General features: G+C 40.6%; 1 long non-coding RNA gene across 1 annotated transcript; it reads right to left on the minus strand.

Moving 5' to 3' along the window:
• Positions 1 to 36,704: 36,704 nt before the first annotated feature.
• Positions 36,705 to 39,932, minus strand: LOC137092279 (uncharacterized). Its single transcript, XR_010908204.1, has 5 exons — positions 39,861 to 39,932; positions 39,694 to 39,747; positions 39,314 to 39,420; positions 37,357 to 37,427; positions 36,705 to 37,279 (listed from the first exon to the last, which is right to left on the minus strand). It is a non-coding gene; the product is annotated as an uncharacterized lncRNA (long non-coding RNA).
• Positions 39,933 to 72,089: the final 32,157 nt, after the last annotated feature.

Raw genomic sequence — 72,089 nt, forward strand, 5'->3', positions numbered from 1 at the left:
AGCCCGTGCAACCCAGAATCAGCCCACTTCCCGGAAACAACCAGCTCCTGCAAAATACCAAAAAAAGAGAACTCACATTAGAAAAACAAACATTTAAATAAAGCAAAAAAAAAGAGAAATGAAATCAAAAAGTCAAGGTACTAGATGAAACAAGGATAATCAATTCTACAAACAAATATACATTAAAAATAAAACAAAATAACAAAACATATACTGTCACAGAAAGATGGCATAAACTCAGTACTGATCAAGGCTCAAGGTTTCAAATGACCGAGATCACAAATACCGCATATAGCGGTAATTAACACTTATAACGAGCGACTGTTATTCAACAGTCAGATAACAAAACTGAGGGTTCGTGACAGCAATAACAAATCAATGAACAAAACAAAAAGAGCATACAATCCAAACGAAAACTACTCAACAGAAATGAAACAAATCAAAACAATACAAACATCAAGCCCATTTGACCAGTGGACCAGAAGAATGACGCCCAAAGCAGCAGCGCGGCCCAGAGCGAGGGTTGGAGAGCGAGAGAGAGAGAGCTGCACAGTGAACAATAAACCCTTATGATTAGACTAAGTGACACTCGCGCGCACACACACGGATGCGTCAAACAGTCATATAGTAGCTCCTTTAAACTGTTGATTAACAGCTGATGTTCTGACCTGGCTATTGTGCTGCCATGACGCACGAGTGGGCACTGTAAACACCGCACTGGGGGTAAGCAGAACACCACACACACACAGCCTTAACGGAGCGACGTCACACTCCAAAAATCCAACACAGTGAGAGAAAAGGGGCGGGCTTTCAACCAAGACGCATTCCAGGGTCTATATCTAGCATTACGTCTGGGCTGTTTAGACCATGGGACTAAGACCAGGGGTTTGTATAGTTTATCGTCGGGGCGACGACGCAAAAATGGGGGGTAAAATGTAGTGATGTGGGTCACGTGTTTTGAAACGTCACCTTATTAAATGCGTGTCCAATAAGGTACCGCCTCGTTTTTGTATATAAACCTGTTGTTTATGCCCCCTGGAATGCGTCTTGGTTGAAAGCCCGCCCCTTTTCTCTCACTGTGTTGGATTTTTGGAGGTACGTGTTTTTAGCTATGTAGCTCTGTTATTGTTTCGTATTCTGCAGTGACTGCATGCGTTCCTTATTTTAGTGTGACGTCGCTCCGTTAAGGCTGTGTGTGTGTGGTGTTCTGCTTACCCCCAGGTAAGTTTTAATGCCTTGTTGCGGTTTTGTATAAAGCATAGTTTGAATTGACTAAAGCTATGCATTTTAGTGCGGTGTTTACAGTGCCCACTCGTGCGTCATGGCAGCACAATAGCCAGGTCAGAACATCAGCTGTTAATCAACAGTTTAAAGGAGCTACTATATGACTGTTTGACGCATCCGTGTGTGTGCGCGCGAGTGTCACTTAGTCTAATCATAAGGTGAGTGACTTTTTGTTTTCGTAAATCAACGCATGTCCTAAATCGCAATAATAAATAAATGTATCTGTTTAGGGTTTATTGTTCACTGTGCAGCTCTCTCTCTCTCGCTCTCCAACCCTCGCTCTGGGCCGCGCTGCTGCTTTGGGCGTCATTCTTCTGGTCCACTGGTCAAATGGGCTTGATGTTTGTATTGTTTTGATTTGTTTCATTTCTGTTGAGTAGTTTTCGTTTGGATTGTATGCTCTTTTTGTTTTGTTAATTGATTTGTTATTGCTGTCACGAACCCTCAGTTTTGTTATCTGACTGTTGAATAACAGTCGCTCGTTATAAGTGTTAATTACCGCTATATGCGGTATTTGTGATCTCGGTCATTTGAAACCTTGAGCCTTGATCAGTACTGAGTTTATGCCATCTTTCTGTGACAGTATATGTTTTGTTATTTTGTTTTATTTTTAATGTATATTTGTTTGTAGAATTGATTATCCTTGTTTCATCTAGTACCTTGACTTTTTGATTTCATTTCTCTTTTTTTTTGCTTTATTTAAATGTTTGTTTTTCTAATGTGAGTTCTCTTTTTTGGTATTTTGCAGGAGCTGGTTGTTTCCGGGAAGTGGGCTGATTCTGGGTTGCACGGGCTTCACTTAGATATGGATTGTCATTATTGCGGTGTCACTATATTTGGTCATTATTTGCAGTGATCTTTTTGTGGATGTGATTCTGATTGGAGGGATTTTCTTCTTTTGTGCACTGTATGCACCATATCAGCCTGCTTCTCATTAAGGAAACCTCAGCCCCCTACATTTATTTAATTTCCTCTTTTGATTTGACCAAGACCATTTAATATTGATGTTTCATATCAATTTTAAATTTTGTATTTCAATTTTAACCCTAATAAAATAATTGTTTATACGGAAACTCTCGCCTACAGCCTATTTTTGGTGGAACGTATTTGCGTGTTCTGTGTTTTTGGTTATTTCCCCGTTGTTCCGGGGTGGCGTAGTCGCTACAAATCAGCCACTTGCTACATGTGGCGCAGTCGGCAGGGTCCACAAAATATCTGGCAGAGGCGAGAGACCGTATATATATATATATATATTTTGTTTTTGTGTAAGTTGCGGTTTTTAAGTGTTTGTTGTTGTTTGTCTTTTTCTTTTTGTGTTTGTTTGTTTGTAGGAACAAAGCAGCAGCGTGTGCCCAGGAGATTGCAGTTTCTGATTCAACTATTGGGTGCTGTTTATTGTTGGTGTGAGTACTGCAAAATTTAGGTACGTGGTCTAATAATGGAAGGAGAATTACAAGAACTTAAGGAGCTTGTGGCTCAACTTAGAGCTGACAACGAGAGATTGCGTCAGGAAAGGGCGTCTGAATCCCCAGGGGTTAGTGTCGCAGGACCAAGTACTTCTGTCCCAGCCCCCATACTTCCATCACTGACTGGTACTAATACTCCAGTAACTGACAGGTATGTGTTTGTACCTAGAGATAGGAGGTGCCCAAAATTTAGTGGGAAGTCTGGGGTGGATATTAATGAATGGGTTGAAGAAGCTATGGCATGTATGAGAACCCGTTATTTGTCCCCTGCAGACCAGGCCTTCTTCCTTTTTGATCACTTAGAGGGGGAGGCGCGAGAAGAGATACGTTATCGTTCAGAGGAGGAGCGTGGGGATCCCGCTAAAGTTATCAGCGCGCTGCGTGAGTTGTATGGATGTTCACTGTCATATGTAGCTCTACAGGAAGCTTTCTTCTCCCGGAGACAGCAAGAGGGGGAAACACTCTTGGAGTTTTCCCTTGCCTTGATGAGTCTCTTGGAGAAGGTTAAGCAACAGTCTCCGAATGCTATGTTAAACACTGAAATCGTGTTACGTGATCAATTTGTTGAATATGTTAATAATAGCACTTTGAGACGGGAGCTTAAGCAGCTGGTGCGCCAACAGCCAAATTCCACTTTGTTAGACGTGCGGAGCGAAGCTCTTCGATGGGAGCAAGAAGGGATGCCCGGGGGTGCGAGGTCCCGAAGTTTATCTGTCCCATTGGCACACGGAATTCAGTATGGCGTTCATGGAAATGCGGGGGCTCGTAGTTCACCTCAAACATCTGAATTAGGGGAGTTAAGGGAAATGTTAAAAGTACAGCAAGAACAGTTAAATCGGCTTGCGCAAAATTTTGCCCGATGGCAAGGTTCAGAAATGCGTAACCGAGTCCCTCGTAATGGGCCCATAATTTGTAGGCGGTGCCAAAGGCCAGGCCACTTTGCTCGAGAGTGCGATGGGGAGCGGGTACCTCAGCGCACTTCACATTCCGGTGAACCTTTCACTGGGGGTAAGCAGCCTTCTCATGCGCATTCGGAAAACTAATGCCCACCGGGCTGCAGAGCCACAGCTCGGTTGGGGATTATATCGGTTCTGGTTTGTCGAAAGGTCATAGTTCAACGTCTCGTTTAATGTCGTCTTGTCCCCATCTTGTTGCTTCTGTAGGTGGAGTGCCAGTGCCCTGTTTGATTGACACAGGTTCTATGGTCTCCACTATTACAGAAAGCTGTTTTCTGCAACATTTTGAACCTTGGGGTCAGGAGCGACTCAGGTCCTGTCAATGGTTACAGCTCCGTGCCGCCAACGGTCTTTCCATTCCTTATCTTGGTTATATGGAATTGGATATTTCGCTCTGTGGCCAAATGATTTCAAATTGTGGGGTGCTTGTTGTCAAAGATCCTCCTGGTGGCTTGTGTGATAAGGTTCCGGGAGTTCTCGGAATGAATGTTCTTAAACGATGTTACCAGGAGCTCTTTGGACAGCATGGCCCTGCCCTTTTCAATTTACCGGATGTGTCAAAAGCACCGCACTTCGTATCTCAGGCATTACAACATTGCTCAGACGTTAACACTATGACTAGTATAAGTCGCATTGGTAAGGTTAGAGTTCGGGGCCGTAGACCCTGTCGCATTCCAGGGGGCATGCTCAAGTTTGTCCCTGCAACGTGCTCCTCCGAATATTCCAGTGGTGTGGTACTTTTTGAGCCTCCTGAGTTTGGTTTGCCTGTTGGATTGTTGTCTTCACCGGCAGTAGTTCAGGTTAGCCAAGGAACAGCTTATATCCCAGTGGTTAATGTTGGTGTGACTGATGTCATGCTTTATCCTCGTTCTCTGCTTGGCACTTTGAGTAGTGTTTATGTGGTGAGTTTGCCCACAGGTGTGACCGAGGTTCAGCCAGTCATAGCTGTTGTTGGTTCTCAGGATGCAGAAGTGGGACTTATTGTACAGGAGCAGGTCGAAGCAGTTGACTTGTCAAGTTTTTCTGAGGTAGAGCAGAAGCAGGTAAGGGCTTTGCTCTATAAGTTTCAGTCAGTGTTTTCTGCCCAGGAGGGAGACTTGGGTTGTACCAATTTAATTTCTCATGATATCCCTTTGGTAGATGAGACTCCCATACGACAGCGGTTTAGGCGGATACCCCCGTCCGAGTATGAGGTTGTAAAGTCTCACATAAATCAGTTACTTGAGGCAAAGATCATCCGGGAAAGCTGTAGTCCGTATGCCTCTCCCATTGTGCTGGTTAAAAAGAAAGATGGTAGTCTACGCATGTGCGTTGATTACCGTCAACTTAATGCCAGAACTAGGAAAGATGCGTTCCCTCTGCCTCGAATTGATGAGTCCCTGGATTCCCTGAGTGGTGCCTGTTGGTTTTCAACACTTGATCTAGCCAGTGGGTATAATCAGGTTCCAGTCACTGAGAAAGATCGGTTTAAGACTGCTTTCTGTACACCTTTCGGACTCTTTGAGTGGAACCGTATGCCCTTTGGCCTATGCAATGCCCCAGGCACCTTTCAGAGGTTAATGGAGCGGCTGTTTGGGGATCAACAGTGCTAATCCTTGCTTTTATACCTGGATGATGTGATAGTATATTCTGCCTCTGTAGGTCAACATTTGGAGCGCTTGGAAGTGGTCCTGAGCCGGTTAGAACAGGAAGGACTTAAAGTAAAGTTAAGCAAGTGTGCATTTTTCCAAAGAGAGGTAAAGTATTTGGGTCATGTCATATCAGCTCAGGGGGTATCGACTGACCCTGCAAAGATTGAAGCGGTGGCTAATTGGCGGCGTCCATCTAATGTGGCTGAGTTGCGTTCATTTCTGGGTTTCGCCAGTTATTATCGCCGCTTTGTGGAGGGGTTTGCCAAGTTGGCGGCACCCCTACATAAGCTGGTTGCAGTGTGTGCTGGTTCGGGACCCAGAAAACGAGCAGATGAGGTATTTTTGGATGCTTGGACAGAGCAGTGTCAGGTGAGCTTTGAGGGATTGAAGAATAGGCTCTCTTCCACCCCAGTGTTGGCATATGCAGACTTCTCCCGGCCCTTTATATTAGAGGTGGACGCTAGCCATAGTGGGTTGGGCGCAGTACTCTCGCAGGACCAGGGAAATAAGGTGCATCCTATTGCTTATGCTAGTCGTGGTCTTAGGCCCACTGAGCGCAACATGACCAACTATAGTTCCATGAAGTTGGAATTTGTTGCGCTCAAGTGGGCCATGACCGAGAAATTTAGAGAATACCTTTTGGGTCAGAAGTGCATTGTTTATACTGATAACAACCCCCTTAGCCACCTGACATCGGCTAAATTAGGAGCTACTGAACAACGCTGGGCAGCCCAATTGGCCTCCTTCGACTTTGAGGTTCGTTATCGCTCTGGGAGATGCAACCGGAACGCTGATGCCCTTTCTAGACAGAATCAGTTTTGTCAGGAAGTACGGGAGAGTTTCTTACCAGGTACTATCATTCCAGCAGTAGTAAGACAGGCAGTAGAGGTAGAACCAGCAGTACAAGTAAGCCAAGCAGTTGTCACCGCATTCCCCAGTTTCTCCTTGGAGGATTTGAGTTCTCTACAGGAGGCAGATCCTGATATTGGGAGGGTTTTGGCCTTTTGGGAGCAGGGGATATTTCCCAGTTTTGTGGAGCGGCAGCAGCTTCCCAAGCCTGTTCTCACATTGCTTCGGCAATGGGACCGTCTGTTGAAAAAGGATGGTGTCCTTTATCGCCGCGTGTCACGCTCTGATGGAGGTGAGGAAGTGTTACAGTTGATTTTGCCCGTGTCTTTAAAGCATGACGTGGTGACTCAGCTGCACCAACACCATGGACACCAGGGTGTTGAGCGCACTACTGAATTGATACGTCAGCGTTGTTATTGGCCAGGGATGTCCGCAGAGGTGGCACCATGGGTTAGGGAATGTGAGAGATGTCAACTGGCTAAAGACACCCAACCGTTGGCCCGGGGCTTTATGGGTCATGTCCTGGCTTCCAAACCAAATGAGATACTAGCTGTTGATTTTACGATGCTTGAGCCGTCTAGTTCTGGACATGAGACTGTTTTAGTTTTGACAGATGTGTTCACTAAATATACTCTAGCTGTTCCAACTCGAGACCAGCGGGCTGAGACAGTAGTACAGGTCTTGGTTACGGAGTGGTTCTTTAGGTTTGGGGTCCCAGGTCGTATCCACTCTGACCAGGGTCGGAATTTCGAGTCAGCCCTTATGAAGCAACTCTGTAGATTTTATGGGATTGAAAAATCTCGTACAACACCTTATCACCCAGCTGGCAACGGCCAGTGCGAGCGGTTTAATCGAACCCTTCATAACCTTCTGCGCACATTGCCAGTTTCCAGAAAAAGGGATTGGGCCACTTGCCTTCCACAGATCTTGTTCTGTTATAACACCACTCCTCACCAGGCAACAGGTGAGTCCCCGTATTTCCTGATGTTTGGCCAGGAACCCAGACTTCCTGTTGATTTCTTGTTAGGTAGGGTCCAGGAACCTGGTGAGGGTGGGGTTCATGAGTGGATTGCAGAGCATCAAGCTAGGATGCACGTTGCCTTTGAGGGGGCACGGGAACGTTTGAAGGCAGCTGCGGAACGCCGTAAGAAACAGCATGATCAGCAGGTCCGTGATCCACCACTGAGGGAGGGTCAGCTGGTTTATCTCCGGGATCATAGCGTGAGAGGCCGTCATAAAATCCAGGACCTGTGGAGCTCGGTGGTGTTTCAGGTTATGCGTGCACCAAAAGATGGCGGTTCGGTGTACGCTGTTGCACCTGTGGATGATTTGGGTAAGATTCGGCATGTACACCGCTCTCTGATGAAGACCCGAATACAACAAGTCTCATCAAGTGTTGTTTATCCTGAGAGCCCCCTAGCTAGATCGCCATCTTCCCCAGGAGATCAAGAAGAGCTAGATCTTTGGGTTGCCATCCCAGATAGTTCTCAGCTCAGGTTAGGTCAAACTAGGGCATTACAGCCTGCGGTTTCAGCTGAGTATCGGTCACCAGAGTCTTTTGTGATGCGCGAAGAATCGATCCCTCCTTTGGAGGTGGCAGGACCTTCTTCTGTGGTACCCATGCCTTCTGTAAATGGCGAGTTGGTGTGTGATGTTGACCAGGGCCTTATGGGTGAGTCTGTTTTTCTTCCCCCTGCTCAGCAGAGGGATGATGTGGGTGTTGTGCGACGAACGAGGCGAGCCACAGCAGGGCAACATTCTAATGTCCACCATCTTCCACGAGCAGTGGACAATGTAAGGGATGTTGTATGCGTTCCAGGGTCTATATCTAGCATTACGTCTGGGCTATTTAGACCATGGGACTAAGACCAGGGGTTTGTATAGTTTATCGTCGGGGCGACGACGCAAAAATGGGGGGTAAAATGTAGTGATGTGGGTCACGTGTTTTGAAACGTCACCTTATTAAATGCGTGTCCAATAAGGTACCGCCTCGTTTTTGTATATAAACCTGTTGTTTATGCCCCCTGGAATGCGTCTTGGTTGAAAGCCCGCCCCTTTTCTCTCACTGTGTTGGATTTTTGGAGGTACGTGTTTTTAGCTATGTAGCTCTGTTATTGTTTCGTATTCTGCAGTGACTGCATGCGTTCCTTATTTTAGTGTGACGTCGCTCCGTTAAGGCTGTGTGTGTGTGGTGTTCTGCTTACCCCCAGGTAAGTTTTAATGCCTTGTTGCGGTTTTGTATAAAGCATAGTTTGAATTGACTAAAGCTATGCATTTTAGTGCGGTGTTTACAGTGCCCACTCGTGCGTCATGGCAGCACAATAGCCAGGTCAGAACATCAGCTGTTAATCAACAGTTTAAAGGAGCTACTATATGACTGTTTGACGCATCCGTGTGTGTGCGCGCGAGTGTCACTTAGTCTAATCATAAGGTGAGTGACTTTTTGTTTTCGTAAATCAACGCATGTCCTAAATCGCAATAATAAATAAATGTATCTGTTTAGGGTTTATTGTTCACTGTGCAGCTCTCTCTCTCTCGCTCTCCAACCCTCGCTCTGGGCCGCGCTGCTGCTTTGGGCGTCATTCTTCTGGTCCACTGGTCAAATGGGCTTGATGTTTGTATTGTTTTGATTTGTTTCATTTCTGTTGAGTAGTTTTCGTTTGGATTGTATGCTCTTTTTGTTTTGTTCATTGATTTGTTATTGCTGTCACGAACCCTCAGTTTTGTTATCTGACTGTTGAATAACAGTCGCTCGTTATAAGTGTTAATTACCGCTATATGCGGTATTTGTGATCTCGGTCATTTGAAACCTTGAGCCTTGATCAGTACTGAGTTTATGCCATCTTTCTGTGACAGTATATGTTTTGTTATTTTGTTTTATTTTTAATGTATATTTGTTTGTAGAATTGATTATCCTTGTTTCATCTAGTACCTTGACTTTTTGATTTCATTTCTCTTTTTTTTTGCTTTATTTAAATGTTTGTTTTTCTAATGTGAGTTCTCTTTTTTTGGTATTTTGCAGGAGCTGGTTGTTTCCGGGAAGTGGGCTGATTCTGGGTTGCACGGGCTTCACTTAGATATGGATTGTCATTATTGCGGTCTCACTATATTTGGTCATTATTTGCAGTGATCTTTTTGTGGATGTGATTCTGATTGGAGGGATTTTCTTCTTTTGTGCACTGTATGCACCATATCAGCCTGCTTCTCATTAAGGAAACCTCAGCCCCCTACATTTATTTAATTTCCTCTTTTGATTTGACCAAGACCATTTAATATTGATGTTTCATATCAATTTTAAATTTTGTATTTCAATTTTAACCCTAATAAAATAATTGTTTATACGGAAACTCTCGCCTACAGCCTATTTTTGGTGGAACGTATTTGCGTGTTCTGTGTTTTTGGTTATTTCCCCGTTGTTCCGGGGTGGCGTAGTCGCTACAAATCAGCCACTTGCTACAAGAACATGGATGATGGAAGTACACTTTGGTGTGAGGAAAACAAATCTAGTTTACCATACTTATCAATTTATATATAAGAAGAGTTCAGATGCAAAAGCCTCTAAAAGCCGATTCGGTCAAAAATCAGATATACATACTGAGTGAATGCTATCCGCATATAGTATAGTTTCAGTTTAAACCCACCAAATCCCAGCCTCACCCCATTCAGAAGTACCAGTACAGTAGAAATCTATACGAAGCCTGACAAAAAAAAAAGAAAAAAAAAAAAGCTTATTTTGAAGAAAAAAGTCTGACGAACTTAGATGTTTCGTCTAAGTCTTTGTATATACTATTCATAAACTGGAGAGCACATCCTGATTCTGCCGAGTTAGATGAGTTCCTGGGACAACAAGGGAGGTGCTTAAGGTAAAATGGATCAACCAATCAGATTACTCTTGTGACGTCACATCATCTGCCAGCTTGCGCGCCATTTTTTGAATTTATCCCTTTGACATCGCCTTCATTGAGGTAAGAGCATTTTATTTACTCTGTATATGTATTATTAATTTCAATTTCATGATGGATTAATTTGCAACGTGAACATTTGCTAAACTGCTCAAATAAGGTGCAAATCACGGAACCCCTCTCCCATCGGTCAGGCGCTCGGATCCGGTCAGAGTTTACTCGTCACATGAGTAATCTGATTGGTTGATCCATTTTACCTTAAGCACCTCCCTTGTTGTCCCAGGAACTCGTCTAACTCGGCAGAATCAGGATGTGCAAACTGGAGACATGTAGATTTAAGCTTTTTTTATAGAAAGACAGAGGTTTCTTGCAAATCAAATTAAGAAATAATAATTGTAAATATAGCTGCTTGACTTTAAAGCAGCACTTGGCAACTTTGGCTCTCGGGGTCCCCCTACAGTTGGGAAAAAATAATGTCCTCAACTACTGTCGTAAGCTCTGTCATCCTACAACAGGGGATGCCATCGCGTTAACTATTGATGCGCGGGTCGTCTCATAACCCGCGGACCCCGTATGTCTATTTAATGGTGCAGGGCGGGTTGTAAAAATATATACAGTGGTGCGGGGCGGGCCAAATAACTTCATAAAAGCGGCCCGCGGGTTGGTGCAGCACTAACAGTTACCCTGAACACTGCAAGAGGAGTTCACGTGCAGGTATGCTTCTGGTGTCGCATGTGAAATGTCTTCATTCCAGGTACAGTCAGTGTATTATATTTCAGCATGTCATATGAATATAATTTCATGGGTTTAATTTTTTTCAAACGCCAAATAATCACGATGCTCACGTTTACAAGCCAGCGTCATTATAGTAGTCTATTGGTTACCGTTTTACAGAATCTATATGATACTTCAATTCAATGTTTGAGTGGTAGGTAATCACCATAACAAGCAGGACAGCATCGGTCGGGCACCCCTCCTCCTCCTTCAGCTCACGCCAACAAGCAAACGCTGGTCCAATGTTGATCCTCGTCCTGCCTTTAATCCCATCACTTTTTCGTTTCCTCTTATTGCTTTTCTCCAACAAAACCTTTTCTTTCTTATTTGTCTGTGCTGCTTCAGACATGACTATATTACCCAACGAACAAAGTTGGGCACGTCCGAATTTAAGGAAGTGTGGATGTTGGATAAAGTGACGTATATGCCGTACAGCAGTCAAATTTTGTAGTTATTTTTGTTCTCGGGTTACTACTCGAAACCCGAAGTTTAAAAGTACGATTAAAAACGATACAGACCCCGTCAAGCTATGGCAGACATGTCATTCAACCTATTGTAAGTCGATGTATCATCACAAGAGTCTTGAAAATACATTATGAAGGTTGAAAAGTTACCCAGTGCTGCTTTAACTGGATTAAAGTGCTTTAAGGACTTGTGTAAAAATATATGATTTTTTTTTAGCAAGCATGTAACCATCATAGATGGAAAAAGACAATGCAGGCAATTTACCATATATTTTATCAAGCCTGCAACACATACATCAGAGAGGACAGAGACCGCTTTTTGCACTTCCAGGCCATTTATCACTGAAATTCTGTGGATTTTTATTGTTGCTTTTTTAGCATTTAAAGTGTAACTCTACTTATGGCCTTAGTTTCCATGCTTCTTTAAAATAATGTGACACATGTGCACACAATTTCATGAAGTCTTAAGCAGGAAGAGAGCCATTGTCAGCCATTTCATGGAATTTGCCATACTGTAGAAATACAGCATTTGTAGACCTTTCTAACAGGTAAACACCCACCTATGGGCAAATGCCCATGTTTCTAGAATGTGCTCACCTAATGATGCAGAGTGCAGAGTTTTCGTTTAGGAATGATATGGCTTTTTTGTTGGACATTATATCGATGTAACTCTCAGCTACTCGTATGCATGGAGCTAATATCAAGACTGTAAATGTATGGTATGCTGCTTTCGATACTGTGTCAACCTTTTTAACATCTCTGTAAAATAATTATTTTTATTAAATTATTATTGTTTTTATTATTTATTAATATTTTTACTTTTTCTTCTCTTCCTACATTCTATGTCTGTATTTAATTTTGATTATTGAAGTCTACCAGGGGTGGGACGGGGTGGGTTGGGTTCAAGATTTGTATGGTTGCTTTTTGCTTTGTTTTTCTTGGCAAAAAAGAAAAGAAAAATAACTCAATAAACAGTTGTTAAAAAAAGGAATCTTATGGCTTTTTAATATATATATATATATATATATTATATATATATATATATATATATATATATATATATATATATATATATATATATATATATATATATATATATATATATATTCAGTATTTCTCACTGTCTGTGGTAAATAAGAACAAATTACATAAGGTTGTGCATATGGCTAGCAAGATTGCAGGTAAACAACATGGTATGTCAATGTTATGTGAATCTCGAGTTGTGAGAAAAATATTCAAAAATATCCAGGTAATTCTTCGAGATGAGTCACACCCTCTGTATATTGAATATGTGCTGTTAGTTACCATCTGGACGAAAGTATAGGGTGTCGTTATGTTGAACTGCCTGTGCACAAAGATGTTGAGCAAAAAACCTAGGCCTAGTTTGCAAAAATAGTTTAAAAAAAAATAATCTTCTATTTTCTCCAATAATTAACAAACAATAGCCTGACGTGGTCATACTCAATTCTAGTCAGAATATGAGTCTGAAACTTCTCCATTGGGCTGTGATTATGGGGCGAGTTTCAACCGAACCAGGAAAGACATCAATTGGACAGACCTACAACCAATCAGAGCAACGAAGCGACGTCAACAGAGCTCAACTGCACTGCAACCTTGCCAAAATAACACACATTTTACCCTCCAAACACCATTTTTTTCCTGAAGAACCCCCCGAGAAGCTATTGTTTAGGGCTAGTAGTTGGCAGGTTTTGTTGTAAAAACTTGGCAACCCTCTCTGCACGCGATGAAATACATGATCTTTGCCGGTTTTGTAAAAAAATAAAAGAACTGAATGATACACAGAGTACTTACCCAACATGATCATCATTTCTGAGAGAAATTGTGAAGGTGAATGCATACAAACAATCTCTCCGTTTAGGATTTGAACAAATATAATCCAAGGCCCTTTGATGACATGCATGATTACGTTACTGTTGGGTACCACCCCAGTGACAGAGCTGTACCTGTTTTTCTGAGAGTGAAGCACCCTATAAGGCAGCTCGGGTCTAGCCTTGGAGGTGTTGTAGATGGTGTGAGTACTACCAGTCTACAACTTACCATTTTTTTCTGCCCAATCACTTTTAGGGGAGAATGTTGATCCTCGGAAATTTTAACAATTACAATAGAGTTTCAATGCTACGTTCTTAAACCCCTACTAAACTGCTTTTCACATGCCAATGCCAAAAAAAAAAAAAAAAAAGAGTCATATACAAAGACTTTACTGTGATGTCATATCAAGTATGAACAATAATTATTTACAGTGTAAAAACACTTTTTAAACTTTACATGGTGTACATAAAAAAGAAACAAGGTTCCCATATTTAATCTATACATTTAGGAAATGTATTGCCTGACAAAATATAAATAGTGCTTCAGCAATGAAAATTCTGGCTGCCAAGAACATTCTGAAAGCTGACAAAGAATATGAATTTAGGCAGCACTGTGAAATACTGAAACACACTTGCTAACAAAGAATATACAGAGAAATCAGCTTTTTTTCTTGAAATACAATTCTGCTTTTTAAGATGTTCTATTTCTTTATTCAGGTCCAATCTGCTGTCAAAAGAGTGAATGACACAGCAGGAAATATGATGGAAAGAGTTTGTAAGCTTGATTGTAAGCTCCCTTCTTCAGATTTTTGCCAAAATCAGATGAGAATGTTGGCAGGGGTTCTGCACCTAAACAGATTCGAAAGGAAGGAGTGTAATTAAAGGTGGGAGACCATCACTTTAAACTACTCTTAAAATGGAGATGAAACAAACATCTCCTACAGGGGATACCTTAAGGTATAGAGAGCAAAAAAAGAGAAGGAGAATATTTCCTGTTTAGGCATTTAGTCTTTTTTTTCACCGAACACAGACCTTTAGTCCTTTAAAACAGACAGCCTACTGTATTAAGACATATATACAGCATGGATCTAAAATAGTGAAATACATCAGATGTTTTAAACAGTTAACCAAAGGTTCACATAAGACATAACACATAATGATTGGGTGGATACTCGCCAAGAAAGAGATTTTGAAGTACTATAATTCTGTATATCGGGATCCAGCACTCTCTGAGGTGTCTTTGGCCCCACTTACGCTGCATGGTTCATGTGACCCAATTCTGATAGTTCCTTCTCATGTGGCACAGATCGGATATGATATATTAATGTGTAAGCAGGAGAAAAAAATAAATAAATAAATAAATTCCAATATCCTCAGATCAGATTCAGACCTTATTCTTATGTGGTAATAAATCCGTATATGATATGGAGACGTACTGCATTTGTATCATGTAAGCTGTTAAAAGTTGTAAAAGTAAATCAGACGTCATTGAAAAAGGGACGAGGCACATGACAAACTGCGATCACATGACACGAAGGGCTCTTTTTTTCTTCTTCTTTTTTTTTACGAGAGCAATGTTTTGCTGACCTTTAAAGAAAGCAAAAAGTGATAACAATATTAATTTCCTCTGCATCCACTGCATATTACACAGTGTTTTGTCCTTTTCTGGGTTAGAACATACAATATGTATGTGTTTGTATATATATATATATATATATATATATGTATATATATATATATATATATATATATATATATATATGTATATATATATATATATATATATATATATATATATATATATATATATATATATATATATATATATATATATATATATATATATAAAGTTTAAATATAATGTCTCCAATTTAAAACAATTTAAAATTTTCTAGTGACTGATCACATCTAAATTTTTCATTTGGCCAAATTAAATTTATGTGAATTTATGCAATTTAATTCACAAAAATTAAATTTGGCCAACTGAAAATTTTGCATGTGATCAGTCACTAGAAAATGCTCAATTGAAGACCTGAATTTATAGTGTAAATGCAAATATCCCATACAGGACGCTTTTAAAAGAGAATGCAAGCGAGTCGTCAAAAAAAAATAAAAATAAATCTGAGATCACCGAATCGGAATTGTGCATGAAAACCTGCAGTGAAAATGCGACCTTTGTGCACACACTTCGAGCTGTCAGTTAGCACGAAGGAGACCATTTTCACGGAGAAAGGAAACGTAGGCCTACTCCTCTCTGAAAATGCACAAATAAATATACATTTAGATGTTTAATTGGTATTTGGAACATTGGGATTGCTAGACAAGGGCTTAATGAACATATTTTTGTGAAAACCTCAAAATCGACCAAAACTCTGGTCTCTTTCCTGCACACCAGAGTTAGCTTTAGCTGTTACGCTTTCTTGTCATCTAATGTTGCAGCCTTGGCTTCCAGTAGGTTAGGATTTTATTTAAAACATTTAAAAAGTCCAGTAAAAAAAAAGAGAGAGAAAAAACACCTACGAAACCATCCTGTGTTAGTGATAGTGTTTTAGATAACTTTCATTCTTCATTATAGCTGAGCTTCGTTACTAAGTAATGCAGCAGAAACACAGTCAAGTATGCATTTGTAGCTATAAGGATAATCTTATGGATAAACCACTCTTCCACTCATTCACTCATTGTGCCCAACCATGACCTCTGCCATTCATGTAAGACATGTCATCCTTTCAATTTTCACATTTCATTACATTTCAAAATCTGTTTGTATCATAAATCTGTTGTAAAGTAATAAAATATGTTGATTATATCACTTCTTAACGCCACAGTCTTCTTGCTTAACCCTCTTGGCTGCGCACTGAATAGAGACTAAGCCCGTGTTGTAAAGGGTTATACCAGACATGCGGATCCAGATGCTGAAAATTAGAAAACAGATTGCTTTTCTGGGAGACATAAAGAAGAGTGGGGGCTGGGACGTGTCTAACAGCTCTAAACGTCTAAAGACCCCCCTCCTTTCCCTCTGTTCAATACGGATTTCATATACAGCAGATGTATAACTTTATAAACAATATCTAAAACCTTTTCATTGGATTACATCAATCACTGAGGCAATTGCTGAATGAACATGGTGAGGAAAACAAAACATTGGCGTTCCCTAATCCAACTACATTGATTTGTTGGACAGCTGCTACATAACAGCATTTTTTATTCCCTTATTGAATCTGCCGATCTCAACAGTGACATATAACAAACTACTCTAGCAAAATGTTTGTGTGCTACTTGGAAACCAATGGAAAAGTACTGCACTTAATGTTGGATGTAATTGCAAAGAATAACAAATAGTCATCAGCTACCATAAGATGTAAGGCATATAGGATTATCTTTATGTTTGGCCTACACTGTAAAAAATAAAATTTAGAAAAAAGTTACCTGGTTTGAGTTCATTGAAATTAAAGTTTTGAGTTAATACAATGAAATTTTTTTGAGAGTCAGCAACCTTTATTAAAATATTATTAAAATATTTTGTAAGCATATTGGGTATTTGTGTGTGTTTTATTTCTGATGACGCAGTGAAATATGCCAAATAGTGCTATTTTCATGATTTATCAAATTTTTTATGTGGTTCAGATTCAATAATATTTTGAGTTTCTATTTATTAAATAAATTTCCTTCATTGTATCAACTCAAATTTTTAATTTCAAAAAACTCAAAATTTTAAGGCAACCAGGTTACTCACTTTTTTAAGTTAAAACAACAAAAAACAACATTTTTTTTTTTTTTTTTTTTACAGTGTATATATAAAGGAATTTTTACATTTGTATTTAGTTACAGCTTTACAGGGGCGCAGGAGACATTTTCAAAGTGGGAGGACTGATAAGCAAAAGCCCAGTAAAAGTGGATTTCCAGATATCTGACCACCACTTCAGGCTCACTGTAGGAACACCATCATGTTAAACTCATCTGATCATTAATATAATTACACTGATTAGTATTACAATACAAAGTAAGCAAAATAAAGAAGCCAAACTTAGGGATGAGCAAAATGCCTGCAGAATGCCAGATCTGTCCCTTGTAGACCAGCATTTTACGTGGGATGCAAGGATGTAGAACACAATATCCTGGGCCCCCTGAGGGGCACCCATGTTCCTCAAACCAATATATTCCAGACTTGTCAAGGGCCCTCTCTCCACTCTCAATGTTTTTTTTTAGGATTTTGTTAATTTTACTCAATATTTACTCAAAATACACTATAATATTTTACTGGGTGCATTATTGTGTGGAGAGATGACTCTTAAAGTTTATGATATGTTTCATATTCTGTGTGGTGGTCAGGTCAAAGTAGTGACAGAACTTATTTTTTTCCCAATTTGTTTCAATTGATAGTTTTTTAATCTTATTTTTTGGACATTTTAACTTCTACAATCTACAACTACAATCAAATTAAACAAATATCAATAAAATTAATCTTTGCAATGGAGAGGAAACACAGAAGCTGCAACAAAAGTGGCATTTAGATGCATTTATTATGCAATTTTTAATGCACCTAATATGTGACAAATGAATAGCAAACCTGCTGTTACAAATGCAGATATAATGTTTTAATGTTTAAACCTATATTGATATCTGGAATGATTTAAAACATGACAATATACTTTAAACCTTAAATGAATGACGTTTCGCTAAACATTCTTACATATCCGGGTCTTTAGTGACCCAAAACTATATCTAACACAGATGGATCTCTCTACCTGTATATATTATACCTACATAATATATAAAACTCCTATATATTATGTGATGTTATAGTAGCAACTATAGAATATTAAAATAAAGTTTGAGCAGATTGAAGCTCCAGAATAGTTTAATACCATCATCATATGCCCTCGTAAGAGCTCAATTCCCTATACATTCTAGCCTGACAAGCCAGACCCACATCAACGATGTTTGGTCTGGCAACATGACATCATGATTTTGCGTAAACATACACGGCACTTTGTGTAAACATACAAAGCCAAGTGGCGTTAGCTGTTTGCATTTTGAGCTATCCGCATGTATGTCTACACCGTGTAATTCCGCGTTTATGTCTACGCCCAAACGAACCATCATCTCCGCATGTATGTCTACGCCATGTGATTCTGCCAATCTGATCGCACAGAATTAATATTTATAGCCTAATTTTATATTTTGGAGCAAATAACTCCACTCCTACCCTAAACCTACCCACTCTCAACAATATAAAACATGTAACAGGCAAATAATCCCTTTGTGAACAGAGCACATGCACTCGTTAATATTTCTCATTCAAATGATACACACGACAAGTTTAGAATGACGTGATCGGTCACAAGACACATGAGAGCCAATTGCATTTTACAATCAAAGCTGATTGTTACGTGCATGGAATATGGCTGTTTCTTTCCCCTTTCACTTTCTCCGCTATCACCTCTTCGGGCGATATTATTGGCCGGTGTGCTTGTCATTCATCATTACGACGTTGCATCAGAATAGGCGTCGTGGCGATAAAAGGGCAGACGCAAACAGGAAACGACGGGAGGAGGAGGGAGCGGGATTGATTGTTTGTTTGTTTGTCGGCCACGCTTTGTTTCTTTGCGTGTTTTGGTTTTCGTTCTTACTTATCGTTTGGTTATTTCTTGAATACTAAGATTCTGTTTATGAGTTAATCCGTTCTTTTTGTGGTTTGTTTCTAAGTTAATCTGATAGGCGATTTTAAGCCTTTATTATTGTTTTCTTTCTCTTCTAATATTTTATCCCAACCAGGGAGTAGGGAAAGCATGTCACGTGACCTCCATTGCAACACCTAGGGAGGCGTGGTGTTAGTACACTAGGTAAGAAACGGGTGCCACTACTGTATGTTTTGAGTTTGTTAGTTAGTGTAGTTTATGTAGGGCGTCTGAAACGCTGAAGATGTTTATTTCCTTTGTCTTTTCATTGTGTTAAGTAGGTTATTTGGGAATGGGTTAGGAGCTGAGTTTTTGTTTTTGTTACTTTCTTTGATTTAGCCCCGTTTAAGTTCCTACTCACTGGTATCGGTTTTTGTTTTGTTTTCTCCCTCCTATGTTGAGTTTTCCTCCCCAAATGTTATTGTGAATAAATCTTTCTGCTTCATGTAAAACTCCATTTTTTTGCTCTTGTTCGTTCTTTTTTTTTTGCCCCCGCACCTCTGAACGTCTTCCAGAGTTGAAATCCGAGAAAATTCTTATTAATTTTATGTTGTGTCCCTCATGCCCTTATAGCCACCTTTGGGACGTAACACTGATGTAATGACTCAATTGGTCACGAGACACACAACAGCCAATGCTGTCAAAGCTGACGTGATGTTTCTTCCGGCAGTAATACTTGAAATGTATTATAAATCTTTGGTGGATGAAAAAAAAAAAAAAAACACCAGTGAAAAAACAGGCATTCAATTATATATTTGTTTTCTTGTTATATTGTTTATAATGGATTGATTAAGGAATACTAAGAAGTATATATATTTAAATTTAAAAAAATGAATGAGGAGGAGGGTAGTGAATTACGTCCCGTTTCGCTAAAGACCTACGGTATGCATTAACTGTGAAATTAAATGCATTAACAGGTTAACTGTGAAATTAATTCACGGTTTAGAGTGAGTCATTTAGAGTCAACCGATTCATTCAGAAGGAGGATTCATTAAGGAATGAGTCATTTGACTACCTTAATCTTGTAGTCATCAAATTATTGACTCAATTGACTTGACTGATTCATTCAGTCACGACGCCCCTGTCCCCGTGTCAACGCCATGCCTGCAGCTTTACAAAAACAGTGTGGAAAATAGGATGTATGTGAGATGTTGCACAATTTATTTGAAATGTCTGGTTGATATATTTAAAAGCATTTTCCAAGGACATAGTCATAAACATAAATCTGAAATAAACAACACATCTCCACTACCGGTTTCTTCATTTTCACCTCTCCCAAGGTGAAAAGCTATATTTCTATTTATTTTGAGGAGAAAACCTGGGAGAAAAGGGGCTCGAAATAAAAGTTAGTAAAAGTACAGTTTGTGAGTAAACACTAATTTACGGCACTTTCTGTTGGTTTAATCATGTGAGCCCCCCTCTGTGTTCCCGTGTTCTTCCCCATTTACCCAGACCAACATTGATTTGCTGTTTCTTACAGAGCCAGGAGCTCATCAATGCCACACCCCCAAGAGAGAGTCTAACTTCTGACTGCAAAACTCTTTTCTTCTCACAATTAAAAGACTGGTTGTGTAACCTTTAGGGAAGAGAGGGAGCATTGATCATTGAGGACACATGGGGAGCAGTGGTGTGAAAAAGCTTTGATGTAAAGAAAATGCCAGTCTTGCTAGTACTGATGATGCACCTCTAAAACAATTAAACAATATCAAACGAGCAAGCGTGAGACAAGGCTGTAAATCAGCTGCAGGTTAAATGCAAGTTTAGCAGGGGTGCAACTCTGGCCTGCCCTGGTAAGTCAGAGGACCAAATCCTAGTGTTAGGTGATGGATGGTTATTTTAGAAAACACAATTTGATGCAAAAGAAGCATTCCAAATGTTATACATTTTATTTCCATTACACCACATTGCCATAATTTGTCATGAGTTGGGATGTGACTGTGAGGAGATTTTCCCACCGGTTAATCAGGGACTTATTCTAAACCGAAAGTATGATGTGCACGGCTGCTCTGGCATTCATAAAGATGCAGAGCACCGCAAGTTTTCAATTAATTCCTATGAGAGTTAAGCTTATATAGGCATGAACTGAATACTCTCACTCTCATCTGTTGTTTTATGTGCGGCTGTGCACATTTTACTTTTGGTTTAGAATTGGCGCCAAGTAGGGGGAATTAAATGTGTCCCTTGCTGCTGATCTATGCTTCAGCTCATGCTGCGTTAAGAAGACATTACATTTTTATTTGCAGAGCCGGCACTAGCCATTTGGGTGCCCTAAGCACAAATGCTTGGTGGGGCACCCCACCCCCACCCCCACCCCCCATGTCTGAGGTCGGCGTCTGCCAAATTTGACATTGATGAGGCATAATCGAACAGACCACCAGAGGGAGACTGGCACAGAGTCATTATTTTTGTATTGCTTTTGTATATTAACATGCTTTTAGAAATATGTTATTTGTTATTTACACTAGTAGCCTATTGTGATGTTTTTTTCACGACCCAGATTTCTTGGTGCCCCCCCCCCAAGCACTTGGTGCCCTACGCGCAGTGCGTGATGTGCGTGTGCGGAGCGTCGGCCCTGTTTATTTGTAGTGTCTGTTCTCTAAATGAACTAAATTATTTTAAAAACATCAAAATGACGGTGTCACGGTCGGCAAGTGATTAAACCTGTGTTGTGCCTTAACACCGATAAATCGCAGCAATGAGTTGTACAAATATGGAAGAAAAGGTAAGGAACTATAAACGTTAAGATCACCATGAAATCAAAGTGGATATTTTTTATTTGTAATGGAATATTACTGCATTTATCATGATTAATCCATGCACTGCTTGCCATTTTAAAATGCATGTGCCCTCATAATAATCAAAATAACTTCACATCCTTCTTGCAATGACATCTCAGCTCAGTGCAAAGGTGGGACAATCTGTACCTTATGCGAGTTCAGCCCAACCATCAATGATCCAATTCCTGATAAACAAAAACATGTTTCTTGTTTGAGAAGCTGTTACACTCAAATATGTCACATTAGAAAACTAAACTGTTTCTGTTTGAGAAAAATATCAAATTCTGTTGCATGCTGACATTGAAAGATAAGTCTATGTGTTTTGCAATGGGGCCTTGAGGAAAATTATATTAAATGGAATTGAGCAGAAACACAGCCTAAAGGTTGTGCAATTTTACCTGAGAAATAATGTGGCTAGTCTTGCAAAAAAGCTCTAGTTTTGGCAAGTTGCTAAAATTATATTTATATACAATAAAATGGTATACTAGAATAAATGAGCATCATAAAATAAAATCAAAACATCTCTAAATTTGAAACTGGGGGGGGGGGGGGGGTCCGATTTCTTCAAGGGTAGCAAAAGCTGACAAAAATCAATAAAAACTGTTGAGTATAATGAACAAAGTAAGCGTTTAAACCAAAAATAAGAGTAAACAATACATACTGTCAAGTTAAACCATCTGGGGGAAAAAGTGGCTTAATTTATTTGAAAGAATACAATCATAGAACCTAGTCTAAATGTAAAAGATATGGTACTGATTTTGATGCATTTACACTGTGGTACTGTAAAAGAATCCACTGAGAGGCGAGATTGAGAACCCAAGTACAGTTTCTTTATTCATTTAACTCAAAACCCATAACATTAAACCAAGACTTTACTTGAACAAACTTGCCATAAACAGACTCACCAACTGAGGGTACAACTTCATCAATAACAGACAAAGACTATGGCAAACATGAGGGCTTAAATACACAGACTAATGACTGGACAAGGGACACTTGTGAACCATGATCAAACAATGAACCAAACAAACAATGAACTAATGACATGACAGAACACAAGATAAGGGAACACATGACAGGATCAAATGACAAACCAGGAAGTGCATGACAGAATATAGGCTTGTTCGACTTCACCCAGTGATGCGCAGACTGATCGGTGGCAGACTTGAAGCACTGTATGCCGGTTAGAAATTTTGTCCGACTTGAGGCAGCGCCGACAGCACTTGACTGTGACGTATGTCAACAAAGTACCGCGAGAGAGATTCGAGACAAGCCGGCTGATGCAGCTGGTGCAGATTCTCAAGGGGGACTGCAGGAGGCTGCTCGAGCTCTGATGACGACACAGCTGATCCACGATTGGCCGGATTCACCGCATGACAGCGATTAAGCGTCCCTGCGGGAGGTAGAAAGTGTCCGACTTCACGTCTCCGTTTGCAGCTCCTCCCCGCCTGCACTCGGATACTCTCGCCGATCGCATGTATCCAGCCGCAGCCGATGTCGAACACACCTTATGACAGTGAACATGATACACTTAAAAAAAACATGAAACACAACCCAAACACCATAGGCCTGGGGCCTGTACCATTAAGCTGGTTAAGCTGGCTAGCCAGATTTGTTTAAGCTTAGTTTGTGCCAATCCTGGGATTTAGGTACCATTAAAGTGGTTTGGCTTTTAGCTGTGTTCATCGCCATAGTAACTTACGCTCCACGGCTAACCTGCTCTAGGGCAGGTTATGTTCTGGATAAGAGATCTCAAACTGAAATTGGACCAGCTATTGGACCAGCTAGAAATTGAATAAAGTGACACACCTCTGATGCAATAAAGTCACTCCCCCTGTTTATTTCCAAATTAAAGGTCACTACATAGCAAATGGTTTTAAAGAGTAAAGTTTCTGGCTTTTAACAATGCTTATTTATAAAAACATTTTTTTTTTTTTTTATGATTTAAATATAATTAATGATTATTATACCGTTAAACAATTACATATTTATAATTTTAGTTAATCAATCATTAATAGTTAAACTCATTAATAGCAAAATAGTAAAGTCATATAAATAAGCTTTAAAATCAATAAATAAAACTATTTTATAAAAGAAGCTTACTGAGCTTAAATGTTTAATTTGCTCTATATCAACGAAACTAACTTCATAACTTTTACTTGCATTGATGTATACTATTTTTTTCCTCTTTCATATTCAGCTTTTCTTCTTGCTGTTTTTTTTTTATTCTTAATATTTTTCAATCATGTAATACTCTGCAGAAGAGATAAATTAATCTCACTGCTTCTCTCGCGAGAAATGAATCTCAGTTCCACAGCGTGTGATTGGCTGTTCACTACTGATGTCACAGCTAAACTCCTGAACTCAGGATCAAAGCCTGAGTTGACAGAGAAAGCTGATGATCAGCATCATGGGACCAACAAAACCTTACAATGGTTTGGTTTTGTCAACTCAAAACTAATCCTGTAACCCTGAGTTTGTTAAACTACCATCATGGTACAGGCCCCTGTTGCATGAAGCTAGCTGAACAAACTGTGAGTTTCAGAGTGGGTTCAGAGTTGACAAATCCAGTGGCATATGTTACACAAAGCTGGTTTCAGTTGTTACCCAGGTAGGTTCGAAATTACTTTGAGGAAACTCTGGTTTTTCGGGCTCAAGAAGGTGGATTGTTTTTTATCTGTGTTCATCACCATGCTAACTGACTAACTACACAGCTAACCTGCTCTGGAGCAGGTTTTATTCTGGGTTAGAGGTTGCAAACCCAAACTGGACCAATCAGCTGCAAGTAACGATGCAATAAAGCCACACCCCCTTTATGTCTCGTTCCAAATTAAAGCAGTTTATAATGAGAACTTTAGAAATAAAATTGTGCATATTTTGGTGCTAATTATTATTCATATTTATATTATATGAATTATAATAATTTTGAATTCATATAATATGTTCATATAAATATTATTTTAATTGACAAGTAGCCAAATAGTAATATAAATATAATACATGCATTCAAAGCATCCTATGGAGTATCTGCAGCGGCGTGGGGGAGAAGACGCTGACATTGTCTGTTCGCCACTTCTCCACCCACAAATCATGTTAACTGTACTGTTAGATTAAGATTTTTTTTTCTCTACTGGTTTTGTTTGAATTGTTGAAGATGCTTCTGCTTTGAAGGACATTTGATGTTACTCGCTGCAGCTGCTCTCTCTTCTGCATGTCAGCTGCCCACTGGTGGTCTCCCTCGGGCTTGAACAGCATGGTGGCTGAGTTTGCACTGCATTTGCACTGGGCTAGCGTAATCAGTGTCCGGCATGTTGTTGAGATGTTCCGCTTCTCGGCTGCTGAGTCTCGGCTGCTGAGTCTCGGCTGCTGAGTCTCGGCTGCGTCGCTGTTCCGTCTAGCATTACAGAAGGCGGACTCAATTTGAAAGATCCTTGGAAGGCAGTTTTTGTTTTATTCCTTCATTCAGCTCATTTTGAAGGATGCATCAAGAGTATCCTTCAATCACCCACAGTCTTCTGCATGCATTCCAATTCACAAAAAAGAACTGACATAAAATTAGTCGGGACTGAGCTCATTATGAAATTTAAGACAAAAATTATGTTTTTGGAGATAAAGGCATAATGTTAACCTGTGTTTTGTTGTAAATTAATCTCTTCACACAAAACTGCAAATAATAAGCTAATGGGAGATAAATGGTAAATGGACTGCATTTATATAGCGCTTTTATCCAAAGCGCTTTACATTTTTGCCTCACATTCACCCATTCATACACCGATGGCGATGTCAGCCATATAAGGCGCCATCCAGCTCGTCGGAAGCAGCTGGGGTTAGGTGTCTTGCTCATGGACACCTCGACACTTGGTCAGGTGGAACCGGGGATTGAACCACCAACCTTCTGGTTTGTAGACAACCTACATGAACCACTGAGCCACTGCCGCTGCCGAGATCACAGGCAGTTGTGATTTACTGCATTATAATAATAAAAAGCCAGTAAATACAAATAGTTTTAATACAAAGCATTCTTTTTTTTATATAGTATTTTCGTACAAAGAGCTTTTGGGCGGGAACATGTGATGTATCAATGTGCACTCATTCTAGCATTTAATGCTGAGAAAAGACTCTAGCCTACAAGCCTGCAAAGATCTGGACTAGGAAAGACACAGCCTCACTAGGATGCACCCGTAAACATTGGTTAAACATATGGGGTGTTCATCAAGTCAGTGACTCTGACACTGCAAGTATACAAATAAGGACGGTATCCCAGGGTTTAGGAAGATACAGTGTGTAAAGGCAGTTTATAATTGCTAACCACAGTTAAATTATGAGTATTGAGCAGTGTGAGTTAAGAATGCCGTAGGGTTAATTCAATTTACTTTTATTTCAGGATATTCTCACAAAAATGCGTATAAATAGTACGAGTGTGCAATGTCGTGGAATGTATACGGCAAAACTCATTTTGGCGTGTCTATGGCACGCTGTTTTTCGCGTGCATATGACACGCATCATTTCAAAAATCCATACTAGTCTACTTAATAATTTAGAGTAATAATTTGTTATCAGAGGTGCATGTGTCTTCATATGTAAGAAACCCTTCTAAGATAATACAAATCATCCAGTTAGCAAACATCATGAAAATATTCAGAACTTTAGTGTTCATTAAAGAAATTATTTCAAGTTGTGATCATAATGATTACAATAATTATTTTTAATTTCTAGGATGAAAAGACCCAGTCTTTGTTACTAAACAAATCTGTTTTTGAATTAATCTATTAAATTATTGTTCATAAAAAAATGTCCTAATGAATGATCCCAAATAAATCCAGTTCACTGTGGTCTATGGTTAAAAATCCTAAATAAATAAATAATAACAAACAACAACAACAACAACAACAAAAAACATATATTGCTATTCTCCCCATCAGCTCTGTAAGTTTTATAATCTGATATAAGACACTTATCCACACTTGTCCTCATAATCTGATAGCTGTGACCTGCTCCCCACACAAACACAACTGTGCCGTAAATCCACAATGAAAGGCCTTCACAATTGGTGTGAGTAGATCTCTTGCTGTGGCTGGGTTGATAGGATAGCGTAAACCACCTTGTCACCAACTGTGAGGTCGATGGAATTAACCTCACAAGGCATCAACAAGCCAGTCTTCTTCCCATTATTGACGTCTGTATTTGGAAAGGCAGTACTTATTGAAAAAGGGAGAAGACTGAACATGAATATCGATTGTTGGGGAAAGTGGAACCGAGGATGCGTTAAAAAGCTTCCTGCGGAGAAGAGATTGGGCTGAATTTTTGTTCAGCCATTTTAAGATAGTCCAAGCATCACGGAGTAAAGATCCACTTTTGGATGTAGTTTCCTGCCCAAAGGGACACTAGCATGGATAAGAGCAGGGAGAGCATTGATAAACCTCCAAAACAAAACCATATGCTAATACCCCAAACACAAACTGGCAGTGAAAATCGGAATGCCTTTTTTACAGCATGTTGCTGTAGGTAAATTCAATTGCATGGGATCTAGTGGGGGAAGCTTACAACCCTAGCACCACCACAATCTGAAACAACAATGAAAACACCCTACTGGCCTCACTAAATAAGCTTCCAAAAACAATCAAGTTTTTTTTCCAAAAATATCATGTATCATGTATTTCATGTATCTGCAATAAAGGCCTGTGAGTAAACAACTAAGCCTGGCCTACCTAAAGCATCCTCTAATAGAAATCGAGTGTTTCAAAAAACAGTCTCCAATTCACGTCACATCCTTGTCACGATTCTCTGAAAGAGGACTCAAATGCAGGAATGAGTGATCAGGGGTTTATTGACATAACAGATGATGAAGAGAGGGAATGGTGAGGAGGAGCACACAGTCCAAACAGTGGCAGATAAGGAACACAATACCAGGCAGAAAGAGCAACCACTATAACCAGCTCCAGTAGATTGTAGACTGGAGAGCAGAACTGTCAGAGCACAGCAAGACCAGAGGAAACCAGCGATGGCTAGGCAGGAATCCTAGGGCAATGCAATCAGGTATCTCAGGAAACACACCAAACTGCTGCTAGACCAATAGAACAGGCTGCCAGGGAGGCTCTGCTTGCAGGACAGAAATTAGAGACACAGGAAACAAGGCAGGACCAAACAGCAGTACTCACATATAGCCTAACAGCACACGTAGGCACAACAAATAACGAACCAGCAACACATGAGGGAAAAAGCACACATTATAAAGGGAGCAGAGGACATGAGGAACAGGTGAACACACTCAGACAACCAAGGAGCAGGGAAGGGTGAGCACACTCCGATAAGGAACAGGTGAGCACACAATTAGTGAAACAAGGACTAAACAAGGGGGTGTGGTAACAGGAAACAAGGAGGTGGGACACAAGGAGCACAGGGCAAACACAAACTAAGACAGAGACATGTGTTCAAGCACAACACAAACAAAGACACACTAAACAGAGACAAAATAGACAGAGCTGTCAGAGGAGAACCCTGACAGTACCCCCCATCCAATGGACGCCTCCAGGCGTCCAAACCAGGCATCGAAATCCCCGATGACACCAACTGGGGGGGCAGGTGGGGCATAAACATTGAAGTCCCAAACTGGCCAGGGAACACAGAAGGAAAGGAGGGGCGGGTGGGAATAGAACCGGGCAAAATATTACTGGCTGTATTGGGAGGTGCTGGCTTAGGGAAACCATAACCAGAAAACACAGAGGGTGGGAAGGGAGGGGTGGGAACCTGACTGGGGAGACCCTTCGATACAGGGAATGGCCTAACGGGTCTGGGTTTCCAACTGGGCTTGGTAGATTCAGGGGAAATGACAGAATATGTAAAGGCTCCTGAAACAGACTCTAGGACTTCAGGGACCGACACAGTCTTAGGGATTAAACCTTGATTGGGGAAGGACTTGGGAGTGAACTCAGGGGCCATGGCCAGACTGGCAGGAAGGGTGTGTGTCAGGGGAATGAGTTCAGGAGAGACATAGACGGCCTCAGGCACTGACACAGAACCGTGCCCTGTGGCTGCAGGGATAGCTACTGGACTTAACTCTGGGGTGCCCTTGGGGACTGCAGAGATGCCCTCAATGGCCTCAGGAACAGATCTTGGGCTTGACTCGGAAAGGTCAGTCTGGGCTGCACTGGCGTTCTCTGGGACAGACTTGGGAGCGCCCTCCTGGGCCGCACTGGCCGGCTCGGGGACTGACTCTGTAGCGGTCTCCTGGGCTTGACTGGCAGGCACTGGGGCGGCCTCCTCTGACGCGGGCTCTAGAAGGCCTCCTCTGAAGCGGGCTTTGGGACGGCCACCTCTGAAGCGGGCTCTGGGACGGCCACCTCTGAAGCGGGCTCTGGCACAGAAGGCGAAGCCCTCACTGGATTTGGAACAGGAGATGGAGCCGACACTGGACTACGCTTAGGGGCTGGAGCCTCTTGATTCAGGCCCTCCTGGAAAAATGGGCTAGGGACCCCTAGAAGGGCATCTGACCTGCCAATATAGGCCCTCCTCTTCCTCCACCTGCGAGGGCATGACAATTTGTACTCGACGTCGCTCTCGGCAGCGGGCTCGGGGACTGCGCTCTCGGCAGCGGGCTCGGGGACTGCGCTCTCGGCAGCGGGCTCGGGGACTGCGCTCTCGGCAGCGGGCTCGGGGACTGCGCTCTCGGCAGCGGGCTCGGGGACTGCGCTCTCGGCAGCGGGCTCGGGGACTGCGCTCTCGGCAGCGGGCTCGGGGACTGCGCTCTCGGCAGCGGGCTCGGGGACTGCGCTCTCGGCAGCGGGCTCGGGGACTGCGCTCTCGGCAGCGGGCTCGGGGACTGCGCTCTCTGGAAAATTTAACTCTGTAGCCAGGACAGGCTTGACCAAAACTTGTGTGGCCTTGATAAGACCTGCAAGACATTTAGAGAAAGCCTCAGCAGCACTGTCAATGGGCAGCTTGGGGACGGCCTCTGTGAATATTACAGGAATGGCAGAAATGGTCTCTGAGGGCAAGACCTGACTGGTAACTGGCTCAAAAGCTTTCACAGGACTTGATACCGCTGGAGCTAGAGAATGGAGAATAGTAGGCTGCTTTGCACAGGCCTTTTTCTTCTTACGCTTTCGTCGGGTTGACCCTGTGTGCTTGACTGCCTCTGTAGTATCTGCAGCCAACTCAGCCAACCCAGGCAGGATAGCGGCGACCTTCATCGACTCAGTAACTGAAACAGGCCTGGCAGACTCTGAAGTAAAAGGAACAGATCTAATTGACTCAGGGACAACACTTGACTTGCCTGACTCAGGAATAATCTTGGCAGACACCGGAAAACCAGAGGTTGATTTGGAAGACTCTGAAGTGGCTGGAACGGCCATAATTGTCTGAGGCGCAAGTGCGGTTGACTTGATTGGTTCTTGAATAACAGAGGTAGACAGGTCTGGTTCAAGAATGGCAGAACGTGACTTGGACTTAGTGACTGCAACTAACCTGGTTGCCTGGGAGAAGATAGCAGTTGGCTTGACTGGCTCTGGGGTAGCCAGAGCAGTCTCAGATGATTCCGTGGTAGGGGTGATGGACTGGACCACCTTTCTCTCTCTGGACCTTAGTCTCTTGGTAGAGGCCAGGAGAGGATCATGAACATGACGTGACAGCCGGGGAAGAGTGGAGAGTTTCCTGCAAGTAGATTCAGATGGAATTGGCATACCTCCATGACAGCGAAGACAAAGGTAACGGGAAAAACCCCAGAAATCTAGAATCCTGAGAGAATCCATCTCCCATGCAGGCAGGGGGTCATCTAAGCAGGTGTTAAATATGTCCTTGAGCGCAGCATCATTATAATCTAGCCCCACAGCCATGGTCCAGAAAAACTGGGCAAAACCCCCTACACCCAAGCCCTCCTGGCGAAGAGCAGACAGGCATCAATGGCGGCCACTCTCTCCCGGAGGTTAGCAGGTGGCAGGATTCTGATACTCATTCTGCTGAGTCCAATGCTGGCTGGTTCGTTCTGTCACGATTCTCTGAAAGAGGACTCAAATGCAGGAATGAGTGATCAGGGGTTTATTGACATAACAGATGATGAAGACAGGGAATGGTGAGGAGGAGCACACAGTCCAAACAGTGGCAGATAAGGAACACAATAGCAGGCAGAAAGAGCAACCACTATAACCAGCTCCAGTAGATTGTAGACTGGAGAGCAGAACTGTCAGAGCACAGCAAGACCAGAGGAAACCAGCGATGGCTAGGCAGGAATCCTAGGGCAATGCAATCTAGAACCTGCTTAGTTTCAGTGAGGAGCCAGACTTTGCGCATGGGACGTCACAGTAGAACAGATGTGCTCTGGCTTGATAAAACGGTCCATATGGAAAGGCAGCACATTCTGAGGAGCTCAAAATGCCGCTCAGAATGAGCTACCACCTGTATTGCATTACAGTGTACTCAAACTATAGCAACTCTCTCCCACATATTCTGGTAGTGTGAAAACAACCTACTGGTCTTACTAAATTATCTTCCAATAACAATCAAGTTTTTTTTATTATTATTTTGTGTGTTTTTTTCAAAAAGGTCTCACCTTTATGTAACTGCAATAAAGGCCTGTGAGTAAACCACTAAGACTGGCCACCTAAAGCATCCTCTAATAGCAATCGCATGTGTTTTTAAAAATAAAAGGTCTCCAAAACCTGCTTAGTTTGGGTGGGGAGCCAGGCTTTGGCCATGGGACGCTACAGTAGAACAGATGTGCTCTGGCTTGATAAATCCAGGAGAATACAGGGCTGTCTGTAAGCTAATGGCTTGACATTATTTGTCTGGGACAAATAAAATATTAAAATAACTAGAAACGCAAAAAATGATTCAGATTTTTGTTTTTTTGTTATTATTATATTCAATGTAAACAGCGATTGATAATGGAGTGTATCTCTGCCTCTGGTAACAAAGTCGCGTTGAGGCTCGCGCTGCCTGTCTCTTTGTGAGAGACATTTGTGGATCAATCAAAACAAGTGAGCAGCAATATAAACTCACAGAAGAAACATACTGGGGTAAAACTGAGTGTTTTTGTAGTTGTTGATATTTATAATTTATGATATATAACTTATAAAAATAATATAGTTTTAATAACACAAGTCGACTTTGCAATCGTGAATTGTGTAGCATGAATGGTGTAGCCTAGTTCAATAAACAAGTAGCCTAATAAATATGAAGTTACTTACACTTTAGATCCAAATAACCTTTTTTGTTCTATTTCACCCATGATTTCACAGACAAAAATAGTTCCAAAAGAAAGCAGCACTCAGCGCTGTGTTTTGTTACTGAATGATTCAGCGTTTTTAATGAATCATTTAAATGAACAACTCAATGACTCACTTATGAAGACGATCACTTGCTGCCCCCTATTGGCAGTTATGTTTAAAAGTATGATTGTATGTTTTTATTTAGAAAATCAATCTTATAAATTTAAGATTGAGTTGTATTTTTTTGCAGTTTAAATAATTTAATTTGATTGGTAACAGCCTATAGTGTCTTTACTATTATAACTGAATTTATTAATCAAATGTAAGAAGTTAACATGAAAGATGATGCATATATTTAATAAGATTTTTTTTTTTTTTTTTTTTTTTAAATGGCTTTTATAAAATTAAATAACGCCATGGAGTGAATATCACAAATAGACCTACTTAAATCTGCATATGTAAAAGCTGACAGAACACTGATGAGAATATTACTACAGAATGAGTATACCACTAATTTAATTTAATTTGATAAAATTAATGTTTTAAGTTGATATTTACAAGAAATATTGTATCTGTTACTAACTTTTAACTGCTGTAAAAAGCACCTTATTTGTTTAAAGTGTTTGCAAACCATATGTTATTGCCCTTTTGTTCCAGTGTTGGGAGTAACACATTACAAAAGTAATACATTACAGTAAGTTATTACTTTTTGATGTAACGCAGAAGTGTAAGGCATTACTACTGAATTTTCAGTAATATTTTACTCGGTACATTTTCAGTAACGCTTTCAGCCTCTGTGCTCGCGCTGGCCAGTGGAAAAGTGGCTAAACAAGGTTTAAAGAACGGACGATAGACTATCGCGCGCGGTCTCGGGGCGCACGCTGCTGAGCCAACTTAAACACTTGGGTGAAGATGACAGAAAAAGACTACTGCACACCGTGGTTTTGATTTTTTATAGTAATAAAGTAATTTAGTCCAGTTAGAGAACAGGCCGTTCAAATAAAAACGTCTCGGTTACGTATGTAACCCTCGTTCCCCGAAGGAGGGAACGGAGACGCCACGTCGGAGTACGTCTCGGTTACGTATGTAACCCTCGTTCCCTGAAGGAGGGAACGGAGACGCCACGTCGGAGTACCGACGAATAGGAATCCTATTCGTCGGTACTCCGACGTGGCGTCGAGAGTGACCGACTGAATGGGAACTGAAGTTGTCTGATATATGAGCCGAACGAGGGTCGCAGCAGGAGTCAGTTCTTGAGCTGACAGATGATCGCGGAAGATTTGGTTTCAAAGTGAAATGTAAAAGCGCCTAATAAAGGGAGTTTGTCATTGTGTTATGTTTTTCATTAAGAATAATAGGCTAATTTTAAACCGAAACTAAAATCTGCTTGGCCGCACAGAGGGCGCATTTACTGACGAGCTGTCATTCACGGTGTGCGCGCACTGGCGCGTTTTCAGTTCATATAGAAGCATAACTTTCATAGGAATTCATTTAAAGCACTCACTTTGCATCCGCTTCCATTATTAATGCCTGAGCGGTGGTGCCCATGTTCCTTTCGGTTAGATATAATTGTGATTTAAAAACCACCGTTATTACCGATGTGGTCACATCACACAGATTAACCGGTGGGAAAATGTGCACACCGTCACATCCCTACTGTACAGTCGCGAGATGGATGCCGTTATGTCACAGACAATTGTAGAAGGGGCGAGGACTAGTGATGGGACATCTGAAGCGAGGCTCCGGAGCTTGTGTCGAGCAAAAAGGGGCGTTCCAGATGAAGCCCCGATTCGAGGCTTGTATCGTTTCCGTGAAAATCACGTGACGATGACAAACGAGGCCTCGTTTTCTTTTGAATACGTCATTGCTTCATTCGGAGTATCGCTTTCGGATAAAAGTGGTTCGAAACCTCGCGCCTCTTGTGGGGTTTGCAGTAGGCATTTGCATTGGTGTTGAGGTGTTGGTTGTATGTAGTAGCGATATCATTATATATCATAGCTTGTATTATATATTATATTACAACTTAGTTTAGTAGATTATTAGAGTAAATTATAAATAGTTCAGTAGATTAATAGAGTAAATTAGCCTATATCTAGGTGTAATACCTATACTACGTAATTATATATATATATATATATATATATATATATATATATATATATATATATATATATATATATATATATATATATATATATATATATAGCCTATATTAGTAGTAGTGTTATTATTATATATATTATTGCTATTATTATTAATAATAATATTAATATAAGACTAGACTGTATTAGGGAACTGTATTAGGGAAAGCTTTTCCCATTTGCTGTTCCAGAATTCCAGTCCCATAAGCTTTGCACTATTGCACTCCCAATCAGCGCAACACTCACAATAATTTATTTACAATCATTCTGGGCATTCACTATCATCACTAGCCTAAAGATCTACTGAATAGTTGAACACAAAGTTGTGTGTTTGTGTGAGTTGTGTGTACATAGGTTAATACAAGCAGAGTAAAATACTTTATTAATACACAGGCAATAGAAAAAGGGTGTGCCCACACTATGACAGTTTGGTTGTTCAGGATGAATAGATTTGTGTGCGATGCATTGCTTTGGACAGCAGGTGTCACTAGGGAGCACACTGTTTCATGAGGCTTCAGGTAAATGAACCTTTTGGTGAACCAATGGGCTGGAAAGCCTCAGTGGTTCAGGAAGCCTCATTTGGCCATCACTAGCGAGGACTCGAGTGCAGGAAAAACTAAAATTTATTGACAAAAATAAAACAAATACAAAACAAACACCCACGAGGGGGCTAAAACACATATTAGAATATAACACAAAAACTCAAAACATAGCAAAACAGAATCACGGGGAGGATGGGAGACGCAGACCTGAAACAAGGATCCAACACAGACAGACAAACACAAGGAGCTTATAAAGGGAAGAAATCAAGAGGGAACAGGTGGGAGAAATCAACACTAATCAGATAACAAGGGGGGGGGGGTCTAAAAATGACAGGAGCACATGCTAGACATCACAAAACCCACATGTGCATACAAGACAGGACAGGCACGTGACAGATGCGCATTGCTTAGAGTTTATCACAGATAAGGAAAAGAACGTAGGCTAATAGTCAAATGTAAATGCAGTCAAATGCAACCTATGAAATGCAATTCTATCAATGTCGCAACAATAAGAAAAGAACAAATGCGCATATTGTCATAACTTAGAGTTTACACACAGTTCTGTTGTGTCTATGAACAGAAGCTATTCCCAGATATTGCCAGATAATCACTTTACCTCTACAATACTTATAACAGAATTGAATTGTTTGTGATTCTGTCTGTCATGGTTTCTTGCATTGTCTTGAGACAATTCTCTATTGTTAGCCTAGCCCAGAGTCATTATGGTTCATCATTTCGCCTAGCCTGACAAGCCAGACCCACATCAAGATGTTTGGTCTGGAAACTCACCATAGACAGGGCTCAATCTGAGGGGCGGGATAAACGGTTGTCTTTCAAACTCCCTCTGCATGCGATAGGATAGCGCTACAACCAACCAGAGCAACGAAGGTGAAGCAGAGCTTGTTGATAGATTAAACATTCGCCGTATCCGGTCGGCTAAACTCCGAACACATCTTCCCTTTGACTTCAGTGCCGTTCTTTGTTCTTTTCTCAGAGAAAAGCTTAACTCCAAGTCTTCCAGAATCGCGGTCAAAGCTGATTCGAAAGACCGCCGTTCGCCAGTTTCTGTGTTTACTAGAAGCACGCAAACGCAACTCGGCCGTCGTCATTATGGCCCCGCCCACTGACTCTATACACTATGTGATTGGTCCGGCAAGAGTTAGGGGAATACAGCTCAGAAGGGTATTGAGAGTTACTAGACGACACTTGCGGGCAGATTAAATTTGCTGCCGCTAGGGTGCGTCTAGATTTCTAGGCTACATTTCGCCTTCTACTGGATGCCCAGCTAACACAGTTACGTTGTGAAGACGTAACCGGACCGGACCATATTCGTCGTAGCGACGTACCAAATAACGTTCCAGTGACGTAACTTTGTGATTCCCATAATCGTCGTGGCGACGTTATAGTGGGACGTTGCTGGAACGTGACGAGCACGTCCCAACGACCAAACTGGCACGTTGTGAGAACGTAACCTTAAAGGACCATATTCGTCGTAGCGACGTACCTAATAACGTTCCAGTGACGTAACTTTGTGATTCCCATAATCGTCGTGACGACGTTATACTGGTACGTTGCTATAACGTGATGATCACGTCTCAACGACCAAACTGGCATGTTGTGAGGACGTAACCTCAATGGACCATATTAGTCGCAGAGACATACCAGGTAACGTTCCAGCGACGTAACTTTGTGATTCCTGTATTCGTCGTGGCGACGTTATTATGATATGTCGCTGAAACGTGGCAGGTACGTCCTAACGATCAAAATACCACGTCCACCTTTATTTGAATAATTTCACCTTTAGTCCGGGAAATGAAGATGTGATTGGTCCATAACCTTGAAATCCACATAGAACTGATACACTCAAACATTTAACTATCTGCTGTAAAACCTTATTAATACATTTGTTTTGTTTTTAGTTAATATATTTAGGAATTTGTATGTACTTGTAGATAATAAAAAACGATACAAACCCCTATTAAATTGTAATAGAAAATGGCTCAAAACCACACTGCATTAATTTAATAATCAGCATTTATTCAGTGTTAGCCTACTTTGTACAAATATTAAGTCAACATTTGAACAGTGTAAAGTGTTAACAAATTATGAGTACAGAAATGTAACATCCATTCATTAATCAAACAACATAATAAGAAATGTAACCAATTATTAAAATATTTTATTGTCTTATTAGGGATGGGAGTAGTTAAGGATTTTCTCACTTATACTTATCAATACTCATATTGGTACTACTCTCAATAATTTAGCACAAAAAAGACATGGAAAAAAAAGATTTATCAGTTTCTTTATTATTACTTTTATTTGCAGAAATGTCCTGTGAGGCACCTGCTACAAATGTCTGCTGGTGATGTGCTTTATTGCTTCCCTACCTGTAGCTAAACCTGAACAATGTGACAATTACAAAAGATATATAGTCCTTGAGCTATAGTCCTACGTTCATAAAGAGATATGTAAAAAACACTACACAGAGTCCTAGCATCTTTTCTGTATTATTGGGCCAAACTATACATCAACAGGGTTTTTTTTGTTCAAGAAAATGAGTATGATGACTTTCTCAGGAAGAATCTGAGACCTCTCATTCCTGACTGTGTCCCAGCTGTGGAAAAAGCTTCAGACAGTGTTGATGAGGCAGAGGGAGATGGAGAGCTGTGAGAGAAGTGGAAGAGGGTCTTTCTTACCCCACCAGCGGAGGGCAGGGTCTTCTGAGGATAGGATAGGAGGATGGGCTCTATATATTCACTTTGGATCTTTGTAAACTGGAAGCTGTAAAAAAAGCCATACTATTGTAGGTGTATTGCTTTTTGTTAAAAAGGTATAATAATTGTTTTTTTTTTACTTACGTGTTCTTCCTCCTCTTCATCCTCTTCCTTATCCCGAGCTACACTGTCACATGTTCATCATTTTCTGGCAGCTGAAACAGAAAAGAACCTTATTAATGTTGCTAATCTGTTTTTTATGCTTTTGAAAGAGTCTCTTTAACTCAACAGTCACCAAGGCTGCATTTATTTGATCAAAAATACAGTACAAACTGTAATATATATTTAAAGTGATAATCCACCCAAAAATGTCAATTCTGTCATTAATTCCTCACCTTATGTTGTTCCAAACCTGTAAGACCTTTGTTCATCTTCAGACACAAATGAAAATATTTTTGATGAAATCCAAAAGCTTTCTGACCCCTCCATAGACTGCAACACAAGGCCCAGAAAGGTAGTAAAAACATTGTTAAAATAGTCCATGTGACTCCAGTGGTTCAACCTTAATGTTACGAAGCAACAAGAATACTTTTTGTGTGCAAAAATAACTTAATTCCACAATTTTGATCTAGCCTGTGCCAGTCTCCTTAACATTGTAATTATTGATGTCTTTACATCCTTTCTGGGCCTTGAAAGTGTTTATTAAATTGCTGTCTGAAGATGAATGAAGGTCTTACAGGTTTGTAACAACATGAGGGAGAGGAATTGATGACAGGATTTAAAGGTTTGGTTGAACTAACCCTTTAAATTGAAAACAGCTATTTTACATTGTATTATTATTATTATTATTATTATTAATTTAATATTCCTGTGATCAAAGCTGAATTTTCAACATCAATACACCAGTCTTCAGTGTTACATGATCCTTCAGAAATCATTCTAATATGATGATTTGCTGCTCACAAAAACATTTATGATTATTAGCAGTGTTGACAACAGTTGTGCTGTTTCATATTTTTGTGTAAACCATGGTGCATTTTTCAGGATTCTTTGATGAATAAAATCCTCATATTAGAATGATTTCTGAAGGATCATGTGACACTGAAGACTGGAGTAATGATGCTGACAATTAAGCTTTGATCACAAGAATAAACTACATTTTATAATATATTCAAATAGAACCCAATTATTAAGAATTTACATATTATTTCAAAATATTAGATTTTACTGATTTTTTTTAATCAAGCAAATGCAATCTTGGTGAGCATTAGAGACCTTTTTCAAAGAATTGTACCAAAACCAAACTTTTGAACATTATTGTACGTTTGAGGTTTTACTTACTAGTCACATGGTTCATAATGCTAGGGTTAGGTCATCCCAAAATGAAAATTATCCCATGATTTACTCACCCCCAAGCCATCCCTAGGTTCTTCAGGCGAACACAATCAGAGTTATATTTTAAAATGTCCAGGCTAATCCAAGCTTTATTATGGCAGTGAATGTTGCTTCATTTTTGAAGTCCATAAAAGTGCAACTATCCTTCATATAATTGCGCCACACAGCTCCGGGGGTTAATAAAGGCCATCTGAAGCAAAGTGGCATGTTTGTGTGAGAAAAATATCTATATTTAAAACTTTATAGACTAAAATAACTAGCTTCCAGTGGTCAGCAATACGCGAGACAAAGGGTCACCCTTTTTAGCGCAAGTCGACTTGCGTAGCCTACCGCTTATCACCAAGCAAACCAAGCAATATTCACTGCCATTATAAAGCTTGGAAGAGCCAGGACATTTCTTTATATAACTCTGATTGTGTTCGTTTGAAAGAATAATGTCATATACACATAGGATGGCTTGCAGGTGAGTAAATCCTCAACATTTAAGAGATGTTGTCCGACAGGAGATCTGCTCCAACTCTGCTAACTTTACAGTGCAGGCTGCAGGGCATCAGCATGGAAGCATCAACACTTTATCAGAGCCAAATATATAAATTATACAACGCCAGGTTTATTAAAAGGAAAGAAGCTACAGCAAAGGTTAAATGCAGAAAAGAGAAAGAATGGGTTAAAATATTGTTAAAAATGGACAAGGTTAATCAATCACCTTTTTCAGTTCACCTGTGTTTTCTACTTCTCTTTCAGCTGCTTCCTTCAGAAATGTTGGAAACTTGGGAGCTTCACCTCTGTTGTAGAGGGGTTATTTTTTCCCTTCTGAAAATCACAGAACATTTTATTATATGTTAACACGTTTTTTTCACGCTCCGTGTTAATGTTTTTAATGTAAGTGACTTCATCGATTAACAGCAAACACATAACGTTAACGTTAGTTAATTAATTAGCCACCTTCAATGACCCATTCAATTCCCAGAAGAAAAAAAAAAACTTTATAAAACTATCAAAACCTCTAATTTACACATGTGATTCAAAGCCTAAACAAGAGATTAACTTTATAGAGTTAACGTTAGCCTCGTTAACTTAACTTACTGTTCGGAAAACGGTTGATGTGCCAACGGACTTTTTTCCAAAGACTCTACATTTCTATAAAGTAAATATTCAACAGAACAGAAGTGTGTCAATGACACATAAGAAATGTCAGGAAAATGTCAGTAACAGTTGTGTGTAATATTTGTGTAACTTTAAAGACAACTCACCTGAAAGTATAGTGAAAACAATAACGACAGAGGGAGTTTTGCGGCTTGTCTGTTGTGTTGCTGCACCGTTTCCATGGCAACTTCGCGCCGCTCCAGTGTTTGACACATCAACACACCACGTCAAAGTCACGCAGCAAGAATCACATGAATAAAAATCAAGAATAAGAAATAATGAATTTAGAACTCATTTTGATGTTCTATGACCCGCTCAGATGCAAAATGCCACTCCTGGCACCGCACGTGATAGTGGGACAATTGTGGCATTTTTTTTTTGTTAGATTTTTTATTGTTTTTGCCAATACGATTTGCAAACATGGATTCATTTAAAAATATTGGATGAATTAAGTAAATGTCCCATATAAATCAAAATGGCATACATTTGATAATACTTGTAAATTAATAATGCAATTTGGAAAGTTATGAAGACCAGTGGGCCACGTCGCTACAACATTCTCCGTGGGATAAACACGCGACGTCTTTTGAGGACGTGCCCACAACGTTTCTGCAACTTTAGCCAAGATTTAAAAAAAATGGAACTTTACCACGACGTCCTTACAACGTTCTCTGTGGGATAAACACGCGACGTCTTTTGAGGACGTGCCCATGACGTTTCTGGAACGTTAGCCAAGATTCTAAAACAATAGAACTTTACCACGACGTCCTTACAACGTTCTCTGTGGGATAAACACGCGACGTCTTTTGAGGACGTGCCCACAACGTTTCTGCAACTTTAGCCAAGATTTAAAAAAATGGAACTTTACCACGACGTCCTTACAACGTTCTCTGTGGGATAAACTAGCGACGTCTTTTGAGGACGTGCCCATGACGTTTCTGGAACGTTAGCCAGGATTCTAAAACAATAGAACTTTACCACGACGTCCTTACAACGTTCTCTGTGGGATAAACTAGCGACGTCTTTTGAGGACGTTCCCACAACGTTTCTGGAACGTTAGCCAAAATTTTTAAAAATGGAACTTTACCACAACGTCCTCACAACGTTGTCATAAAGTAATTTCACGCTGACCAAATGACGACTAACTGACGACGTTGTCACAACGTACTGTGTTTGCTGGGTGTAAAATGCTCTCTGGTATAGCCTACATTTTAGAATGTTAAGAGCTACTTCTGTAGTTATTTTGGTGAAAGTAATTTAAAAGTAATACAGGAGTAATGTAACGCATTACAATTCTGAGACAGTAATATTGTAATGTAAAGAATTACTTTTAAAAGCAGTAATAATCTATAATAAATTACAGTTTGGAAGTAACTTGCACAACACTGTTTTGTTCATATTGCAGCACTTTTGTATTCATTATTGAATTTTGTGCATACTGCGATTAATCACGCGATTAATCACGCGATTAATCATGCGATTAACCATGATTAAACATTTTAATCGTTGCCCAGCGGTAATATTTTTACTTTCGAATTTTATATTTAATGTTAAAATAATGTTTTGGCATATAGAACCGTATAATTCTAAGCGAAAAGTTTTTTTTTTTTTTTTTTATATATAATTAGAAGGTTCCATCCGCATTTGACCCATTCCAAAAATCCCCATTTACAATTTTGAGAGGATTTTGATATTGATATTCCCCAACACATCTAGTATGTATGCAAACTTTGATTACATTTGGAATAAAACATAAATTATAATTTACGTTTAATCACATCTGTTCCCAGGAAAGATTAGTAACGTTACACTGTCTCCTGTTTTGAGTCGTTAGCTTCATCATCAGTGTCTGATCTGGGCCGTGACAACCCTATAAGCAATGCATGCAGTCCCTAAAACAGAATTGATTAGTTCACCTCTCGAGACTTTGAGACGAGTCATTTGTTCTCACAACCCCATATGCTGAGTGCAGAAGATCCTGTACAGAACCGATGGCCTGAGGTTGATATGCACGTGTATCAACACAAAATTAACAAATCCATCTCTGTGTTACGGTACAGAGTTTACGGAGACAAGATGGTGAGTTATCGGGTTTATTGAGCAACCAGTAGAGCTAATAACTTGACGGAGTGCAGATTTGCTGGTGATGGTTCTGGTCTGTGATTCTCAGGGTGCACTTGGAGATCGTAGAAGGATTCGCTGGAGAGGAACGATGGAGAACACTCAACACACGCGTTTGACACTGGATATCGCTGGAGACTGGGTAGAAGACACTGGAGACGGGTAAGTAACATCGAGGGAGTCCTTAAGGTAAGCAATAGAGGTTAGAACCTTTCTCAAACGAGACTGGCCAGTGCTTTTTATGCTCCTGGTGATTGTGTTGATGACGGGTTGCAGGTGTGCGTGATTAGTACTCTGGTGAAAGCATGCGCTGTGTGTCTGTGACGTGAGACAACTCGTTGTTCCCGAGTCATATTTAAGAATAGTTCAAAAGGAACGTATCGTTTATGAACAACACATCACTAATGTCAACACAACTCAACTACATGCACGCTGGTAAAAGATGATGAAGATAAGTGTAAACAATTTTTGTAAAAAATAATTTAAGGATACACAATTTATTTACTAACGCAATCAAAATTTTTGAGAAAAATAGTAAAGGTGAATGTATACACGAGCAAGTACTCCGTTTAGGATTAGAACGAATTCAACCCAAGTGCTCTTTGGTGACGTGGATGATTACATCACATTATCTGTCAATCATTGTATAAAGCCCACCCTGACAATTTGGTTGGTCCAAACAGTTTCTGTTCGGGCATAATTACTCCACAACAGATCAAGTCCAGACCAAATTGCCAAATTTTTTGGGCAGGGGCTAAATTCAGGGGCTAAATTCAGCTGGTATCCAGGCTATGAAATAAGTGGAAAATTATAAAAATTTACAGTCGACAGATTCATACTTACCCTGAAACTATATGAAACAAGAGGGGAACAAACACCACTTTAATTTATAGCCCACAGATTCGCAACTACATGGAATAACAAGCACTACTTACCCTGTAAGTAAACATTTAATCACCCCTTAATTAAAAATACTTAGATACGTACAAATAATTAGTACATTTTCCTCGTAGTTCCCCCTTTATTCCCCAAATATGAAGTACTTTAAACTATAATTACCAAAAGCTATGCTGTAAATTTGTTTTACTTATATGTTGTACTTTTCATTTAATGTTGTACTTACACAGGCATTATACTGAAAACTAGATATGTCAAAGCAACACAGATAGCCATCAGCAACAAGCAGGTTGCCAAAAACCTAATAGCTTTTAAGCAATAAAAAGGAACTTATCTTAACTTTTGGAAACATTCAGAGATGAATAGCGATTGAAAAATAGCCAGCTGTGACGTGGATGATATCCTTATTCATGCGGGCGTGCAGATTTCATCTGAACTTTGTTCTTGAGGCAGTCACATTGGTATAATTTCAGCTAGTCTATGTCAGTGATGCAACGATGCGAGAAGCAATGCTAACTCACTAAGGTCACTTTCAAATCAAGCAGCCATTATCCATGCGGCTAATTTACGTGTTCAGGTTCACAAACTTGAATGGATCTGGCTGAAATCCATGAGAGGAACAAATTCCTCTCGGTTAATCCTGATTGCACAATTCCTATAGTGAGATGATGTGGTTGATTCCTGTTGAATTGTATGGAAGCCCTGTATGGCCATGGCTAATTTTTTTTCTTTTTTTTTTTTTTTTTTTCTTTCTGTCTTGTTATGTCATGATCATGAGTTAGGAATATCTGGGAACAAAGGGATTATTTGAAACATATTTGTAAAACCATAATGGTTTTACGGACCAGTTGTCGTACACCACATATTATTGCTGACATACATGATAAAAAATAAAAATAAAAAATAAAAATATGTGGATTAAAAATCAATATTTATAATAGACTTTTCTACATAATCTGGCTTTATATTTACACATAGGAATTATTGTCAGCAATTTTGAATAATGAGTTTACTGAACCTGAAATCATATCACACCTACTAATTATTGCAAGCAAAAATAAATTGCTTGGTTTTCAGAATATATTAATGCATATTAATTAATTTGGTAGACAACTGCATGCTGTGGGGAGGACTGTTGGCATCTAATAACGTGGTGCTAAATAATTAAACCAACCTCATATTTTGATGCAATTTATAATTTTTGCTCTCTCTCTCTCTCTCTCTCTCTCTCTCTCTCTCTCTCTCTCTCTCTCTCTCTCTCTCTCTCTCTCTCTCTCTCTCTCTCTCTCTCTCTCTCTCTCTCTCTCTCTCTCTCTCTCTCTCTCCCCCCTCTGCCTGAAAAGGAACTACTCGATGAAATTTCCAATCAGCCTTCCATGCAATCACAAACATAACACTTATAAAGTTTCAAGATAAGAGAGTTTAATTTGTTATTTGATGCTCCATTGAAACTTATAACAAATGAATGTTAAACGCTGCCAGTGTTCATTTGTTAAACCTCTCACATAATGATCCGAGAGCTGTCATTGTCAATATATCTGCAAGCATAATAAAATGTACTATTGGAGCCTCAGAATAATGCTTCTATTTATATAAGAAGTTCATCAGCATGATTGCTACACAAAACAATCAGAGATTAAATGGGAAAAACGAAGAGAGAATCGCATAGAAGAACATGTGACATGCCCTTACCAAGACAACATATCGCAACGCCCACATGACCCTCCCTATAACAACCCTTTTCTGCAGAGAGAAGTTAGCAGCTGTAAAATCTGATCTGAAGACTTTAATCATGTACACACAAGGCGGTCTGAATAATTAATTAATCCCACTCCATAACTCTGAGGGGGATTATTTTTTAGGGATTGGCAACAAAAAACAGCTGGCACAGACCCGCCTCCCTCTGTAGCTGAGCAGATTGTGTGCAATTTTTACTGTTTGTTACACTCCCTGTGCTCTTCTCTGTCACAGCCTGAACAACGTGAGAAGGAGTAACATGTCCAGGAGCTATTTAGATAAAACCTGTCAGAGCTTTTAGCTCCACTAAACACCCTGTGCTACCTACTCAATGCATGGAGGATCATTTGTTGTAGTGTGCTTTTTTACAAGGTTTAAAAATGCATTGATGCATCAGTCTGACAATGAACATTTAGATGCATTGATTACAGAATTGAATAATCCACTATTACTGTGCGTTCTAGTAAATTTTAAGGGTTAGTTTACCCCCCAAAAATGTAATGCTTTCCTAATTACATTAAAAAAGGCTGACTACAGTGCATAGTACTACAATCATTTTATAAAGCGACGAGAATATTTTTGTGTGTTTAAAAAAAAAAGCAATCTATATAATATATACTGTATATATAAATAGAATAGTAAATATTTTAATAAACTATTTAATAAAAACGTATAAAATATAAAATAAAATGTAATAAACTATTCAAATATAACAGTAAATAGATATATAAAAAATGTCCTGGCTTTTCCAAGATTTATAATGGAGGTGAATATAGGATGATATTTCAAAGCGCAAAAAAGTGCATCCATCCATCATAAAATATATGCACACAGCTCTGGTGGTTAATAAAGGCCTTCTGGGGCGAAGCAATGCACTTGAGTATGAAAAATGTCCATATTTAAAACTTTATAAACTCAATTAACTAGCTTCCGACAGATGGCTGTACGTATCGATTTACAGCAAAAGAGTAACCCCTGACCTGATCCCTGGCATATTAATAACACAGAGAATTTTGAAACGTATTAAAACAAGGATTTTTTTTAAAGAGGAATGTTTGAGGATTTGATATAAGAGGCGATGAGCTTGAGTTTCTTGCCCAGCCCTATTTATTTGAACCGTGAGAGGCGTCAAACCTTATGCTACTCCTACATCACACCAGGGGTTAATCTTTTGCCGTAAATTGAATTGCATTGACCTTCTGCTATAAGCTAGTTATTTTTGTTTTTATAGTTTTAAATATGGAATTTTTCTTACAAAATCACATTGCTTCACTTCAGAAGGCCTTTATTAACCCCCAGAGCAATGTGCATATATTTTATGATGGATGGATGCACTTTTTTTGGGCTTCAAAATATCACCCTTCACTGCCATTAGAAAGCTTGGAAGATCTCAGATTGTTTTTATATGAAAGAAGAAAGTCATATCCAGGATAGCTTGAGGGTGAGTAAATCATGGAGTAATTTTCATTTGTGAGTAAACTATCCCTTTACATGTAATCCACTCTCATCTCTTATTAATTTCTTATTCAAAATACTGTTCTTGACTCAGTTTCAGTTGGAAAAAAAAAAATCTACCAAGTCCAGAGTGAATGTGTTAACTGGTGCTTCCAATTACATAATGTTTTCAGCATCATTTTTATAATAATTATGATACTTGGATTATTGGGTTAAGAAGATGAGCACATACCCTATAATTGGCTTGGCATAGCAGAAATCTTAAATTCAAATACCCTAGTGTATAATGACTAAAATACATAGGAGTGGATGTTTGAAATGAATATTTTTCAGTCATATGCAGGCAAAATATAAAGTGGCTGTAACTGTGCAGTACTATAAAAATAGAAATGTTATTTCCAGCAAGTGAATTACAAGTGCATCACAAAGCTTTTATCCAGTGTTTACAGTTCCGTTGATTATAATGAGAGCAATCTAGTTGTGTTGTGTTTGGTGAGATGTGTGTAATGGATACAAGCATATTGTTGTCTCCCAGGCCAAATGCAGAATACCAAAATGCAAATATTTTCTTCTTTTTTATATAATAATAATAATAATAATAATAATAATAATAATAATAATAATAATAATAATAATAATAATAATAATTCACCACAATATTGGTTTCACAGTATTTACTGTCATAACTGGTTCCATGAAGAACCTTTAAAATCCATAGGCCTTTCCATCACACTAAAGGTTATTTATAGTGGAAAAAATACTTTACAATTATTAACAACTCTTTATTAGTATTCGTTATGATTATGAATATTTAAATCAGTTTACGAGATTAACTTGATGTGGCTACATTAACATAACAGGCAATCCATCATTTCATTCTGTGAACATTCAGTATTGATTATTAATCAATTCTAAGAAAAGGACATTAAAGGATAAAAGCATAAAAGTTTTACAACAAACACATCTCTAAACACAGCTATACAGCATAGTTTAAGACATAATAAAAATGATTAATTTCTGAACATTTACTCTCAGTCATTATTCACCCTTTTCTCATGGATTCTCAAAAGACATAATGATCTCAACTGTTAAATAACACATATAAGATTACAATATATTTGTCTTATTTATACTGAACAGGCATTCAGACAGCCCTAAGATATGACATTTGATTAGCAAAGTGTTTGGAGAGAAAATTGATAGTTCAAAGTAGAATGTAGCAGAATAACAGAGCTAATAAGAATAACAGAGCTCATATAGCAATATATAAACACCTGCTCAGGTGGAGGAGTGTGAGAGTTCAACACAACACCTGCTCTGCTGGAACATGAATCATCCGATGGAAGTGTGGAAAGCTCGAGATGCAAAGACTGTTATGTGTTGAAGGGGTTGAATAACACCACACACATATATCAATATACATGCCAACTATACATAAATCCATCCATCCATCCATCATGCAAAACACCTGTCCTATGGGTCACAGGGGTGATGGAGCCTGAAGGCAAAGAAATACCCTGGACGGATTACCAGTCAAACTCTGTATGCATATAGTATAAAATAGTATAGGCTAAATATGAGTGCATTTTCATATGAACTTTTTGGTAAAAAGCTTTGCGAACACTATTCAAAACGTCACTGTTTTATTTAAATCACCTGCTTCAACAATGTCAGACAGTAAACATACTGTACATTCACCACAGGAGAATTCTGTCTAGCTTATAGCAGTTTTAAAGGTAATAATATACATTTTTATAATGGTGACACTTTACAATAAGATTTCAGTTGTCATATAATGCCATTTTTACACAAGCTAATATGATTTTTTAGTGTCTAAATGAAAACTTTGTAATATGCTTTAATTAAAAATGCTCATTAGTATTGTAAGAAAACACTCATTTTACCTGGTCAAAAACAGCTCTGTTTTCACCAAGCCAAAACCAATCGCAGCAATTCAAACATAAACATCAGAGAAGCGGTGGAAAACGGCGAAATAATGAACAACGTCCTCTCAGTGGCTGCCAGCAATCAGCAACAGTCCTAATTGTAGCTCTGATTGTTAGACTAGTCACAAACATAATCAAATCAAATCAAATCAAATCTAAATCTAATAGTACAGTAACTAACTACAGTATCTAATAGATTTGTGGGTGGAGAAGCGGCGAACAGACAACGCCAGCGTCCTCTCCCCCACGTTGCCTAGCAACATTTATGTATTGGTATTGTTCGCGCAAATGCTTTGTGTTTACTGATGTAAACATTAGTTCATTGACAGATTGATGTTACACCTAATGCCAATAAAACCTTTTTTTCCTGTTAATGTCGGTTTGTCAGTGATGCGTAACGATATTATAATAACTATTACAAAACATTTTTTTTTTACAGTAACAGACACCGTTATAACCCATCTACATAATTTTGCTCAGTGTTAAGTTACCACATCCATGTTAACTTTAAAACCAGCGTACACAGTTTGTAATAACACAATAACCATAATGCCTTGTTTATTATAAAGGTGGAATTATGAATTATATTGAGAACGTCATAAAGCATGCCGTAATTTAACTTACCCTGTAAACTTTAGCTGTATTCATCGTGAAGCATGCAAGCCTTTTAAACTACACTCACTTCTTCTGGACATGCAGCAGGAACACAAAGAGCTGGTACAAATCAGCAGCTTCTTAGCAAAACCTGCTTCATACTAACCCTCAGTTATAAAGCAGTTTGGTGAGAAATGCTTTGCGGTTTGCTCAGACATAAAAGCATTGATAAATACAAAACTCAGCCACTGCGTCTTCAGCGGTCTGGATTTAGGAACATCAGAATGACTGCTGTGTTCATTATTGCTCCCAAGAACAGAACACTACAATCGCTTGCCATTCTGCTCTAGAGTCTCTACTTATACAATGCCGTAATTTGCTGACGTCAACAGCTTGAGCTCGCTCAGGGCGGGTCTGAGGTGAAACGCTGCGTACCAATCAACAGTCGTGGGACGGGCGTCTGACCGTGTGACGTCGCACAGTCGAATGGCTCGATTTGAGACTTAAAAGGAGATTAAAAAAAAAAAAAAAACACTTGATGGATTTCTTATCATTATAGGATGGCTGTGTAAAGGCACTGCTAACACACACTTCCATACAATCAGTTTGTAAAAGTGAATGTACCATTATATGACCCCTTTAACAGTATTATACTAAAACATAAACATGCCAATAGTTGAGGAAACACCCATGTACAACATTCAGAAATAATATAAAAAGTAAATGACAATAGGTGCATGTAGATATGTTTGTTTTCTTGGTTTCAGTAAAATTATATCTGTAATCCTTGGCAGTGTAGGAGCTAATCCTTTCCTGCAATCACATCCAATCTAGTGAACTCAGCCAGCTTTATCTTCCCTTCTTATTGTAATGATAATAATAACCAGTCACTGTCCTTTCATCTTTCTCTCCATTACTATTGTATCCTTTGCCTTTTGCAGGATCAGAAAAGCAGATGGCCTTTTTGGCTTTGCTTAATGTAATCCCACTGAAAAAATAATTTTTAATACAAGCTCAAAATCTTTAAGTAGGTGGTCTTAGGTCCAGTGCCACGTTTTCAATAAAACCTCAGTCTTTGGTTTGCTCCATTTACTGATAGTTAATGCAATGTCAAAGTGCTGCATATAAACTGATAAAGAAATTATATAATGCCTGGAGTAAGCTATCTGTTTCCATTCCAGTTCATGCAGTGGCTGATGCTCATCTGGCCCAGAATCCAACGTAAGTATAACATTTCAAATATGCAGGGTTCTCTTATTGCCAGTCAGTGCCACGGGTTTTTGTTTTTCCCCCTTTTTTTTTCTTTCTTCAAAATGCCATGCAATAGCCCTCCAAAAAAGGCCAGTAGTAAAAGTTTTAATATAGTAAGTGTTATTTACAATTTAGTTGCTTTTATAAAAGTAAAATACATCCCAATATACAGCAATTGTTAAATAGGTGGCAATGTTTTTGTGTTTTTTTTTTTTTTTTTTGTATTCTGAAAATCTACCAGCATGGGCTAACTAAAGCAGGGGTCCATTCTTCATATGTCACTTACTCAGTTTGCTGGGTTTGATTGTTGACAATTTGGCATGATCTTGGATTGTTTGATTCTTCGAAACTCATCCTGGATTTTCTGTCATAGCAACAGGTCCGTAAAATCAAACCTGCTGGGGAGCAGCTTATTTCATGTAAACAGGATGCATCTTGAGGTAATACTTAAAATCTGTCCCAGCCACTGCTACTTTATTACAAGAGTTCCTTACTGAAACAGGGGCAATAATAATTTAAAATAATAATAATAATAATAATAATAATAATAATAATAATAATAATAATAATAATAATAATAATAATAATAATAATAATAATAATAATATAACAATGCATTTGAAATATATTATGATGTTGTGTAATATTATAGACACAGCCTCTTGATTGCGAGATTTATTTTTGATAGAATACTTACTGTATAATGTTATTGCAGTCTTATGATGTACAGTTAATTTGAGCCATGCATTAATTTGAGTGATGACGGATATTATGGGAGTGGCTTGATGCAGCAAGAGAAGAAGATAACTTGATCTTGACCCCCTTAAGAAACTTTAAATACTGTCATATAACAAATCTGCTACAAATTGAAAAAAAAAAAAAATGCTAATTACAACTTATAAATATAAAACTATGGTGTACAATTACTATAAAATCATAAATATAAATAGGCCTTATTGGGAATCATGTTTTAAAAATAAATGTTAAAAAAACATTATGCACATGTAATTTATATATTATGATGTGTACAGTATGTTGTTTCTTTATAAAGGTCCATAAATGTGTTTTTTCACCAGGTGTCTTTTTAATTATATGCGTTCTTGCCATCAGCCAATCGCTACATTGCTGATCGTGGTTTCGGGTATGGACTCTCACACAATATAGAGCCCGATCTCACGAAAATGCATAACAGTACAAGTGTGCAATCTCGTGGAATGTATACAGCAAAATGAGTTTTGGCATGCATATATATGCGTTTTTTTGCTTTTATGGCATATTAAAAAACAAATATGCCATAATATGCCCCCCCCCCCCCCACACACACACACACACACACACACTTAATCATTTGTTCTAGGGAATCTTGGCTTGTTCTTAAAAACCCTTAATAGTTTGCTTGTGAGCATGAATTATTACATTATCTCTGACTCAGTGATTATTTTCATGCTTGGTGCTTATTCCACTGTTAATTGACTTGTCTTCTTTTCCCAAGCTCTGGGAATGATTTCTCTTTAGAGCTTTCTAAAGTTGCTTCAGTCTAGGTTGTAATGTCATGCATCAAATTCCTTTGCACATTAAGCCCTTTTTTTCTCAGTATGGAGTATGAAGACTCAGTTATCAGTTTCATCAAGGATTTTATTGCATAAATGTATGAAAGATCTTTGTATTTGCAGTCATGTATCCTCTCCTCCGCTCAACTCAGAAGCCTCCTTGCTTTCCCCTATAAGCGAGCTCTCTTTGCTGGTGGAAAGGTCAGGCCTCAGCTAGGCAATGACCTGCAGGAAGCGCTTTCATTAGAAATCAATTGCTGAGACCTTTTCATGGGGAGCAGTTTAGCTTATGAAATGTTGAGAGAGAGAGAGAGAGAGAGAGAGAGAGAGAGAGAGAGAGAGAGAGAGAGAGAGAGAGAGAGAGAGAGAGAGAGAGAGAGGGAGAGGGAGAGGGAGAGGGAGAGGGAGAGGGAGTCAGCCTGAGGGTATCTCAAACATGAGGCTCAAATGAGCAAATATGTGTTTAATCTGTTCATCCCACTACTTCTGAAGTGCAAAAACACACATCTTCACGTCATGCACTCTACATTAATTCTGGTCAAGGTATATGTGGCTCTTTAGGTGTCTGTAAATGTATAAAAAGTTTTGTTTGTTTGTTTGTTTGTTTGTTTGTTTTCTACATTCAGGGGTGTATTTAGCACCCTTTGGAGTATTTTACACTTTTTGTACATGTGGATGGGTAAAACAGATTACCAGAGAAAACAATAGCAGCATTTTAATGACACTTGACAGGATTTTTAAAATTATATATGAATCTGCCACCACGGTGAAGACTGCATTACACTGCATTTTACCCATTTAAAATGTTTCAGATAGAGATTATAGGAAGATTTACATTTCAGTAAAACAGTACTTTCAAAATTATTCTGTGCATTTCTTGAAGGAAAACGCATAATGTGGTCCAGCAGCTTTCCCAAGCGGCTAATTTTATAGGTCATAGGGCATTTTATACCATAACAGTACAAATAAATTGTTAGGGGTTAACAGTTTATGACCCGAGACCAGTAGATAAAAATTAAGACCAAGAGTCAGGAGTGCAGTTAATTAAAGAAAAAAATTACTGAAGAATAGTTTGCAGTTTCATCAGCAGAAGCCAGATTCAAGTCTCACAAGGAGCTTGTAGGCCGTGCTCCCTCACTCTCAGTTTCGTCACCCTGTACATACAATTGTTTTCAAGGTCTGTCCACGTCATTACAGCAAGGGATGATTCTGACTGGCTCAGAAAAAATGAACAGTCGGTAAATTTCCACACATTGTCAGTTAATCAGGCTCGATACCCATAGAGCATGTATTGACGCTTTCACCCTAGAATTAGGCATGTAATGGCCTTCCAGGTCTGGAGAAGGTGCCAGCTTGTCCAGCACAACCCACCCATCTCTTATAATTCCCATTATACACCTTCTCAACACTGATCTGTAACACGGAATATTGCACACATACAAAGATGCACAGTCTCTCCAAGGTTGGAGCTGATTAAGCTCCTGTTCTGACCAGAATGTTTCCCAAAATGTGATAATGTGCTTTCTCTCAGTGACAGCTACAGACAGTGGTACAGTCAATATTCATCTGGATTATTAAGTGTTTTAGTAAAATGAAATATAAAATTTATAAAAAATTTATAAAAATTAAAGACAAATGTCATATCTGGAAGCCAGGCTAAGTGAGCAAAAACTTTTCCTGCAGTTCTGCCACAACAATATGTTGCTATCAAGTGTTTAGCAACCCAGGCTCATTGGAAATACGTGATTTTTGCAACACCCTAATTATGTACCTCCAGGTACGTTTACCTGCACTTTTGGGGTAAAACATCCACCGGAGGCGCTAAGTAGTAATACTTTTTTCCCATTCCAGATGCACAACATGACACCATGACTGATCTCACAGAATGAATATTTATAGCATAATTTTATATTTTGGAGTAACTAACTCCACTCCTACCCTAAACCTACCAACTCTCAACAATATAAAACATGTAACAGTAACAGGCAAATAAATGTACAGTATTTATACATTTGTATTTATTGCAAAAACTGACCAAAAAACAGTATAAAAGTATTAACTCATGTTACATTCCAAGTCTTCTGAAGTCATACAATATCATGTGAAGAACAGAGTTGATCTTAATGTTTTAGTCGTTGAAATGATGATCGCGCTCCTTTGCGAACAGAACACACACGCACTCGTTCATTCATATTTCTGATTCAAATGATACACAACAAGTTGAATGACGCGATCGGTTACGAGACACACGAGAGCCAATGGCATTTTACAATCAAAGCTGACGTAATGACGCAATTGGTCACGAGACACACGACAGCCAATACTGTCGAAGACAATTTCTTCCGGCGGCAATATTTGAAATTTATTATAATCTTTGATGGATGGATTCAACGTTACTGATCGCTTTTGGGGATTTTCTTCACACAAATCAATATTTTGGCCTCGGAACACTTGGAATATTTGTACTTTCTGAATAAATTATGTATGCAGTCGTATCTGCCTGTTATATCCTGTTTTTTATAATACTTGAATGGGTAGGTTTAGGGAAGGGATTGAGTTACGGGTTCAAAATGTGTCTGAATATGTGTGTGTCCACAAGGTAAATGTATTTATAAACATACTAAATTGTTTTTGTGAAAATGTAAAAATGCAGAATGTTTCTTGTGATGGGTAGGTTTAGGGGCTGTGTGTGTGCGTGTGTGTATGTGTGTGTGTGTGATGTGTAGGTTTAGGGGTAGGGGCAGTGTAGGGGGATAGAATGAAATGCCGTTGATAAACACGCTAAAAAGAGATTATGCGTCTTGACAGTACGCCAAAATGGCATACGAATTGCCGTGTCATATATACGCCATTTCATGAGATCAGTCTGGGAATGGAGAAAAAATATTACCACTTAGCGTTCTCCGGTGGACGTTTCACCCAAAAAGTGCAGGCAAACGCACCCTGGAGGTACATAATTAGGGTGTTGCAAAAATGTAGGCAGAGTAACGTATTTCCATTGAGCCTGGGTTGGACACATCACACATCCCTAGGCCAGACCCTCAGTCACCACTCAGACACCAAATACAAACTTTAGAAAACATATGAAGAAACCCACAATCAGTGGTTCCCATTCAGTCGGTCACTCTCGACGCCACGTCGGAGTACCGACGAATAGGAATCTCGCTAGCGAGAGCCAATCTACTTCGAGTGTAACTAAACGAGCCAATGCACATTGGCATGCAATGATTGCACCAGCTGCCCATGCCACGCAGAGCGGGTATAAATGAGGCACAGGTGCTTGCATTAAATTAGCCTTTTGCTTCGGAGCCGAGTGGTGAATGGATCGTCCTGAAATCACTCTCTACAAGCGTGTGTTAACATTATAACGAGTCAAGCTCTTCGGGTGAATCTCTCCTCGGTTGGTGTTGGAGTGACGGCATTGCAGCGGGGTCGAATTTCTCTCTTTCACTTTCGATTGTTTTATTGAGCAAAAACAAAGGCTGTTCTCACAGCTGGTTTGGTGCGCTGTTTTAGAGCGCTGAAAGGCCGTTTTCACGGCTGGTAAGAGATCGCCTTCTATGAGAAAGAGAGCGCGCATGACAGGCTGCACGAATTCCCTGTCTGTGTCGCCGCGACTATCCCCTGTGTGCTTCAGCACCCCAGAGAGCATTTTCCCTAAAAGAGCTGCACAGGTAGAGCTTGCGTCTTTTTAAAGATGACAATTTACCTGTGTGTTTCTGGTTGCGGTTGTTCCCTGTCCTCACTGACGGCCACGAGCACTGTTTCACATGTCTGGGCTGCATGCTGAGACTGCGTTCGTGGGTGGTTCATGTTTTCAAATGGGAACATGACCACGTCGGCACGCCGGTCGCGACTCTTCTTTCTCCGGGAAGCTTGAGTCCCCTTTGTTGTTGGCCAGCCGCGGCTCGTGTGTAAAAGCACAGCCGCGGGTCTGCTCGACACTCTGGGAGACCGTGGAGATCAGCGAGAGCTGCCGCCGGGGGAAACCCGGGCGGACCTCTCGCTTCTCTGCGTGTCGTGTGCCGTCGAGCGGCTAAGCTGCAGCGTGCGTTGTCACGGCAACCCAGCGCTCGTTTGCCGCTCTATGTGCGCTGTCCCCGGGCCGATTTCCCGTTGTAGCGCCCTCCCTGGTGGCCACAGGAGAGGTCTACTTTGGTGTAATGGCTGGGGTGACCTGAGGTGGGTGGGGCTTCTTCGGGGATCCAACCCCCTGGGGCCCCTCCCCCTCTAGCGCACTGCAAGCTGTGCAGCTTCTGGATGGAGTTGCTGGTCCTTCTTAAGGGGGAACCTAGCATTTCATTCAGGGCTCCAGCTGAGGATCAGATGTCAATCGCTACATCGGAGAGAGGGCTGTTGTGCTCTGGGAATGAAGATGATGCTGAGCCCACTGTAATGGTGTGTGCTTTGCTGAATCAGATTCAGAGTCAATAGCCATGCTTTCCTGGGATCTATCCCAGATGTGCATGTAAAACTTGGCAGTATGGAACTCCAGAGGGGCCAGCACTGCATAAGTTTTTCCTCCCTCACTACCCTCCTTGGTGGGGTGGCTGTACGCAGACCACCTCCGCCCTGCACTCTTAATGCACGAGGGTAGTTCTGAGTCGGGGTTGAGCTGCGCATGTTGACTAACCGTGATCAGGTCATGGCGCAGGCCCTCGGCCAGACGATGTCCACCTCTGTGGTCCAGAAACGCCCCCTGGCTTGCCTTGCTGAGATGCGAGTGGTCGTCAAAGTACGCTTCACGATGCTTCCATCTCACAAGGTGGCCATTTCGGCGACACTGTTGAGAACTGAGCCCAGCAGTTCTTTGCAGTCGGTAGCGGGCTGAGGAAATCAAGCTTCAGAGCGCCTTATGGGCTGCCCCTCAGTCTGCTTGTCGCCAAAGGCGTCGCCCCTGCAAAAAAAAAAAAAAGGGACCCTCGACACAGTCTGCTCTACTGTGTTCACGGCAGGAGGACGACGCCACCCGTCTCTACTGCTGTTTAAGCGGTCGGTGAAACATCACCTCTGAGACGGGTGACCTGGAGATGGGCGGGGCTGCTTTTCCCCGGAAGAGGGCTGGGGAATGTTTTGAGTCTAAATTCTGTTCTGCCGCTGGTCACAACCAGTGGTACCCAAACTCTCAAAAAGAAAAAAAAAAAAAAAAAAAAAGCAGTTCCTCTATCTCTGGGTCCTCAGGGGGCTTGGAGAGTTGTGGCTGGTCAAACGCCGGACCACACTCATCCTCCTCCTGTTTCGCCAGCAGGCAGCAGCGGATGACGCAGGGATGCACCACAGCCTCCTCGCGGACCCTCTGCCCTCCGTGGAATCAGGTATGTGTTGCACAGCACATTCACACCTCACTGCGGGCCACCTCCACGAGACAGCCGCCCCAGGCCGGTGCCTGTATTCCACCTCGCTGCCCCATGGTGGGTACGCCGGTGGTCCTGATGTTCCCGCTTGTTCGGTCTCTGCGAGCCTGGTTAGAGCTCCCCAGTCCGTCTCGCTGGCTCATTCAGGCCATCAGGCTCGGCTATGCGATTCAGTTCGCCCGGCGTTCCCCCTCCCAGGTTCACGGACGTCCGCTTCACTTCGGTGAAAGCTGCAGACGTCCGTGTCCTGCGTGCGGAAATCGCAGTCCTACTGGCGAAGGACGCGATAGAGCCGGTCCCTCCAGCCGATATGAAGACAGGCTTCTACAGCCCGTACTTCATTGTACCCAAGAAAACCGGTGGGTTACGGCCAATCTTGGACCTGCGAGTACTGAATCGGAGCCTTCACAAGCTACCGTTCAAGATGCTCATGCAGAAACGCATTTTCGAGTGCATCCGTCCCCAAGATTGGTTTGCAGCGATCGACCTGAAGGACGCGTACTTTCATGTCTCGTTTCTCCCCCGACACAGGCCGTTCCTGCGCTTTGCGTTCGAGGGGCGAGCATATCAGTACAAAGTCCTACCCTTCAGGCTGGCCCTGTCCCCCCGTGTCTTTACGAAGGTCACGGAGGGGGCCCTTGTGCCCATGAGAGAACAGGGCGTTCGCATCCTAAACTATCTCGACGACTGGCTCATCCTTGCACAGTCCCGGGAGCAGTTGTGCGAACACAGGGACTTGGTGCTCAGACACCTCAGCCAGTTGGGTCTTCAGGTCAACTGGGAAAAGAGTAACTCGCCCCCGTGCAGAGGATCTCTTTTCTCGGTATGGAGTTGGATTCGGTCAAGCGGACTGCGCGTCTCACGAAGGAGCGCGTCCAGTCGATGCTGAACTGCCTGAACACGTTTCAGGGCAGGACGGCGGTTCCACTGAAACATTTTCAGAGGCTCCTGGGGCATATGGCGGCTGTGGCGGCAGTAACACCGCTCGGCCTGCTTCATATGAGACCGCTTCAGCATTGGCTTCACGGCCGAGTCCCGAGATGGGCGTGGACACGCGGCACGTATCGGGTGAGCATCACTCCGTCCTGCCGCAAAACCTTCAGCCCGTGGTCAGATCCCGGGTTCCTTCGGGCCGGAGTGCCGTTGGAACAGGTATCCAGGCATGCTGTGGTCTTCACGGATGCCTCGTCCATGGGCTGGGGTGCCACGTACAACGGGCATGCAGTGTCAGGGGTTTGGACGGGCCCGCACCTGCAGTGGCATATCAATTGCCTCGAGTTGCTAGCAGTACATCGTGCACTGAGCCGCCTCAAGGGCCGGTTACGGGGCAAAGATGTACTGGTCCATTCGGACAACACGGCGACCGTTGCGTACATCAACCGTCAAGGTGGTCTACGCTCACGTCGCATGTCGCAACTCGCCTGCCATCTCCTCCTCTGGAGTCAGAAGTGTCTGAGGTCGCTTCGGGCCATTCATGTCCCTGGGGTGCGCAACCGGGCGGCCGACGAGCTGTCACGAGCTGCGCTTCCGGGAGAATGGCGGCTCCACCCCCAGGTGGTCCGGCTGATCTGGGTTCAGTTCGGGGTGGCACAGGTCGACCTGTTTGCCTCCCCTGAAACGTCCCACTGCCAGTGGTTTTATTCGCTGACCGAGGGCACACTCGGCACGGATGCACTTGCGCACAGCTGGCCCCAGGGTCTACGCAAATATGCGTTTCCCCCAGTGAGCCTACTTGCACAGACACTGTGCAAGGTCAGGGAGGACAAGGAGCAGGTCCTGTTGGTGGCCCCGTATTGGCCCCACCGGACTTGGTTCCCAGAACTCATGCTCCTCGCGACAGCCCCTCCTTGGCCGATTCCTCTGAGGAAGGATCTTCTAACTCAGAGACGGGGCACCCTCTGGCACCCGCGTCCAGACCTCTGGAAACTTCATGTCTGGTCCCTGGACGGGACGCGGAGGTTCTAGGTGACTTACCTCAAGAGGTAGTTAACACCATCACTTCAGCTAGAGCACCGTCTACGAGACGGGCCTATGCCTTGAAGTGGAACCTGTTCGTCGATTGGTGTTCTCTCCGCCGGGAGGACCCCCGAAGATGTTCGATCGCGTCAGTGCTTTCCTTCCTGCAGCAGGGGTTGGAGCGGAGGCTGTCGCCCTCCACCATCAGTTTGCGTTGCTGCTATTTCTGCCATGTAGAGGTAAGTCGGTGGGGAAGCACGACCTGGTCGTCAGGTTCCTTAGGGGGCGAGACGGTTAAATCCTCCTCGACCTCCCTCCATACCCTCTTGGGATCTTGCTCTGGTGCTCCGAGCACTTCAGAATGCCCCATGTGAGCCCTTGCAGTCAGCAGAGCTTAAGATTCTGTCCATGAAGACTTTACTGTTGGCTGCATTGGCCTCCATCTAGAGGGTAGGGGACCTGCAGGCATTTTCGGTCGACGATTCGTGCCTGGAGTTCGGGCCGGGTGACGCCCACGTGGTACTGAGACCCCGGCCTGGCTATGTGCCCAAGGTTCCCACCACTCCCTTCAGGGACTAGGTGGTGAACCTGCAAGCGCTGCCCCTGGAGGAGGCAGACCCAGCCCTAGCTTTGCTCTGTCCCATCCACTCAGGTACATGGACAGAACTCAAGCTTCAGGACCTCAGTTCAGCTCTTGGTCTGTCACGGAGGCCAGCAGAAGGGAAAGGCTGTCTCCAAGCAGAGGATGGCCCACTGGTTAGTGGATGCCATCACCTTGGCTTACCAAGCACAAGGTGTGCCCTGTCCACTCAGGGTACGAGCACACTCTACTAGATGTGGTGCATCCCCCTGGGCGCTGACACGTGGCGCCTCACTGCCAGACATCTGAAGAGCTGCGGGCTGGGCGACACCCAACACGTTCGTTAGGTTCTATAGCTTACGTGTGGAGCCGGTTTCCTCCTGTGTTCTCACCTCAAACAGGTAGAAGCACTGAGAGGCCCGGCTCCTGTCGGCTTGCTGCGCCTTGGCGCTTACTTTCTCCAGAAGCAAACTCTGTGAGTCCTCCACCGCCCTCGGTGCCGGGCGTGGCGGAGCGTCCGGCATCAGGCCTCCTACCGCTGAATCCTTGAGAACCGGTATTGGCTTGGGCCATGTGAGTGACCCTGCTGGGATCCCACATATTTTTCCATGGTTGCTCCTCTCGGAAGCCCGTGTCTTTCCCTTGGGAGAGCCCTCCTTTTAGGGATGGGGCCCCCTCACGGCGGCGGGCTACGGCTCAGCTCTGTGTCCACATAACTCTCCTTGGTATGATGTGGTTCCGCAGCGGCCCCCCATTAGGGCATGCTTCCCAGTGTTATCCAATAGTCACTGAGCGGGTCATGCAGAACAGCAGTGATGGACTTCTCTGTGTGAGCCCCGTCTCGTCAGGTAAGAGAGCTCAGGAGGCTCACACAGGGCACTGGAAGGGGGCACAGGCCATGGCGCTTTGGTAGGGATTCCTATTCGTCGGTACTCCGACGTGGCGTCGAGAGTGACCGACTGAATGGGAACGTCTCGGTTACGTATGTAACCCTCGTTCCCTGAAGGAGGGAACGGAGACGCCACGTCCCGTCGCCATGTCCTCTGTACCCTGCTGGGGTGCCATTTCACCTACTCGGCTCCTCAGCAAAAGACTAATTTAATGCAAGCACCTGTGCCTCATTTATACCCGCTCTGCGTGGCATGGGCAGCTGGTGCAATCATTGCATGCCAATGTGCATTGGCTCGTTTAGTTACACTCGAAGTAGATTGGCTCTCGCTAGCGAGATTCCTATTCGTCGGTACTCCGACGTGGCGTCTCCGTTCCCTCCTTCAGGGAACGAGGGTTACATACGTAACCGAGACGTTATATTAATTAAATAATATCATAACTGGATATTATATGACAGTCATAATTCTATGGTATGTTCCTCTTTTCACAGTTTTTTTCTTCTTCTTTTCAGAACAAAAATTAAACAAAAACAGCATAAAAAAGAGAGACACTCTGTGTGTATTTATGTGTTCCTCATTACCATTACGAATCCTTAGTGAGATATAAGTATCCAGAAAATGCGTGTACAATTCCGGGTCAAAAGTGCACCCGAGTATGAACTTAAGCACATCGACTCTCTCTTTCTCGTAAATGAAAGCAGTTTGCTCATTAACTACTGAACACAAACATCTTCAGTAGCCTCTTTGTTATTGTTCTCCACCATGCCATATTGCAATTACTGCAGGCAGTTTGTGATATTACAGCCCTGATTATAACTGCTATTCCAATTGTGCAAGAGCCTCTCGTCATAATGGAGCGTCCAGCAAAACAGCTCAGCCAATTAGGTTTCATTTAGACCCTTATTGCAAATGTCACATGAAGAGCGATTGACCCCAGGTCTGCACCCTCCCTCATACAAAACTAGTCTTGGCAAAGCCTAATACTTCTGATGCTCAGACGAATACCAGCCTTGTATTCCCGCAACAGTTTCCAAGGGCAACTAGGCCAGGCCTGCCTGTCTGATCTGGTTAATGTGGCTATAATCAAATGAGGGAAATGGCTCTTATGCAGGTCAATTATGTATCTGCCGCCCTGCTGAGGAGACGTGGCCTGAGTGGTAACAGGGCTCGGAGGGGCCAACAGGGACGGCGTCCTCCCACTCATTCTCTCTTCCTGCTGTGCATCAATATTCAGGCCGGGCAGGAGAAAGGACAGGGCAGAATGCAGTTGGCTGTCATTCAGTGCTGTTCTCTCTCCAGTATTCCTTTTAATTGTCATCTTCCTCCTACTCATACTTTAATAAACAGCTATGATGATTCCTTCAGTAGGGTGAGCTACTGTATATATTGTCTTGCAGTTGATTTGTATGATTTGCAGATGTCACCATATACCATAAACCTATATTATATTATCATAACGTATAAATGGAAACCCACCATATGTATTGCCCTGAACAGCATACTGTGTATAATTACCCTTATTATGAGGATGGTGTCTTCTTATTATTTTAGTAACTAACCCTAAACCAAACACTAACCCCAACTGTAATTGTAACTTCATAAGTGCATGTATTTAATTCATATTGCTCAGTAATTATATGAGTAAGTACTATGTAACTATGTCACCAAACTACATCATCGTTACAGTGTAATCATATATGTACGTACTATACTGCCGTGCAAAGGCAAAAGGCCGTAACTTCGTTTTTGGTCGAAAATGAGTTATTGACATTTTTGGGACTTTCAAGACCTCCTTTATCATGTGGATAAATATCGTTAGTCAATTATGTTGTTTTTTCGAGAAAATTATGGATTGTCTGAACAGTAACTTCCAAAAGCCCAGGAAAAACCAAGGCAGAACACCGTAACAGCAGTTACCGCTCTTTGCCTTGGTTTTAGAACACTCAAACTGAGTTGCGGTACTCTGCCTTTGTTTAGCCATGCGTTTAAATAACGGTACCGACATGCAGTTATGGTGTCCCGCCTTTGTATTAATGTCTATTAAAGTTTGCCGCGTTTGAGTTACGGTGTAGCCTGTGTACTGTCATACATGTTTTCATAATGTAGAATATTCTCTCAGCGCGCTGTCAGGCAGTCTGGGGCTGCCCACTGCACGAGTGTGTGTAGGCTACTCGAATGCAGTGACAGCGTGCGACCACGCATACAATCAGTAGGCTAGTAACAGTTCGCAATTATATCCATATATCCTACCTTTTCTTGTAAACCCGATAAAATCCATGCCAATGAACGTCATCGGAGATTTTTAATCCACAAGCATTCTGAGAATTATTCCTGTCGTTCACATCAATCTAAAAGTTGTCCTTTTAGGCTTGGCGATTTTCATTCAAAGATGTAAAAGTATAAGCTCTGTAGCCTATTGTATCTTTTTTTACTAGATAAAAACATTAAAAACATATTGCAATAAATAATTACTCTGTTTAGCCTATGAATGGGCAATCCGATCCAGTCAGCGCTGTCATTAGCCAAAATATAATAGCGTGATAGCCAAACTTAACCCTTGATTAACCAGCGGCACTGTTTGCTATTTGTCTTAACACATGCATTTTTACAAGATTTTTTATTTGTTCTATTTTTTTATATCTTTGCATTATATATGCAAATGTTTACTCATTAGAAATAATCTTATCTTGTTCATATAATTCAGTGTCACCTATCAACCTGTAAGTTTTGCTGCACACCAATGAAGATTCTCTTTACTAGAGGTATTGTGTCCTTAATAATAATAAGATGGCTATAATTAATTGTAAATCATCCAAAATAAATGCCGTGATCATTAGATTTTATAAAGGTGTTACTATATTGATTTTGCAAATGGTGATCAGCAACCAAATATTGATAATATGGAAGTTACTGCCTTTTGCCTTGGCATGACTCCACATTTTTTGCAGACAATACAAAGGCAGAGTGCCGTAACTTCAAAATAGGGGTCAAAAGTCAAGTTTGAGTAAAAAAAAAGTGTATGTAGATAATTGTCATTACTAAAACATCTAAATGCCAGATTTCCAGTGTCCTACCTGTAACTAATTTGGCTGGACAACAAAAAATCTTTAAAGTCATTTTTCTCAGTTCTACACTCCAGTGAGTTAAGGTCTTTTGCCTTTGTAGGGCAGTATAGGGATAGGGTTGAGGGTTAGTTGCATGTAATTATGCATTATTTAGTGTAAATACTACATGTAACAAGGACACTGAAATAAACTTTTCCCAAATAAAGTAACTTATTATATCAAATATTTATTAAAGTAATCACATCCAAAATAAAAGTTTGTGTTTAAATAATATCTGTGTGATTTAAAACACATGCATGTATATATTTAAGAAAAAAAAAAAAAATAAATAAATAAATTAAAAATGTTGTTTTGAAGTGTAAAATGTAGAGATGAGCTGGCCGTTGCCATCTTGCCAGCCCGGCGACATCACGTGTCATGCCCAGATAACAGAAAATGGGTAAAAGGGCGAGATGTGGGCAGGGCTGAGGTGACACGATGACTAACAGACAATAAATGGCTATCCATCTGTCACTGTTACAATGGCCTTAATTATGCAGAACTTTAAGGTTTTATATAATGTAAACGAATAGGAAAAAAATCACCCCCCTCACAGGTGTCGTGAAGGGCAAAATTAGCCGCATAGACCAAAACCACAATTTGTACCAGGCTGTAAACATGTTTTTTTCTGCTGTAAACTTGGGAATGTTAACATGGGGCTCAATGAGATTCTGCTCCCTTTTGGAGCCTGTCCCTAGTGGCCAGTTGAGGAATTCCAGTTTACATTATATCCATATGGACTTCAACAGAAACTGGGGGAGGATGCCGCTTGATATATATATATATATATATATATATATATATATATATATATATATATATATATATATATATATATATATATATATATATATATATATATATATATATATATATATACACACACAAAGGGAAACAAGATAACAAGGGGGAGCGGCTAGTAGGCAACACCTGGGGAAAACTAATCATCATGAAAAAACAAATAACTACAAAACATGACACAAGACAGGACATAAGAGAAGTTCTCTAAAGACAGGGAAACAGGCTGGGATCATGACATACGTACTGTAAACCCAAACTTTTATTCACATGATTAATCGTTGGACTGTGCTAATATTATTATTATGAAAATGATGGAGATAAATAATAATATTTAATAATAATCCCTATCATCATAATTCTACAATAGAGTACATTTAAACGTAATAGTAATAATAATTCAGATAAGTCATATTAGTGCGTTTGTCTTTTCACAGCCTCAGAGCACAGTTTTATACATTTGTAGGCTTCACCAAAGACCATGATACCAGCACACCAAACATACATAATTATCCAGAGAGAATTGTAGGCTTTTTATAAACATTAGCTATTCTTATTTGTGCAAAGAGGTGCAATTTTAATTAGGTTTTCATTTTTTTTTATCTTTTTGAAGATTGTTTATGATCTTTTCCTAAATGACCAGTGAATCGCAGCCACTAAATGCCAAAATGAATTTAAGCCCTTGCCTGCCACCCCCCGATTTGGCAAATGGAGCATTTAGACTCATAGTAAAAAGACAGCTGCTCATATGTTATTCTGAATATGCACATATTCAGAATTAAAAGAGACAGAGCAACACCAATATGCATTTAGAATGCCAACACTTGAGAATTTACAGCTGAATACTCAGAATTACACAGACAGTTATTAATATAGAGGCCATTGTGAGCCCTGTGAGGCCATTCCCAAAGCCACCACTACTGGATTACTGTGACAAGGTTGGAGAAGACACTACAATTAAAAACTGAACATGTCTGTTCAATATAATGAATGAGTCGCCGCGCGAGTATCACAGCACTAACTGCAGGAGTCAGATAAATGAGCTGAATGAGCTGAACGAGATCTCATGGTGAGCTCTCATGAACTGAGGTAATCGCGACTACACTCGTGGCATCACAATTCACAACGCAAGTTCAGTCTGGTGCGTTTCAGTTCATGCCTTTGCAAGCTTAACTTTCATAGAAATTCATTTGAGAAGTTACAGTTTTTCTCAATTGCTTAAACACTATTTCTGAAACCTTGCTCCATTTTCTGAAACCATTAAACACAAAACCTCCTCTTCAAGCACTATTCACAAAACCTCTGACTTCTCTTGCAAAATGAAACTTTCGCCTCAAAACAGTTTTACCTGTGTTCAAAATCAAACACTGCTCTCAAATCATAAACAAAGTGATCAAAATGATAAACACTATCAAGCAATCAGAAAACAATACACCAAAAAATAGAAAACACATTGTTCAAAACAGTTCTCAGGCAGAAGTAAAATTTTAATCTGAAAACAAATTTCATATTTTTCTGTCATTGTCTTGTGATCATAGTAGCTCAAAATTGATCAGAAATTATTACTACTCTGTTTTGCTTTGCAATTTTTTGTTCTTCCTCTTGCTTGTAGCCCTATTTTTACCAACTCATTCTAATGAAATGCATATACATCACAAATTGTATTTATTGTGCGATTTATACGGCACAATTATTTTCTATGTGCATATGATTTGCATTGTCACCCCATTGGGTAGGTTGAGTTGTTTGGAGTACGTGCACATAACACAATATAAAGGACATATCATATGCACACGAAAACTGCATGCGTAACGTATGCACATAAAAACTCATTTTGGCATATAAATCGCACGATAAATACAATTTGTGCTATAGATATGCATTTTCATTAGATTAGGCTGATTTTTACAGTATTATACTCTGCATCTCACAAACTCGTTCTTTGTTGATATGAACCTGCAACCAGTCAAAATCTATTGAGCAGTCAGTACTGTAAACAAATGGAAAGCAACATGTTCAGGGCAATAAGATTTGTTAATTGTACAGTATACAGCCTACAATGCACTGTACTCATATTGGTTGTGTCTCATCATTTGAAACAGGTTAAATCAGTTTTGAGTGGTTGTGTTCAATCAATGACATTGTGTTCTCCATTTGTATTTGATTGTTGCCACTTGTGTTAACCCGTATGAATGGCATGTGCATTAGAGAGCAGTATGTGTCTTGACAATGAGAATGTGTTTAGAGATTTGCTGAAAAGTCTAAGTGAGATCTGCAAATTGTGTTTTATGATGTGAAATGGTTTAAGGTATTGACAACAGACTGCACAATTAGCTAAATGAGTTCAGGCAACTGAGAAATTTGTTCAGCCGATGGGTTTTAGTGTTTTAGCAATTGAGAAAAACTGTAAAAGACTTACATTGCTCACCATAGCTCCGTTTAAATGAGTGCTGTAGCTGTGAGCTGAGCTCTGAGTGTGATCTCCCATCCCCCATGCGCGGGTTCAAAACATGCGGAAATGGCTCCCTCTGCTGGCTGTAGTCTTTAGCCTTTGGCCAAACATTCCTCAGATGATGCAAATATCGTCAATTTGCGTCATAGGAGGATTTTTTCCAGAAATAAAATACATAAATCTCTTGTCTCAGGGGGATATGAGGGGAGAAAGCACAATCATTTGAATATACTCCCTATAACCGTGTATGAAAATGCCACATGAAAAGGTAATGCAGGATTTAAAATGTTTTTAAAAGACATAAGAGCGCAAATTTAGTAGATACACTGGCCGTTTCTTGGCTGTTTGTAAAAAACACTGTTTTTTCAACATTGCATTATATTACGTCACGAGAGGAGTCATGTGCCAGACTCTGTTGCCTCAGTGCAGAATAGGCTGATTATTCTGTAGGAATCTCTGTATTTTTGGTAGTTTTTTCTATTTATCATTGTCATGGAAAATTATTTGTTGTTGTTTTTATGTGAATCAATTAAACATTGATGAATAGAAAGTATGTAGGCTACATAAAGACAAATGCATAGTGTCACACTTTTTTTAAAAAGTCTGGAATTATGTGCTGATAATGAAAACATTGTATTCATGCAACGTTCAATTTCACTCAAATACATACTCAAAACGTCATACATCCTCACACTATCGACGGTGAATTGGCATAAAATAAACCCATAACACAGAATGAGTGAATAAAGGATCACATAAATCAATCATACACTAACACTAACGTTATATAGTGTCTGTGGCTCAGGCCGCGGTGAGAGGTGTGACGGTCATGGGTCCGTCAGAGACACAGCTTGAAGAAAACCTGAACTGTGTACCGGCGGGCGTAGACAATCACACAAGCTTTCGCATTAAACAGAGACAGTCACTGGAGACTCAAAACAGAGACTCAGAGCCCTATCTTGCACCCAGCGCAATTGACTTTGTACACCGACTCATTCCTATTTTGCATCCGCGTAAAGCATGCTTTTCCCTCCACAGAAGCACGTCGCTAAACTAGTGAATGAACTTGCACTCCCTGGGCGGTTCAGTGCAAAAAAGGAGTCGTGTTCCGGCGCAAACAATCCCTGGTGCTATTTTGCTGTTCCATTAAACAGTTGCGCCACTGACCAGAAAAAACCTAGTCTAAAGTCAGTGGCACGTTGCGCGTTGTTCATTATGCTATTTTAAGGGCGCATGCTTGACCATAATGTATAGCGTGCACAACGTGCATACACTTTGCTCATGTAATCTACACAGATGCAACAGTTATTTTTGCAAATCATAAATTGTTACACTAAAAAAATATTACCACATGAGATGACGGAAATCATTGTGGTGTGCCACGAAGATGTGAAAAAATAGGCATAAATCTAGCTCACAAATTATTCAGGCTAATTGTAGTAATTAAGGATCAGACCTGTTTGCCCCATAGTGGCAAGACATATATGTATATAAGGACATCTGACAAATTGGTTTGTCCGTCAAGAGCCAGGAAAAAAAATCGACTGAAAAACTGAAAAAACTGTTTAACCGACGACTGTTTAACCGAAGCTATTTTGGGTGGGTTTCTCCCATCCCCATACAACACAACTTCTCTGTCTTTCACTGCTCTTACAAGAACATCAGTCTCCTCGGCTGTGAACCGCTCCTGGTGTGCGCCTGGTAAATACGCCATAATAATAGCGATCCATAATGGAACTTGCGCACCTGCTTTTAAAGGGAATGTTGGATGACGCTCTGATTGGTTTATTCACGTTACGCCCAAACCACACCTATGAATAATGACGCTACTTCAGACCAACCCATTTTAGATTTGTGCCGGGCGCAAGAGCCATTTATGCTGCCGGGAAAATAGCAACAGCGCCGAGACCCGCCCACAAAGTTACTTGCCCTTCGCAATTTGACACTTGCGTTTAGATCGTTAAAATAGAGCCCTCAATGTTATAGCTTCAGATAGAAAAAAATAAATCTTTGTGTGGAAATGATTTGTTGAAAAGCAGAGAACAGCAGCCCTTTCAACAGAAACAACCAGAGAGGGAGAGCTCGTGGACGTGTGTGTGTGAAAAAGGCACGCTGTATGGTTGCAGCCACTATAGCATAATACTAGCCATAGATCTAGCCTATGTGACATGGTTGTGCATGATTTGGCAATACAGTCATACGCTGGTGAAAATTGGGCAGACTCCCGAATTGTTTTACTTTTTTTAATATATATTGTGAGATTGGGAGGTGCTCTTAACGTGCCTGTCTCGCATTTCCACTCACAGCCTTCGAGCCACGACCATACAAGCATTTTTAGATGTGGAAGTAAAATTTTCTCACAAAAACGACTCAAAAAGCCTCATTAGCGTATTTACAAGTATATTTTAAAGTCTAAAATCTAGGTCCTACATATTTTTTTTTTCTATACACTAACTCACTGGAGTCTCTAACCGGCAATATGCTCTTCAAGTCAATTACTGTCATGTCATTTATGAATACACAAGAAGTCAATTAGCAAATTATAGTGTTTAACAACAGCTACTGTTGTTAAACACACATTTTGAAACATGCCTGTTAAAATGGCCCCATGACACCTTTCACTACAAAAGATGGAGCTGTTTTTGTAATTTTATGTCAATCCACCGATATTTTCCACTCTTTTTTTTTTTCTTGTTCTCGTTGTATAAGTCCCACTGTGATACCTGCTGTTAGTACACTGGGGCATCGGCTAATGATGCCGAAAGCTGACTGAAGTCTGAATATTGTCTGATCTGGCTAAGGATTTGGCAATGAAGTGTGTTTTGGCAGATGAGATATTTTGTGATGTTGCCAGGGGGCAAGACATCTTCCACTTGGCTATAAAGTGCTCTGGGAGAACAGGAAGCCCCCATATGAAAACAAATTAGTGTCACCTTCATCCTCCTGACCTGTCATTCCAAATAGACCAACACATTTTTAGTCAGCTAAGAAGATTTCCATGCGCCTCATACAGTGCTCCCAACTGGCTTCTCTCGCAATCATTACACAGTTAGTGATTTTCAGACGTGCATGTTAGCATGCACAGTGAGCATGTCAGAACCCCAGGGAAAGCTTTTAGGACTAATGTGACAGTGTTGCACTGATATCCTACAGGTAGTGACATTCATCATCCCATCTTGAGACTGGGTGACCCCAAAGAGCTCGCTCAGGAAAAAGATTGAGCTTCTGTTTTTCAAGGGAGATCATTTCATAGCCCTTAGCCCTCTGGCTCAAGGGACATTATTAGAACTGTGTCTGGAGAAGTCACTCTATATGTTGATATAAGAGCGGAGGGTCAAAGAAAAGGAAGAGTCTGTTAGGGTAGGAAGCGCCAACAGTTCTGCATCGATCCGTTTGGCCTCGAATGGCAAGACATGTTTGGTCAGCAGGAACACACTATCATTCATCCATGAGGCCACATATAGAACGTCAATGGCATCAGCGGCCTCATAAAACAAAACATGACATTTGATCTTACAAAATATATAGCATACATATATAGGAAATAGGAAATACATGGAGATAAACAGACATTTATTTTGTGAATGACCATGTGAGCAAAGATGTTTTAATCTCAGAAGCATTTTTGAAAGATATAGTACACTGTGAAAAATGATTCCGTAAAATAACAGAAAAGGCACTGGCAGCTTATTAACCAGACATTATCCAATAATTTTACGGACATTTCCGTTAACCCACACAACACAATGAAGAGCAAAATAGAGGTGAAACACCTGTTAAAAATATTTATGAAAAAAAAAAAAAAAAAAAAAAAAAATATATATATATATATATATATATATATATATATATATATATATATATATATATATATATATATATATATATATATATATATATATATATATATATATATATATATATATATATGAGGGAAACATTTGGCTTTAGATGGATCCCAAGAGGAATAAAATATGCACGGTATTAAGATAAGCAGTGAGTTAGACACGATTATTATGTTAAATGTGACACCACTTTCACAAAACTTAAAAAATATCCTGGACAAATGGGGGATAATGATTTTACCTTTACAGGGGAAGGTGAATCTAATTAAGATGGTGGTCTCACATAAGCTTAATTATGTGCTTACGATCCTATCACTTACAACACCACAGCTGATTTTCAATCAATACGATATAATGGTAAAAAGTTTCCTATTGAATGGGAAAATACCCGGGATAAAGCTTGACAAAATATGTGCCTCTTGGATAAGGGAGGGTTGGGACTAACAGACCCTCGGCTCTGTCAGATATCTTTCGAAATGGCCAAATTGTCCAAACATTGGAACAATAATACTCAATTTGATTGGGTTACTATTGAGAAAAATCTATCTTGGCCATACAGCCCTATTGAACACTTGTCTCAATGTTTAGACATGACCACATATCCTATCAGGAGGCATTCCAGATAGTTATGGGCTAAGATTCACAAGATGCATGAAATATCACAATGTAAACAACCATACTCTTCCTGATGGCATAATTATGCTATGTGTATCGGGAAATAACTGGAAATGTACTGGAAGCAATGGCATATGAATGGATTGTGCACTGTGGCAGACTTGTGAACAGGGTGTATTTATGTCTTATAATAACCTTGTACAGAAGTATTATCTAAAGAAAAAAAAAACATTTGGAAATACCTAAAATTTAGAAATTATGTTTTTACAAAAATCCTGTACATGGACTGAAACCATATCTTGGACTCCCTAACGCTGCCTCATTTCCAACAAAAGACTCTGTGTTCTAAAGGACGACCTACCATGTGCTCAGCAATGACTGTACACATTTAAATACAATATGGGAACTGGGGCTGTTACTGGGGATGAAGAGTGGAAAGGGATTTAGTCAAATAAATGCGTAAGAGAAGATGTAATTTGCACAGTACAAAATCATAAACTGGTCTAGAAATATATAATAATCAAAGATATGAATTTGGTTAAAGTGACAAAGTGACAAATACACTTACTGTTTTCAACCTCCCTCTTTCTTAGGTCTATTTAGAATCCCTAAAGGCAAAGAGATACTGAAGGCCAAATGTGTGTCACACCTGTATTATCAGGGTATTCTCACAAAAATGCGTATAAATAGTACGAGTGTGCAATGTTGTGGAATGTATACGCCAAAACTCATTTTGGCGTGTCTATGGCACGCGGTTTTTCGCGTGCATATGAGACGCATTTTATGGCGTATTATACATACGATGAGTTTTGGCGTATACATTCCACGACATTGCACACTCGTACTATTTATACGCATTTATGTGTGATCGGGTTGGTATAGTGGGGGAAGTTTGGTCTGATTGGTCATTTTGAATGTCTCACAATAGGTTTTCAGTCACATGGTCAGGGAAGAAGGGAAGACATAAAAGAAGATTGTAACTGTTGCTCTGTCTCTTTTACTCTCTCTCTCTCTCTCTCTCTCTCTCTCTCTCTCTCTCTCTCTCTCTCTCTCTCTCTCTCTCTCTCTCTCTCTCTCTCTCTCTCTCTCTCTCTCTCTCTCTCTCTCTCTCTCTCTCATTGGGGCCTACTCTCTGGCTCTTCCTTTTACTCCTTTTACTGGGGCTTCTTTGCTCTGGCTCTTTCTCTCTTC

The sequence above is a fragment of the Pseudorasbora parva genome, chromosome 11 (assembly GCF_024679245.1).
Source record: "Pseudorasbora parva isolate DD20220531a chromosome 11, ASM2467924v1, whole genome shotgun sequence".
NCBI lineage: Eukaryota > Metazoa > Chordata > Actinopteri > Cypriniformes > Gobionidae > Pseudorasbora > Pseudorasbora parva.